General features: G+C 39.2%; 2 protein-coding genes across 3 annotated transcripts in view; both read left to right on the forward strand.

Moving 5' to 3' along the window:
- The first annotated feature begins 6,069 nt into the window (after positions 1 to 6,069).
- plcd3b (phospholipase C, delta 3b) lies at positions 6,070 to 45,407 on the forward strand. Of its 2 annotated transcripts, XM_061908612.1 has the most exons (17): positions 6,215 to 6,306; positions 13,172 to 13,227; positions 15,004 to 15,115; positions 19,699 to 19,735; positions 19,821 to 20,049; positions 22,351 to 22,480; positions 22,561 to 22,786; positions 22,925 to 23,126; positions 28,301 to 28,445; positions 28,808 to 28,960; positions 30,976 to 31,116; positions 31,205 to 31,358; positions 33,037 to 33,153; positions 33,281 to 33,459; positions 37,834 to 37,969; positions 38,073 to 38,222; positions 43,582 to 45,407. In XM_061908612.1, exons 3-17 carry the CDS (start codon positions 15,053 to 15,055, stop codon positions 43,677 to 43,679), a joined length of 2,160 nt encoding a protein of 719 aa, XP_061764596.1. In that variant the 5' UTR covers positions 6,215 to 6,306; positions 13,172 to 13,227; positions 15,004 to 15,052; the 3' UTR covers positions 43,680 to 45,407. The 2 variants fall into 2 exon arrangements, with proteins under 2 accessions (XP_061764595.1, XP_061764596.1); XM_061908611.1 differs by lacking the exon at positions 19,699 to 19,735 and having other exon boundaries at positions 6,070 to 6,306.
- Positions 45,408 to 50,147: 4,740 nt separating this feature from the next.
- The window catches only part of galk1 (galactokinase 1), a 26,014-nt gene continuing 7,855 nt past the window's right edge, over positions 50,148 to 68,306 (forward strand). The window contains exons 1-6 of the mRNA XM_061908613.1: positions 50,148 to 50,409; positions 55,967 to 56,156; positions 56,298 to 56,417; positions 56,539 to 56,674; positions 57,396 to 57,577; positions 61,068 to 61,218. Coding sequence (XP_061764597.1) covers positions 50,245 to 50,409; positions 55,967 to 56,156; positions 56,298 to 56,417; positions 56,539 to 56,674; positions 57,396 to 57,577; positions 61,068 to 61,218 — 944 coding nt within the window. The 5' untranslated portion in view covers positions 50,148 to 50,244. The remainder of the gene's footprint in view (positions 50,410 to 55,966; positions 56,157 to 56,297; positions 56,418 to 56,538; positions 56,675 to 57,395; positions 57,578 to 61,067; positions 61,219 to 68,306) is intronic.

The following is a 68,306-nucleotide window of genomic DNA, read 5'->3' on the forward strand; positions in this document are numbered from 1 at the left end:
CTGAAATCCCAAAAAGAGGACACATATATGCGTGCAGGTGAACATTTTCCAATGTTACTTAAAATTGGCTTTATGAATAATATATTTATTTAAATAAAGCATTTTTTATGCTCTGTTGTCAGCAGTGTTGGCGCTCGGAATTTTCAAAATGGGGTCCCATGGGGGGGTGTATATTGTGTATACTTTTTTACATATGTCCTCTATTACATGGTGTACCTATAGTCTGTGCATACCAAAATAGATTAATTAATCAGGTAATACAACAATAGTGTCGTACGTATATATATGTATATATATATATACATATATATATATATATATATATATATATATATATATATATATATATATATATATATATATATATATATATATATCCGTCCATTTTTTGCCACTTGTCCCTTTCAGGGTAGCGGGGGGCGCTGGAGCCTATCTCAGCTATTTATAATCATTATTAAATAATTATTTTTAAAAATACATCCATGAGCATGATATAATTAAAAAAATCAAGTGGATAAAACTAGTGTTTTCTAAGTATTTAGGTTTGCATTATATTTTGGGCCATTGTCCCCCCCATATAACAAGTTATATGTTCGCCTTGCGATGATATGGCGACTTGTCCAGGGTGTACCCCGCCTCCCACCCAAATGCAGCTGAGATAGGCTCCAACACCCCCCCCCCAACACCCCACCCCCACCCCCGCCACCCCCAAAAGGGACAAGCGGCAGAAAATGGATGGATGGAAGTTATATGTTCATGTGACCCTGAACAGAATAACAAATAGAGTTGATGGTAACACTTTGTGGTTAATAAACACTATTAGGCATTGATGAGGTGGCGAATTGTCCAGGGTGTACACCGCCTTCCACCCATATGTAGCTGAGATAGGTTCCAGCACCCCCCGCGATCCTGAAAGGGACAAGGGGTAGAAAATGGATGGATGGATGGATGGATGGATGGGTGGAGATGGCGACTTGTCCAGGGTGTACCCCCATTCCGCCCGAATGTAGCTGAGATAGGCTCCAGCACCCATCCGCGGCCCCGAAAGGGACAAGCGGTAGAAAATAGATGGATGGATGGATATTAAGCATTGATGAGGTGGCGACTTGTCCAGGGTGTACCCCGCTTTCAGCCCGAATGAGGCTGAGATAGGCTCCAGCATCCCCCGCGACCCGAAAGGGACAAGCGGTAAAAAATGGATGGATGAATGGGTGGCGGGACTTCCAGGGAAGATAGGGAGGTGACGCTGTTGACAGGAAGTGTTGGTTCAGGTTTTGCCGGGAAAGGTCCTTTTTTGTTTTAAATGTTGACTCTGCATTATTTTTTTTTATTTTTTTTTACAGAAGCCTAAAATAATTGGCTCAAAAATGCTACCACTATTTTTGTTGTTTTAACTGATTTGTGAAATATCCTTCACCTATGGTGTATTCTCTGAGAACATCTGTTTTTGTTTCAAATGTTTTGAGGCATTATTTATATTTTTTACATTAGAATGGTCCACTAGACTGAGAAGAGACATTTTAAAGTATGGGTTGTTACCTGTTTTTTGTTTAAATATAATTAACCTGTTTTGAGGCATTCTTTATGTGTATATTATATACAAGAGGTTATTTTGAATATTGCTACCTCTGTACTTTTTCTAAAACTGTGAATGTTACATAATAAAAGTGTGACTTATTTTGTTATACTGTCAACAGAGGAGAAAAAATGCTATTTTTAAATGAATATAATATTTATAAAGCAAGTTCAAGTATCTTTGGCAAATTTTCACTTATGCTGCACGCCTTGGCAGGCATATATGTGTCCTCTTTTTGGGATTTCAGAATATGGTCAGCCTACTTTAGTAGCACTTGGTGAGTTGGATGTTCTTGCCTGGACCCTTTTAAGTTTGCCCAATAAACTGCTGACAGGGGAGTTCTTCTCATGTCTAAAGGTTTTTCATTCATTTCTAGGTGTAATGCTGCCACTGGTGTTGATATTGTAGCACCACAACAAAACATTCATGCCTATGACTGTCTGTTTTACCAAGTCATGTTTTTGGAGCAGATTAACAAATTATTCATACTCAATTACAGATCTAATTAAAGTGAACGTGGAAGGGGTGTGGCCTGCGGGCCTGCAGCGAAGCGGGGTGGGCCAGGACCGGCCTCGAAATCAGCGACAGGTGCGTAGATGGCCCACCTGGGCCTTGTTATCTAATCACCTGTCGCTCTGTTATAGGCTGCAGCCAAGTGGACAGACGGAGTGGGAGCTTGAGGGGAGCTGGTATGAGAGTGAGAGGGAAAGAGACTAAAAGACTAAAAGACAATTGCTGAAAAGCAACCTGGGATATTACGTCAAAATAAAACAATATTGTAACCCTGAAACGGGGTCTCATGTCAGTGCTTGGTGGTCTGAAGAAGTCCCAGGAGGGCAACCTCCACAGTGATATATATTGCTTTCAGTGCCTGTCTATCAGCCCTCCAATCATTACTCCTCAAAGCCCTCATGATATTTTACACCTTTTGACTTTTTTCCACAAATTTACTGATGTTGATTGACCAGTTAAAATATTTATCAAACCATATTCCTAAATATTTAAATACTTATAGCTATTCCATATTTTACCATAAAGTTTATTTAGATTTTTTGTTTAACCTTCCTATTTGTAAAATTCTTGACTTTAGTTTTCCAAGCCGAGAATATTAAAACCCAAGCTTCCCCATTCTTGAACTTTATTTACCACTTTTGAATCTTCTTTTCGATGTGATTTGTATTTCTACCTCTCGTTCACATCACTCCATCATCAGCAAACAGTGCCACCTCCACTAATCCTTACACTTCACTAAACACTCATTATTGAGAAGATTATTGTACTCCCTTGCAATGTTCCATTTTCCACTTCATTTGTTCTATTATTTTAATTCTCTATTTTAATTGAAATATTCCTACTTGTTAAGAAGTCTTTTATCCATCTGTACATTTTTCCTTTAATCCCTATTTTATTTCAGTTCATCAGCAATAACTGTTTCCACAATATATCATAAGCTTTCTCTATGTAAAAAATACTGCAATGATACTTTCTTTGTTAATTAGTTTTTTCTAATTTCCTCTTCCATCTGCACTGCTGGGTCGTTTGTGTTTCTTCCTTTCTCAAATCCTCTATGGCAGTGGTTCTTAAATGGGGGTACGCGTACCCCTGAGGGTACTTGAAGGTATGCCAAGGGGTACGTGAGATTTTTTTAAAATATTCTAAAAATAGCAACAATTAGAAACTCCTTCATATATATATTTATTGAATTATACTTCAACAAAATATGAATGTAAGTTCATAAACTGTGAAAAGAAATGCAACAATGTAATATTCAGTGTTGACAGATAGATTTTTTGTGGACATGTTCCATAAATATTGATGTTAAAGATTTCTTTTTTTGTGAAGAAATGTTTAGAATTACTGCGATAAGGTGGCGACTTGTCAAGGTTGTACACCGCCTTGTAGCTGATATAGGCACCAGCGCCCCCCACTACCCCAAAGGGAATAAGCGGTAGAAAATGGATGGATGGATGGATGCATGTTTAGAATTAAGTTCATTAATCCAGATGGATCTCTATTACAATCCCCAAAGAGGGCACTTTAAATTGATGATTACTTCAATGTGTAGAAATCTTTACTTATAATAGAATCACTTGTTTATTTTTCAATAAGTTTTTACTTATTTTCACATCTTTTTTTCCTGATAGTTCAAGAAAGACCACTACAAATAAGCAACATTTTGCACTGTTATACAATTTAATAAATCATAAACAGATGACAGGGTGCTGTATTTTACTTCTTTATCTCTTTTTTTCAACCAAAAATGTTTTGCTCTGATTAGGGGGTACTTGAATTAAAAAAATGTTCACAGGGGCTACATCACTGAAAAAAGGTTGAGAACCACTGCTCTATGGTAGTCTTTTAATATTTCTTTAGTCTCTAAATAATAAACAAGTCTTTCATTAATAATTTTTCCATAACTTTCATATTGGAATTTATACAGCTTCTTTCCACTCAGCTGCTCATTTTTCTTCTTCATATATCCTGATATATGTAATTTCAAAACCACTAATTTTCCTGTGTTACCTAAGTTTTTGATCATCAGGAACCTCACCTGGTCTTTTCCTGGGGTCCTATTTTTAACCTGTTTCAATATTCAAAGCATTTAATGCGTAGAAAATGTCATATCTGTATTGTTTCTAAAGTCTTTATAATTATCATCAGTCATTTCCCCAATATTTACATTTATTGTTTCTTCTCTCTTTCCTTCTTCATTTCTCAAATGATCATTAATGTGCACTTTAACAAATGCTTTATTTTTATTTGCTCCCGCACATTGTGTCCCATCTTTCATCACATAATGTTTATGTTCTCTTCTGATCCCTGACACACTTGGCCAAATGGAGTAGTTATATTTATTGATCCAGAAAATATTCTTCAATACTCTTTTGTCCTCTTTTTGATAACATACCTTTCTTTAGCTTGGTGCCTTTTATACTGGATCATATCCTGAAAATTAAGTGTTTTATTCTGAATATTCTAAATGCTTTATTCCGTTCTTTTTTTTTGTTTCTGTGCACGCTTGTGTCCACCACAAAGCTATCTTTTTCCTATTCTACTCTTCGGCATACTCTGTTTAGCTGTTTCCACTATGCTCTTTGTAATATCCGTATTAAGTTGTTTAATATCTTGATTTATATGAACATCCTTTAATGTGATGTCTGTAACTTCTCTAAACTGTTGCCAGTCAGCATGATTGTACTTCTGTCAGGTTCAAACACTGATGACATCTATTAAACAAGACAAAAGGCAAAGAATAAAACAGAGACAGAATTAAATTTGGACTCAGCTCTGAGGAGAGACATGGCCACTGTACTGTCTGTACAGTCCTGCACCACGCTCTGACGAAAAAAGTTTACGTCTCCTCTTTTATTTAGATATTCAATGTTTACGCAACAACACATGTCACAACAGAAATGGGGTGTATGTAAACAGTCATAGTTTTCGGTCACATTGAAGACAAAAGAAGAAGATGCCTCGGGCTTGGGCTTGTCCTGGATTCAGCTTCGGCAGGTGTTTGAGGACAATAGATAACCCCTCCCGTGTCATTCCAACATACACAGCGGAATCTTCGAACAAGGACAGCTCTCATCTGTTCAATGGAAACTCAGAGAGCGGAAAGTTTTTTTGGTAATTTACACACAATTTTTCTAACAACTTCCTTATTCTTTCTTAGTTTTTTCTGTTGGATTGAAGTTCATGCGAATGAAAATTGGGTGGTAATGACTTCCTGTAGTGCTGTCTTTAATTACTTTCCACTGCCCCTTTCCTGCTAATAAATCCATCTATGTAAAAACTACATATGTAAATCCATCCATCCATCCATTTTCTACTGCATATTCCCTTTTTGAGGTCGTGGGGGGCGCTGGTGCCTATCTCAGCTACAATCGGGCGGACGGCGGGGTACACCCTGGACAAGTCGCCCTCTCATTGTAATGTAATATGTAAATACATCTGAAATCCATCCATCCATTTTCTACCGCTTGTCCCTTCCAGGGTTGCGGGGGGTGCTGGAGCCTATCTCAGCTGCATTCGGGCGGAAGGCCAAGTACACCCTGGACAAGTCGTCACCTCATTGCAGAGCCAACACAGATAGACAGACAATATTCACACTCACATTCAAACAAATGAGCATCATAAATATTTTTAACAAGCTAAATCGAGGTAGACAATTATATTTAAAACTAATTCTACATTCTTTAAATGGGTAAAAAAAAATTAACACCGATAAACATGACTGCATATGATGCCTGAATGAATCACATGGGTAAGTTGAATTCTAACACACGTTATAATACCCTACAATTAGTGTTAGTGATTGTTACCACTATGTTGTACTTTGACAATAACTGATAGGACATTTTAAAACGTCGGAGGGAAATGGAATGTGAAATAGAATAGTTACCGATTTTGTGTAATTGTGTTTTATTTTGAAAATGACGCGTGCACTTCTGGTGTTATGTCCACGGAGCTTGACGTGAGTTCCTCATGTAAGTGTTGTGAGATGGATTTGTGACGTCACCAGGAAGAAGGTTTGCCGTGGAATTAACGTGACCCTTTTAAACACACAAGAGATGCGAGGTCCGCTCGCCGACAAGGAAGGCGTTCTTCAAACAAAAGGCAGCATCCTACCATGATGTTGGCCAGCAAAACAACATCATCAGCACCCTTGCAGCGCAAAAGAAAAAACAAGACGCCCGATGCGAAGGTCATTGATCTTCTCGGGAATCTCGGTAAGTCTTTGTTGGTCCTTAATCCCAAGATTGGAAAACACCAGCGCTGCTAATTGCTAGTCAGCAAGGCTATTTCTGCTAATGATTCGACCAGTTTAGTAAAAAAAAAACAAAAAATAAAAAAACATGCATGAAATCATTTTTTTGAATCTAATTACCCAAGTAAAACCATTTACACAGTCAGTATTTAGCTACGTTTGATATATCTATTTATAATAGGTTTAAGGATCAACTCACATTTATTGCTGCTCACACACACTATTACCTTCAAATCAAAATGGACCTTTTCCTGACATCTCATACCGATATCAGTATGTATCGCACATGGTGTCCCTATAGTCTGTGCATACCAAAATAGATGAATTAATCAGGTAATACAACAATAGTGTCGTACATATATGTATATGTATATATATATATATATATATATTTATATTTATCCATCCATTTTCTGCCGCTTGTCCCTTTCGGGGTAGCGGGGGGCGCTGGAGCCTATCTCAGCTATATATGATAATTATTAAATAATTATTTTTAAAAATACATCCATGATATATTTAAAAAATCAAGTGGATAAAACCCAGTATTTTCTAAGTATTTAGGTTTGCATTTTGTTTTGAGCCATTGTTATTTCCCCCCCGTATAACAAGTTATATGTTCGCCTTGTCTTGAATTTGAAGAATTTGAATTTTTTTTTATATATTTTTCCCTAAAGAAGGGTTTGGTGAATGCGCATATGAAACTGGTGGGGTTCGATACTTCCAACAAGGTTAAGAACCACTGGTCTGGAGATATTATTTGATGTCTTATTTACATGCACTTTCTAAATGATCTAACAAACCGTTGACAATACCTAAATGTAATGTAGAAATGCTGAATAAATCATTTATTAGGTTAAAAAAAATGCAACCATTAAGCTTTTTTATTGATAAAATTATTTATACATTAATGAGTAAAACATGTATAAATGGGGCAGCACGGTGGAACATACCGGGATTGAACTCGGGATCTTTCTGTGTGGAATTTGCATGTTCTCCCCGTGACTGCGTGGGTTTTCCTCCGGGTACTTTGGCTTCCTCCCGCCTCCAAAGACACCGGGGGATAGGTTGATTGGCAACACTAAATAGGCCCTAGTGTGTGAATGTAAGTGTTGTCTGTCTATCTGTGTTGGCCCTGTGATGAGGTAGCGACTTGTCCAGTGTGTACACCACCTTCCGCCCGATGTTAGCTGAGATAGGCACCAGCACCCCCCTCGACCACAAAAGGGACAAGCGGTAGAAAATGGATGGATGGATGGCTTGTATAACTGTTAATAGACTGCATACTAATGGGTATTAATGTCAGAAATGTGCTTTATAAATTATGAATTCAGTGTTTGCTAAATACTTGATGAATGCTAATAAAGTGTTAATGAAAAAGATGTAGCATCATCGGTGGAATAGAAAACATCTAGATTAATTGTATTGACTTTGGGTAAGGTATTTTTTCAAATATAGATTTTTGTAGTTCAGCTGTTGGTGAGTTCAACACATATCTGGTGAACCGTCCAAATGTCCATCTTGGTCTGTTCCTAAAGGAGGTGTAAGACTTCTCAGAGAAACATGCAGTGATTGCACCCAAACCAAAATGTACACGTGTCTTGTAATTTGGTGGCTGTTAGATCCACGAGAAGTACACATTAGTGGTCTGAGTTTAGACTATGATGTGACTCCATGAGCATGTGTGAGCTATTATAAGTTTCCGAGGGAGCCCCTCCCATCTTTTTACACACGATTGATGTATAAACCCCGTTTCCATATGAGTTGGGAAATTGTGTTAAATGTAAATACAAACAGAATACAATGATTTCAACCCATACTCAATTGAATGCACTACTAAGACAAGATATTTTTTTTTTTTGCAAATAATAATTAACTTAGAATTTCATGGCTGCAAAACATGACAAAGTAGTTGGGAAAGGGGATGTTCACCTCTTTGGGAACTGAGGAAACTAATTGTTGAAGCTTTGAAGGTGGAATTCTTTCCCATTCTTGTTTTATGTAGTGCTTCAGTCGTTCAACAGTCCGGGGTCTCCGCTGTCGTATTTTACGCTTCATAATGCGCCACACATTTTCTTTTGTGCAAATTTTTTACTTTAGAATTTGATGCCACTAACATGTGACAAAGAAGTTGGGAAAGGTGGCAATAAATAATGATAAAGTTAAGGAATGTACTTCGAACACTAATTTGGAACATCTCACAGGTGTGCAGGCTAATCGGGAATAGGTGGGTGCCATGATTGGGTATAAAAACAGCTTCCCAAAAAATGCTCAGTCTTTCTGAAGAAAGGATGGGGCGAGGTACACCCCTTTGTCCACAACTGCGTGACCAAATAGTCAAACAGTTTAAGAACAACGTTTCTCAAAGTGCAATTGCAAGAAATTTAGAGATTTCAACATCTACGGTCCATAATATCTTCAAAAGGTTCGGAGAATCTGGAGAAATCACTCCACATAAGCGGCATGGCCGGAAACCAACATTGAATGACCTTTGACCTTCGATCCCTCAGACGGCACTGTATCAAAAACCGACATCAATCTCTAAAGGATATCACCACATGAGCTCAGGAACACTTCAGAAAACCACTGTCACTAAAGACAGTGGGTTGCTACATCTGTAAGTGCAAGTTAAAGCTCTGCTATGCAAAGCGAAAGCCATTTATCAACAACATCCAGAAACGCCGCCGGCTTCTCTGGGCCCGAGATCATCTAAGATGGACTGATGCAAAGTGGAAAAGTGTTCTGTGGTCTGACGAGTCCACATTACAAATTGTTTTTGGAAACTGTGTCCTCCTGAACAAAGAGGAAGAGAACCATCCGGATTGTTATAGGTGCAAAGTTCAAAAGCCAGCATCTGTGATGGTATGGGGGTGCATTAGTGCCCAAGGCATGGGTAACTTACACATCTGTGAAGGCACCATTAATGCTGAAAGGTACATACATGTTTTGGAACAGCATATGTTGCCATCCAAGCAACATTATCATGGACGCCCCTGCTTATTTCAACAAGACAATACCAAGCCACGTGTTACAACAGCGTGTCTTCATAGTAAAAGAGTGCGGGTACTAGACTGGCCTGCCTGTAGTCCAGACTTGTCTCCCATTGAAAACGTGTGACGCGTTATGAAGCCTTAAATACGACAACAGAGACCCCTTTCTTGTGAAAGACTGAGCATATTTTGGGAAGCTGTCTTTACACCCAATCATGGCACCCACCTGTTCCCAATTAGCCTGCACACCTGTGGGATGTTCCACATAAGTGTTTGATGAGCATTCCTCAACTTAATCAGTATTTATTGCCACCTTTCCCAACTTCTTTGTCACGTGTTGCTGGCATCAAATTCTAAAGTTATGACTATTTGCAAAAAAAAAATGTTTATCAGTTTGAACTTTGAATATGCTGTTTTTGTAGCATATTCAATTGAATATGGGTTGAAAATTATTTGCAAATCATTGTATTCTGTTTATATTTACATCTAACACAATTTCCCAACTCATATGGAAACGGGGTTTGTACATTTAAAACAATTCCTTGTGGTCTACATAACATGTACCTGTGTTTTTTTGGGTCAAAATGTTGCATAGATCAAGCCGCTTTCCAATCATGTGTTCAGTATGCGCAGTTTTTTGGGCAGTCTTATTTACATGCCTCCACTCTGCCTGTGTCTTCCCCCGTCAGCCATGTTGTAGTTTGCAGCAGTTATATATTGAGTCTAGTGACAGATATAAGTTCAAACTATACACTATTTTCTTTTAGAAATGACAACAATGGAGGATGCATGCTCATGTACGAGCTAGTCTCCCACAATAAAAGATAAAAAGGAACTTATTGGCTACAACGTCTGACTACAATGTCAAACTTGGGAAAAGATCTTATGGTAAAACTTTACCTTATGGAAATAACCGCTGATGTCACCAAGACGGAAAAACGACACAGATGAGGCAAATTCACATTTTTTTTTTTTTTTGTAGGAAGTATGAATAAAGGCAATATTGCTTTTATAAATATCTCCGCCATGACTCCATGGTTTGATTTCACGGATCCCAAATACACACAAAAGGTACCAATAGGGAAGAAAAGTTGGGTTTTCGTAAGTTTTTTTTCTGTATAGGATAGATATTATTGTAAATAAAAAATATTGGGGGCAGCATGGCTAATGTAGAGCGTTTGTCTCCCAACCTGAAAGTTTGATGCACAGTCCCTCTGTGACCATGTCGAAGTCTCCCGGAGCAAGATACTGAGCCCCAAGTTGCCCCTGATTCTGCGTCATCAATACGTAAATGTGGAAACAGTGTCAAAGTGCTCTGAATTTGGAAGTGGAAAACGCTATACAAGTAAAATCTATTTTCCCTTTAACCAGTTAAGAAAAACATTTTGTAATATAGGACAGATTACAGGATATAACCCCTGTTGTTGTCTTTAAGGTGTTCCTGCCTTTTGAAAATGTTGTCCTAGGAGAGTCAGGAAGGATAATCTCCTCTTTTCTTACCAGATCTTGTATCAGGATGGTATCAATGACCACTCTAGCTTTATTGAATATTAATACTCTATCTTTAATGACAATAGATCATGAGAGTTAACAATAAAGAACAAATTCACTGATAATATTGATGGCCATTTTGTGCTGTCTGATTATCACTCCTCCACAATTACATTTAACAAATGTTCATAATAGAATGACTCCTGTGGTTCAGGAGGTACAGAAGGTCATTCAAAAAGTGGAAGGTTGGTGGTTCAAACTATTGACTTCTCTATTCCAGCCACCATGTTTGTGTTCTTTGTTCTGCAATGGATTCCAATAACCTGGACTCGAACCACTCGCCACATGTTTTGTTCAGAAGGAGAATAAACCTTGTAAAACACTCTTTTTAAAGTTCTATCAGTTTCAAGTATCTGCATCCACACAAAGACATACACTTACAGAGGCTAGTGGGGTCGTTGTAAAGGCAAGAACCCCAAATGTCAAATTTTGTCAGCTTTCATACTGTAGTAGGTTGGGGGAATTCCATAAGGCAAGCACATACTGTAGCTGTTGTCAGCTTCTGATGACCTTATCTGTCTCTCCATTGATGACCACACAAGTCTTGTCTGAACATAGTGCTAACCAGTGATTTGATTAAACTCATTCAGTGACTTAGCAAAGTCTATGACAACCAGTTTAAAAAAAGTTAGGTTACAGTACCAATGATTGTCACACCCACACTAGGTGTGTGTGAGAATCATTGGTACTTTGAACAATGTGCTTGCCCTATTTCTCTTTTCCTGCTCGCGCTTAAATGTTAAAATAATGAGCAATTGTACATTAGAACCAGTGTTGTCCTGATAACAATATTTTGGAAAGGTACCAAAATGATTTTGATACTTTTCGGTACTTTTCTAAATAAAGGGACCACAGAATTTTTTATTATTGGCTTTATTTGAACAAAAAAGGTTACCGTACAATAAACAGATGTTTCTTATTGCAAATTTGTCCTTAAATAAAATAGTGAAAATACTAGACAACTTGTCTTTTATTTGTGAGTAAGTAAACAAAGGCTCCTAGTTTAGCTGCTGACGTATGCAGTAACACATTATGTCATTTTCCAGTCTATTATTTTGTCTAAATTATTAAGGACAAGTGGTAGAAAATGAATTATTAATCTACCTGATCATTTACTGTTAATATCTGCTCACTTTCTCTTTTAACATGTTCTGTCTACACTTCTGTTAAAATGTAATAATCACTTATTCTTCTGTTGTTTCATAGTTTACATTAGTTTTGGATGATACCACAAATTTGGGTATCAATCTGATACCAAGTCGTTACAGGATCATACATTGGTCATATTCAAAGTCCTCAAGTGTTCAGGTACATATTTCCTGAGTTTATAAACATCATTGAAATTGAAAATAAACAAAAAAAAAAGATGTTGTGATGCCAAAAAATATTGACGTAATCATAGTAGTATCAACTAGGTACACTACTGTACTTGGTATCATTACAGTGGATGTTAGGTGTAGATCCACCAATGGCGTTTGTTTACATTTTGAGCCGGTGAGCTACGGTGTGTAGCGAAACAAGTTTAGCTATTCCCCATCCTGCAAGGTGGGGGACCGGTACTTTTCAGAGGCGGTATAGTACCGAATATGATTCATTGGTATCGCGGTACTATACTAATACCATACAACCCTAATTAGAACTTAAAGTCAGTCATAAGTCAGCATTTGCTGAGTCATCGTTCAAAGTGGGTCAAACGTTTCAACATATGTTAATCTTATATGTAATTGCAAGCATACTCTTCTTTATTATGCATGAATCTTCTATAAATAATCTTTAAAGTCAGTCTATATCGTCAAACTTTGTTCAAGACACTTTACCCTGCTTGCCTCAAGTGCCGCCCACACTGGTGTGTAAATGTGAATGAAGGTTTGGCGGTACTCTGAGAGGCTGTTGGTAACTGTGGAGGATTGATTTCAATACAATCGACTCTGCCATGAGTATGCATGTGTTGGTCTTGAGTCCCCCAACCTGCCATCTTAAAGATACAAACCCAGGAGAAGCAATTCAGGACCAGTGTGTATTACACATTTATTCATAACAGGAGATTCCAGCCGAGGCATCTCACATTATCATTTCAGCTTGCACTTTTAAAAGGACTTTCCTCATCCAAATGTTTGGGTACTAAATTCTGTCCATTTTTTAAAAGGTAGGCCAATTACCTGTGTTCCACTTATTCAGCGACATTTGACAGTAATTGAGTTCAACTTCTGCATTATTTAATTGATATTGAGTAGGATGTACACAACGTAAACATCATCACCTTATATTTGTGCTGTTTTGTGTTTGAAGGAGTGCAGGATGATGAAGATGTCAAGTGGATGTTGCAGGGTTCCAGTATGGTAAAGGTAATGTTAAAACTATTCAAAGTAGTCACTTTCAGAGGTAGGTTAGCGCACAGCAAGGATTTTTTTTTTTTTTTTGTGTTTGTGTGTGTGTGTTTCAGACCCAAACCTTTGTGTTGTGTGCGGTGTACTGCCTTCTCTACAACTACAACTTTTGGCTTTGACCTTTCTGTGCGGCCCCAGCATGTTCCCGCTGCAGTGCTTGCATATATTTGGTCATTTTATGTTAAATTGCAGAGTTTGAATTGTTCATATGGGTGTATGTAAGTGTGAATGCATATGAGTTCCTATTGGCTAGTGAGCTTGGATCCCACCTCTCAGTTGGGATAGGCTGCAGAATTAGTTAGACCAGGGGTCCCCAGATCCGGCCCGCCAACATCCAAAATCAGGCCCGCGGGAAGTCCCAAGTTAAAACAATTATGTATATATATATTAGGGGTGTAACGGTACGTGTATTTGTATTGAACCGTTTCGGTACAGGGGTTCCGGTTCGGTGCGGAGGAGTACCGAACGAGTTCCACACGAACATATGAAGTAGCCGCCTATGCTAAAGTCTTAACAAGCTGCTCCGCTCCCTTCTGCCTCCGTCTCCTGCACAGCACCCTGCATTGTCCCTCCCACACAACCATCTGATTGGTTACAACCGTAGCGATAACAAGCCAATCAGCAGTGCGTATTCAGAGCGCATCTAGTCAGCGCTTCAGCGTCGAGCAGATAGTTGTTTAGCAGGTGAGCAGCGGACCCTCCCCAAATTATAAAAAACACTTCCAAGTCAACTACTTTTTAAACATCACTATGAGCCCGTTGACCTTCTAGAAACAAACTGCAGCTCAGCTCACTCGCAGTCCTGGCTTAAGGTGAAGGCTAATTAGCTTTTAGTGTAACATTAGCTAATTTTGCGGTGTGTATGTGTGTATTTGTTTGTGTGTTTGTGTGTTACGGACAGTGTTGATTGAGGTGTGTTGAAGCAGCAAAAAAGGACAATATGTTAAATGAAGAGTTTCTGTCTGATAGTATATATAATAATGTAAGTGCATCATAAAGCCTTCATGAACTCCATGATGTTCAGGGATGAATAGTCTCTCCTTTTGCTATTGTACTATTTTTCAGCTATAGTTACATTAATCATTAGTAATGTAGCAGTCTAGTTTTGAATGGCAGGGTCCCTGCTATCACATGTTGCTACAAGTATAACGTTTACATAATAAAAAATCAACTACAGGCTTCCCCAATGCTGTAATAAATTAAGCATGATGAGTTGACTAGAAACTGTTTAATGTTGCACTTTTTATATGTAGAAGAAAAGTTGTGTCATTTTATTTCATCCAACCAACAACTTGAGGCTGTTTAATGTGGATTAATGTGGGCAGAATTATTAGTGTTCCCAATGTTAAAAGGATCAAGCCATTGTTTACAAATTTGGTAATTAAATAACCCAAAAATGTATATTTTGTTCATTTGTTACTGTACCGAAATATATATATATATATATATATATATATATATATATATATATATATATATATATATATATATATATATTTCGTATATATATATATATGTATATATATATATATATATATATATATATATATATATATATATATATATATATACATATATGTATATTAGGGGTGCAACGGTACACCAAAATTTCGGTTCGGTACATACCTCGGTTAAGAGGTCAGGGTTCGGTTCAAAAATATATATATATATATAAAAATATATATATATAGTTTGTTGTAACAAAACACATTGACTCGTCTCTCCTGTGCAAAGGTCAGATCAGGACGCTGGCAAAAGCCGCGAACGCTGAAGCTGCTGGACGATGGTGTTACAATCTGGTGTGAGTCCTTCAAAATCTTCCGTCGAGCCAGGGAGCAACAATCTTGTAAGTGTTTGCCATATTTGTCCATAATGTTTTGTTGTTGATTTCTTTTATTTACAACCTCTGTCATTACAATGAACTAGTATGACAGAGTCAGCAAACTCTTTTTTTTTTATTGTACAGTTACTAAAAGGGTAATTGGGGCCTTCTGTCTCAACCAACTGTATCATCAACTCTCAGTGTTAGCTCACGCAAAGATCTAAATGGAAAAATGCAACCCAGAATATGAATGTAACATACAATTTGAGCCCATTGTATGACAGTTGACGAGCTGTTTCAGAGTTCTCCTACTGTCAGGGGAGTGCGCTTGCTTGGTTCAAAGGATAAACACTAACGAAAATGCTATTTTGGATAACTATAACGGGTACTTAGTCCTCAGTAAGGGCATGTACTGTATGAACACAACTTTGCCCACGCTCCCTGACTATAGGAGAGGAAAAAGCAGGGCCTTTATTATAGGCTCAGCTAGTTGTATTTAGATTCTTGGATAGCAGCTGATCCAGCAGTTATACAAATGTTTAGATTATAGGGCCTTGTAACCCGTGGCTTAGTGCTGTATAGTTATCCAACAGCTGAACTGCAAGCTGGGACCAACGAGACCACTAGGAGGCCTTTAATTGGCACAAAACCTGTTCAACATTTTTGTTACTCTCTTTGACGCTTGAACATAGCTATTACTTTGAAGGATTTCTTCAAGATGTTGCCGTGTGTTAATGACATTTATTCAACAGAACATTTAGGGGGTCAGACATCACTGATTGGAGAGCGATCATTCTTTTTTACGGATCAGATTTCTGTTTTAGTTCATTCCAAAGATTTTTGATTTAGGGCACTGCGCTGGCACACAATCATGCTGGAACAGATGATAGCCCTTCCGAAGTTAGAAGCATATAGTTGGCCAATAGGTCTTTGAGTGGGGAACAGGAGTCATGCTGGGATTGTATGCAAAAGCTGACAGCAGATCTGAAATGACTGCAAACTAGTAAAATATTCTGAGTATTTTAATTGTTGGAATTTTTTTGTTTTTTCTTGGCAAACTACCGGTATAGTCTTTGTCTTCGTAGTCCAAGATTAAAGGTGCTCATTGCGCTAACCTTCCAATGTATTTTACTCAGTATATTTCAGCCTCTTATGGCTTCTGCACATAATAAAGTACACTATGTACTTACGTAACATGTGCACACATAGTAGCTTTGGGTATTATTCGCTAATAATAAAGCGATTTTGGATATTTTGCTATCATTGATTGTATGTTCTGTCATAAGAACAACATGACTGCAAATTGTTCGTTGCTTCTCTTGGACCACTCTTGTATGTGTGCACGCACTCCCTGTGTGTACGTGCTGACGAGACAGGGCGAGAGACAGCCGTAAACAAAAAATCATTTTCTTTCAAGCTGGCAATAAAAATGATTACATAAACTAATGTATGTGAACATTTTAAAACAAATGTTTTTTGTTAAAGATGAATTTTGCCTTTTTTTCACAATCATTATGAAAGACATGACGATGGATGTATTTAAAAAAAAAAATGCATTTTGACTCGTAAACGTAAATAAAAGTCATCTTAACAGCGGAGCCAATGAAAGGCCCGTAAAAACTAATTTAAAAAAACATGAAAAAAGTGCCAACAATACTCCATTTACATTTTGTGACTTGAATATTAATCAAGTATTAGTGATATTGTTGTTATAAGCACTAACGCAGACAAACTGTTTCTAGTGGCGATGTGATCACTTCCTGTGTGCCAATGTTTGCATCTTCGAGTGATCTGCTGTTTCCGCACTTCCTTTGCTCGTGAAAGTTTATTGTACATCATATATCATGGTTCTTACCTGGATAGTAAAAGGGACAAGGGTGTAATCTGATTTGTTGGTCCACTTTGACAACCAAATTAGACCCGGAAATGGCAAGAACGACAAGAAAAGGCACTTGGTTCCACTCATCTTTACTTGCGGAGATTATGAGTCATTCTTCATCTAAATGAGAATATCTGAACATCCGAACAGTCGGCATCCTAATGACAGCAGACCTTGTACACAAAGTGATGTTTTATTATGTTTGTTGGCTCTCATAAAGTCTGCAGTGAGTAAGAATCAGTGATGTTGTTGAAAAAAAAAGAGAAAGTTGTAATGCGATTTTGAAATTAATGTATGCTTGGAATTATCAAAATACATAAATATTACTTATTAAAAATATCTCTGTTACTACATTACATATATACTTACTGTATGTATATAAAACATTAATAAAAGTGTTTGAATGTTTATTAAGGGATTTATAGGCAGAATAGAGCGACTCCCTTAGGCTCCATTGTAAGCAGACTTTTGATCGCATTTATTTAATATTTAGACTGCATAAAAAAGAAAGACAGATATGTTCTTGTGTTACATAAAGATTTTGAATGATAGTCAAAATTCTAAAAATAAATGCAGTTCCGACATTAAGTCGCTAATCTTTTTAATTATCTCAATGATTAACCTGTATTAGAGCATATGAATTAAAGTTAAAAAGAAACAAAAAAGAATCACTTTGATCATTTATTCTTTTATTTTTTTACCAGAATCTTTACTTTTATTTTTTGTTGAAAGTTTGGAGCTTTTTGTTATTTTAAACAATACCACTGTCAAGTCCAGAGTCAAACATGCTGAGTGCACTTTTTTTCCAAGCAATAATCCATCACAGTTTGTGTGCAAATCTAAATAAAAATGTGGATTTAGTATTATTTATTTTTTATTAGTTTGTAAGTACTTTTATAATGGAGTAATGACATATTTGTCTAACAAGAAACCGTGTATAGAATTGCCCTGTGTGTTGCATGTGAGTGTTACGTGAATGACAAAATTAGATAAGGCAATATTTGGTGTTCAACAGCTCAACCAATTTTGTTGTGGCCCAAACCTCGCAAAGAGAAGTAACCAAAACTGCGTGCAAGCTCCCGAATGCATAAACTCTATGATTTAACACTTTGGTATTGTTTGACAAGAGTATCCAACATTGGAGGGACATTTATCAGTCAGAATTCATCATAGGTGCCTTGAATGCAATTGGCAGTGATTAAAGTTTACAAAAACAATTGGAAAGACTTCAAAAAGTCTTTACCTTCAACTTTTCATATATGCAGACATATTGTAGAATCGAGATACTGTTTTTCTGTCACCTTGTTCTCTGGAGTAAATTGTTATTGGATTATGAACTAAGTTCATCATTAGCAAAACATTTATTATAAACATTTCACTTGCAATTCTTATTTCAAAATTAAACATAAAATGTGGTGTTTATAGTGGAGTGGAGACATTGTCATCAGTTAAGACCTGACATATACACAGATGCCTAGAGGTGTTAACTTTTCTAACTATTTTACACAGTATATGCCCCAGTTTGTGTATCATTTCAGGTATAGTTAAGCGTTATATAAATACAGACCATTTACCATTACTGTTACGGCTTCAAGGACATAGTGATGTAACTACGTACGTACATAACACGTGCACGCGCATTAGCTTTAGGTGTTGTTAGCTAATAATAGCCATTTGATAGCTAGCATTAGCTATAATTGAATGTAGGCCTATATTCTATCAAAAAAACAACATGACTGCAAATTGCTGGTTGCTTCTTTTGGATTGCTTTTGTATGTGTGCACCCTCTCCTTTAGTGTACATGTGCACGAGACAGGGTGTATTAGGGGCCGTTAGGGACATTATTCAGAATAACCTATTACATACACTACTGAAATGCTCTCACATAAACAAATGAAATGTTTTTCTCTCACACACACTACTGAAACACTCATACACGCTACTGAAACACTCTTATACACACTACTGAAATGCTCTCACTTAAACAATTGAAATGTTTTTCTCACACACACTACTGAAACACTCTTATACACACTACTGAAATATAATTTCAGTAGTGTGTATAACATTTCACATTACAACCTTTAAGTTGTTTATGTGAGAACATTTCAGTAGTGTATGCAAAAGGTAATTCTGAATAATGTCCCTAACGGCCCCTCATGAGGGTGAACGACCGCGGTAAACACCAATCATTTTATACGGGCCAGTGAATTCTTTATGACATGAACTTTGTAACTGTGAAAAATATAGACAATTCTAAAGCAATAGCAATTTGTTCAACCATTAATGGCCCCCTTAAGTTCAGATTGAACTAAATTGTGATTAATCAAGTTAGAACCATAAAATCGACTCTATTCAGGAAGTTCGCCACAATACCATCCTAATGTTTGCATGTTTGTATTTAGATATTTATACTCCATCAAAAAACTTGACTATAATGCCAACGAATCATTTGTACTTCTTTTTTCCAGTAGTACAAAATCACGTCAATCTAAAAAATAAATTTGGTGCATCTTGTTAGTTGCTATGACAGAATCCAGGATATTAGTACTATGCTTTTATTGTAATTATTTTTATTATTTTAATAAATAAGAACAAACTGGACCAGGATTTATTGAGTTGGTCGACATAGTTGTTAACATTGTTCCACTGTATAATATGCCAGAAGTCATGACAGACCTTAAATCAATATAAGTCTATAATTGCACTGTTGTTTTTTGTGTTTCAGATATTGTTGTGCACATGCAATGAACCTCTTCAACAATGTATTAAATCAATAATCATTAACAGTTCCAATGATAAATTGGACAAACCACTTAAAGGATTTATGTCTCCCTCATACAACTACAGTTTCTATCTCGGAGGTGGAGTGTGTACGAGAGGGCTGTCATTCAGAGACATTACAACGGATGCTCCGTGCAATACCTGAAAACCGATGTTTGACGGTGGTCTTCAAAGGCTCGCGAAGGAACTTGGATCTTCTCTGCCAGAACCAGATGGAGGCTCTTCACTGGGCCCAAGGCATTCGAACACTAAAGGAAAGGAGTGAGAACATGAGCCAGAAGGAGAAACTTGATCAATATCCTTTGCTTATTTTAGGATATTTGATATCTCCATAACGCCTGTTTGAAGTATCCATCACTATATCTTCCACCTATCTGGGGTCAGGTGGTGGGGAAAGCAGCTCAAACAGATGATTCCAGGACCCCCCTTGACCCAGAGAGGGACAAGCGATAGAAAAAGGACGGATGGAAGAATATATATATATATATATATATATATATATATTTTGCATCAAAATAAACCCAGGCAGGGCCTTCGATAAAACTGTTACCGGTTTTTGAGGGGAAAAAAACACACTTTCAAGTGAAATATTTTAACAATGTTTGTAAATGAGGCTGAAATCATGGCCATCCCAGCACTATATGAATAATATTACCTTGATCAACACAATGGACAATCCATCCATCCATCCATTTTCTACCGCTTATTCCCTTTTGGGGTCGCGGGGGGCGCTGGCGCCTATCTCAGCTACAATCGGGCGGAAGGCGGGGTACACCCTGGACAAGTCGCCACCTCATCGCAGGGCCAACACAGATAGACAGACAACATTCACACTCACATTCACACACTAGGGCCAATTTTAGTGTTGCCAATCAACCTATCCCCAGGTACAATCCACTTTTTTTAATTACTGTGCTGAGGTTTACCATTTTTTTTTAAATTTACCATCATTAAAACATAGGTTTAACTTCAACTTAAACTTAACATTTCCTCTCCGACATGAGTTTAACCCAAAACCTTGTGCTTTGAATTTCAAATACTAGTGATGCACGCCACGAGAGGAACAGGAAGTTCAAAGAGAAAACCTGTCTTCGTATTGTGATCAGTAATGGAGCATGACCTGGCCAGGAATATGGTTGGTAGAATTTCATAGGAAGCGCCTTGTCATTCAATAATTCACATTTGGCATGCACTTTTTCACACATAAAAGGGCCACATGCTGTCCCACGGACAGCAAAGCCCTTCGTACAGCAAGGGATCTGCGTTTAGGTTGGGCAGCACCTGACTAAGATGACAACGGTATTATACCGACAGCGTTTCATATCGATTTCATTCAAGTGAAACCAACATTAGTGACGTCAGTATGTTAATGATATGTTGACAGCACATTTCGGATAGGTTAATGGTTTAAGTAAAAATTTAATTGCGTTAGATTGCCTAGAGGTGTAGCGGGCTGTGCAGGACCAATGATCGTATACTAAGAAAGGACGATCTACCACATGTTGATGTACAGCACACTCGATGTCCTACACAAAGTACATTTGCAGTCAGGCATATGATCTTCTTTTTGTCACTTAAAAAAATATAGAGGACATGACCTCGGTGACCTATTTTCATTCACTTTAAACTAGTGTGGTCCAGTGTGTTGGAGAAAACTGCAAAACCCGCACATATCGTCGCGTTGTATTGACAAATATGAACAGTGTTACATATTATATGTTGAAAGTTTATTGCCTTCTTATGCTTTCACAAAAGTATCAAACTTTCTGGTCTTAGCTTAGCTCTTTCGACTTGACTTCTTCATTCTGTGCACTGGGCTTTGATGAGTCGGCGTTGAGGCACATCCGAATTACAGGTTGCCGCGTGCGCTGGATTTATGTATATATATATGTATGTGTTTGCGTGTGTGTATATATATATATATATATATGTGTATATACAGTATATATATGTGTATATATATACATGTGTGTGTATATATGTATATGTGTATATATATATGTGTATATGTATATACATGCATATATATATGTGTATATATATACATGTGTGTGTATATATATGTATATATATGCATATGTATATATGTGTATATTTATATATATGCATATATATATGTATGTACTGTATGTATGTAAATATATATATATATACACACACATATATATACACATGTATGTATATATGTGTATATATGTATGTATGTATATGTATATAGGTATGTGTATATATATATGTATGTATATATATATCTATGAATGTATGTGTATATATATATATATATATATATGGATATATATATATATACTTGTATGTATACTGTATATATATATGTATACACACATACATATATATACATATATATGTGTGTGTATAAAAAAATATATATATGTATATATATATATATATATATATATATATGTATATGTATATATATATATATATATATATATATATATATATATGTATGTAAACGTATTATAATATTATACACATACATATGAATTAATGTAAATACTTTATACAAACTTTTTTTTATGTTGAAACTGCATATATACAAGTTCTGTAGTGTGACTTCCTTAACCATGTGCGTTACTTGGATTCTTGGTTACCTGAGTCAGGCTGATGTGAATCATGACGATAAAATGAGCTATGATGAAGTGCAGTCATTGCTACAGATGATCAACATTGACTTGAGTGAACAGTACGCCCGTGAACTCTTTGAGGTATTCAACATACCATTATAACTGCTGTGTAAAACCTCATTTGACTTGCTATGTACTGCATTGTTTGTGTGCCATGACAGAAATGTGATCGTTCAGCTGACAATCGACTTGACCATGGAGAAATAGAGATTTTTTGCAAAGAGTTGTTGCGGAGGCCTGAGCTGGATGCTGTGTTTCAGCGCTATTCTGCCAATAGATGTGTCCTTTCAACCACAGATCTGAGAGATTTTTTAAAAGATCAAGGGGAAGATGCTTCAAAGACACATGCCCAAAGTCTGATCTTCACATATGAACTCAATGAATGGGGTATGTTGCATCATTTTGTCATATTTCATGTTCAGTATGTATTATAGAAGTACATGAAAACCACAAATTACATTTACTGTATATTTCATTGACAGGAATTCCCTAGTCCTATATTGATTTGCCTTTTCCCCTACGCAGCTCAGAAGAACCAGTTTATGACACCTAATGGGTTCACCATGTATATGCTGTCCAAAGAAAATTCAGTATTTGAGGCGGACCATGCTAGGGTTTATCAAGATATGAATCAACCCCTATCACATTACTTCATCTCCTCTTCTCACAACACCTACTTGTCTGGAGACCAGCTGACTGGAGAGAGTGGCGTCGAGCCATATATCCGGTAAGTAGGAAAAGCGAATCATCTATTTTAAGTCATTGTCAAAACTTTTAGATGTTTTAGAAGTGTTGCAACCGGAATAGTTTGCCAAATTGGTTGGCTTTCTTTGCCGTTAGCACTTTTAACAAACTGTTTCCAGATTGCTTCACTATAAAAAGCAAGAAAAAGTAATTTTAGTTCAGAGCATTTAAATAACAATAACAATTTTATGTTTATTGTTTCATTGTCAATACTTATTGTAAGTCATGTTTTATTGTACGTATGATATTTTCTGTAAATGTGTGTCTCTTTTCATGGTGCCTGCCTTTGGAAAACGGATGACATTTAGCTATTGTAGCTCATTTTGGCATATTTACTGTGATGTGTTGCTCATATGTTGATCAATATGCATTTTTTTAATCAAATAAAGCTATTCATTTCAATTCAATAGATAAAACAGAATCAATAAAAAAAATAGAAACACCAAAATAAGTCAAACAAAGCAATAGAATACAATAAAACAATAAAAAACTGAAGCCAATTTAAAAGGGCTAGAAAATAAAAGTGGGTTTTAAGGCCAAACTTAAAACATTCAACAGTGGGGGCCATTCTGACATGAAGGGGAAGAACATTTCATAGTTTACTGCAAGGAGACAAACTTTTATTACCAATTGGTGCTTGTTTTTGTGTATTTGGGATTTGCACATGTCCTGGAAATTTGAAATCAAATCATGGTGTGGATATTTATAAAACAAAATTGCCTTCCTTCATACTTCCTCCAAATTAGTCTTCTGGAATTTGCTCAAACTTATAACATTTTTCCAATTGGTGACGTCAGCGGATATCTCCATACATGGTATATTTTTGCACATGTCCCCCATTGTACTACAACATTGTAGTCAATAAGTTCCTTATTTTTCTCTATTCCATTGTTGTCGGGCAGACTGGCTCTAACATGCCCATTCATTAAGTTGGCACATGTTATCATGGAAAAAATGTGATGTTTTTATTATTATTTTTTTTTTGAACAGCCTTTATGGAAGTTGTTAGGTTGGACAAGAAACTATAAAAGACAAAATTTCAACCGAGTTGAAGAATATTTAGGGTTTCCACATTGACCATTTCTGTTGTGTAGGGATATGAACACTTCTATCCTGACTGCTGGGCTTTCTTTGTAATCGGAGCGATTTTCTGAATTCTAAAAGTAAAAGGAAGCCAATGCAGTAAAACATAATCTGTGTAAAGTTCTGACCAAAAAGAGTACCATAACATGTTATGTACAAACCCCGATTCCATATGAGTTGGGAAATTGTGTTAGATGTAAATATAAACAGAACTCAATGATTTGCAAATTCATTTCAACCTATATTCAGTTGAATGCACTACAAAGACAAAATATTTGATGTTCAAACTCATAAACTTTAAATAATAAATAACTTAAAATTTCATGGCTGCAACACGTGCCAAAGTAGTTGGGAAAGGGCATGTTCACCACTGTGTTACATCACCTTTTCTTTTAACAACACTAGATAAACGTTTGGGAACTGAGGAAACTAATTGTTGAAGCTTTGAAAGTGTAATTCTTTCCCATTCTTGTTTTATGTAGAGCTTCAGTCATTCAACAGTCCAGGGTCTCCGCTGTCGTTTTTTACGCTTCAGGAAAGTACCCGTTCTCTTTTTTTTTTTACAAAGCCACGCTGTTGTAACACGTGCTGAATGTGGCTTGGCATTATCTTGCTGAAATAAGCAGGGGCGTCCATGAAAAAGGGTTAGGGTTGGATGGCATATGTTGTTCCAAAACCTGTATGTCCCTTTCAGCATTAATGGTGCCTTCACAGATGTGTAAGTTACCCATGCTTTGGGCACTAATGCACCCCCATACCATCACAGATGCTGGCTTTTGAACTTTGCGTCGATAACAGTCTGGATGGTTCACTTCCCCTTTGGTCCGGATGACACGATGTTTAATATTTCCAAAAACAATTTGAAATGTGGACTCGTCAGACCACAGAGCACTTTTCCACTTTGCATCAGTCCATCTTAGATGATCTCGGGCCCAGAGAAGCCGGCGGCGTTTCTGGATGTTGTTGATAAATGGCTTTCGCTTTGCATAGTAGCGCTTTAACTTGCACTTACAGATGTAGCGACGAACTGTAGTTACTGACAGTGGTTTTCTGAAGTGTTCCTGAACCTATGTGGTGATATCCTTTAGAGATTGATGTCGGTTTTTGATACAGTGCCGTCTGAGGGATCGAAAGTCACGGTCATTCAATGTTGGTTTCTGGCCATGCCGCTTACGTAGAGGGATTTCTCCAGATTCTTTGAACCTTTTGATGATATTATGGACCGTAGATGTTGAAATCTGTAAATTTCTTGCAATTGCACTTTGAGAAACGTTGTTTTTAAACTGTTTGACTATTTGCTCACGCAGTTGTGGACAAAGGGGTTTACCTCGCCGCAACCTTTCTTGTGAAAGACTGACCATTTTTTGGGAAGCTGTTTTTATACCCAATCATGGCACCCACCTGTTCTCAATTAGCCTGCACACCTGTGGAATGTTCAAAATAAGTGTTTGATGAGCATTCCTCAACTTAATCAGTATTTATTGCCACCTTTCCCAACTTCTTTGTCACATGTTGCTGGCATCAAATTCTAAAGTTAATGATGGGGGGGTGCAGTCCTTTTTTTTTTTTTTTCTTTGTCATGAAAAAGGGAGGTTTTTGTGGTTGGTGCACTAATTGTAAGTGTATATTGTGTTTTTTATGTTGATTTAATAATTTTTTTTTTTTTTTTTTAAATAAAAAGCTTTTTTTTTTTTTATAAAAATGAATAAAAAATTCTTCTGCGGCCCGGTGGTTGGGGACCACTGGTCTAGTGCATACTAGTACAGTGTGAAAAATACTACATTTTGCATTTTGCATCAAGTATTTTGCATCAAGTATTGTGCAACAGTCTGACTGCTTTGGGGAAGAAGCTCTTGCTCATTCTGGATACGTGGAGTATCAATCATTAATCAAAGTTTACTTATATAGCCCTAAATCACTAGTGTCTCAAAGGGCTGCACAAGCCACAACGAAGATGAGTAAGGTGAGGTAGAGAGCACATTAGATGGGTGTGTGTTGTTTTTAACAATAATCGTGGCTTTGTGCGTGCAGTGTGTAGTATAGCTGTCTGAGAGAGAGGGAAGAGAGGCCCCGGTGATCTTCTCAGATGTCTTCACAAGCCGCTGCAGGGCCTTCTGGTCTGCAGCAGTGCAGTTTCCAAACCATGCTGTGATGGCACTGCTGAGGATGCTCTCAATAGTGCCTCTGTTGAAGGTTGTCTGTCAGTATGGAGGAGGGGATAAGTTGTTGTTCTCCTGCAGGAAAGCAAGTGCTTTAGTCAACACAGATGACCACGTTATACCGTCTTTGTCGATATTCCTTAGCATCAAAAAAATATTCTTGATAGTAAAAATAAAGTAGATGAATAAATCTTCCATAAGCTCGACAGCATATACCAAATTTTGATATTGCTAGCAAACATTGCTGAACAACAGGGACATTTCCAGCTAAATAATGAGACAACATATCAACTTCATACAGTCAAAACAACTGCAACATGAATTGTAGATGAGACTAATATTTGTTGCAGGAAATCAACTGCAAACATACTTATACTTTTTTTCCAATAATGTGACAAACTCAACTGCACGGCACTCGTTATGTCAATCTAATATTGTACTTACCAATGCACAAATAAGTCCAACTTTGTCTTTCACCGATTAATGTTAAATTTGTGGACCCCTCAGATGTAAAGACATGATGTGCCTCCAATCTTCTCTAAGTACTGTGAGTTTAAAATGAAGTGCGGTCGAGGTGATCAGTAACGTCTTACTGATGAAATATATATTTTTGTTGAGTCTAATTTTATCAATGATTGCTTTTATATTTGCCTCTAAACTTTTCAAAATACCAAATCTGTATTGATTCAGGTATACAAACAATAGCCTTATAGGGCTCTAGACCAGTGTTTTTCAACCTTTTTTTAGCCGAGGCACATTTTTTGCGTTGAAAAAATGCGGAGGCACACCACCAGCAGAAATTATTTAGAATTGAAACTTTAACAGTAAAATGTGGTTTGTCGCAATTGTTGGCTATGACCTTAAAGCATAAGCAAGCATGCATCCCTATAGCTCTTGTCTCAAAGTAGGTGTACTGTCACCACCTGTCAAATCACATCATGACTTATTTTCACTTTTTTGCTGTTTTCCTGTGTGTACTGTTTTACTTCTTGTCTTACACTCTTATTTTGGTGGCTTTTTCTCTTTTTTTTGTTGGTATTTCACTGTAGCAGTTTCATGTCTTCCTTTAAGCGATATTTCCCGCATCTACTTTGTTTTAGCAATCAAGAATATTTCAGTTATTTTCATCCTTCTTTGTGGGGACATTGTTGATTGTCACACCATGTTCAGTTGTACATTGGAGACGCCGTCTTTGCTCCACAGTAAGTCTTTGCTGTTGTCCAGCATTCTGTATTTGTTTACTTTTGTAGCCCGTTCAGTTTTAGTTTGGTTCTGCATAGCCTTACCTAAGCTTAAATGCCTTTTCGTAGGGGCACCTACCTTTTGTTTATTTTTGGTTTAAGCATTAGACAACCTTTTCACCTACTTGCTGCCTCCCGCTGTTTCCGACATCTACAAAGCAATTAGCTACCGGCTGCCACCTACTGATATGGAAGAGCTCTAGACAGCACCGACACTCAACAACAACACATCATTTGCAGACTATAATTACTGTTATGCAAAAAATATTTTTAACCCAAATAGTTGAAATTAGACAATCTCCCATGGCACACCAGACTGTATGCACAGTGGTTGAAAAACACTGCTCTAGACCATCACCTGAAACCCAGAAGTGCGCAGATGTGCCTCTAGGTCACGTGATTGCAACCCAGCTATACACGAGAATAGTCTCCATGCGTAGTACACGCAAAATCCTCATTTAAGAGGGCAGTCTGCTCCACGTTTGATCTTGTTATCAATTGTGCACACATTCTTACTAGATCACCAGCTAGAACACTATCACGCAATTTTAGTTTGCACACGCTATTCAGCACGTGTCATAGTAGATTAGGCCCTGAGGGTTTTTACTGTCAACAACAAGATAAGTATTACACTAATGATTTTTATACATACAATATATTGACCGTTTTTTCAGAGCCCTGAACAATGGTTGTCGCTGTGTGGAGTTGGACTGTTGGGATGGAGATAAAGGACAGCCAATCATCTACCATGGATACACACTCACCTCAAAAGTGTCTTTTGCAGAAGTCATTAAGACGATCAATGAGTACGCTTTTAAGGTAAATGACTCAGCATAAAAATTCTGGTAATAAGCTTCCATGCCATTGAATACTGTAATACATTTTTCTCAGTCGAAACTTAAACACATGTGATTTCATACAAATTAAACAATTGGAACGGCTTCAACTGATGTTTGTGTCACATTTATAAGATGGGCTGTTGCACTAAAAGAAAGTACACCAAATCAAGTCGGGTTAAAATAATGTTTCCAGACATTGAATAAAAAGAATACAATTTAATTGAACGAAAAGTAAACAGTTAAATTCAAATGGTATGGAAGCTGTGATAACGTGCAGCCCATTAATGCTTGCAATTATTTTACTGATCTTCTGTTGGCTCACTTTACACAACAATGCTCCAGGTATCACCATACCCTCTGATCCTCTCCCTGGAGAACCACTGCTCTGTGGAGCAACAAACTGTGATGGCACAGCACATGCGATCCATTCTTGGGGACAAATTGCTCACCAAGCCCAATAGTGACCTTGAATATGACACGCTGCCTTCACCAGAGGTAGGGGAAATTTGAATATATTTGATGAAAAACATTTTCTAAACCTCTCATATTGTTAGTCATATTCAAATTATTCAGTATGTGTGTGACAATCTGTCACTTCATTTCTGTCAGTTTTTCGTGTTTTTGTATTTACTTCCTATTCAGTGCTCTTATTTTGTTGTATTTCCTGTTTTATTCACGGAGCACTGTTTTTCTGTTTTCGTTGATTGGCAGCGGTTCACACCTGCTGTCAACCACACTAGTGTCTATTTATGTTTCACTCGAGCACTCCTCAGTGCTCGATGATAATATCATGTTGAGAACGTTACTTTGGACGACTGCTTTATGTTTATTTGTTTTCTTATGAGTGCCATATTAAATTCATCTTACCTTCACTACTTTCTCCTGGATTCTTGCATCATCGGGGACACACAACTGCAGCCATGCTCCCCGGCTGCTCTTCCTGCCGGCTCCCGTTCTCTTTGCTGGTTCGCCGAGGGTTCCAGTGGAGCCCACTGTGAGGTCTCTTTTGTCCTCCTGCTGGTACTCGGTGCGGGACGTGTCTTCGTCCCTCCTCCTGGCCCCCTCCCGCCCGTCCCTGGTTTTCGCACCGGGGGACTCCGACGACGAGGCACGTTTTCCTGCAAGTGTGGACGGCGTCTGGCAGCCGCCTAGTGGAGGGGGGCCTACAATACACAGCGGTGCAGCCAGGCACACACCGCTGTCATCCTCGCAAGCGTCTCCTTCCACGGAGACTTCTACGTCCCTGGCGGGCTTTCGCACAGCTCCAACGCCGGCTCCACGCCAAGTTCCAACGCCGGCTCCACGCCGAGCTCCAATGCCGGCTCCACGCCGAGCTCAAATGCCGAGTTCCAACCCCGGCATTACGCACGGCTCCAACGCCGCCAATAGCAGCACCACGCCAAGCTTCGTCACCGCCGGCATCTGCTACTCCTCGGCCGGCATCTGCTGCTCCTCGCCCGGCATCTTCATTTGTCGCTTCCACGCCGCCGATGACGCCTGCTGCTTCCACGCCGCTGTCATCCACGCCATCATCTTCTCCCACGGATACATCTTCATCACCAGTGGGACTTCGTATGACACCGCCATCGTCATTGTCGTCATCGTCGCCGCCTGCTCCAACGCCGGCATATGCTGCTCCTCGGCCGGCATTTGCTTCCCCTCGCCCGGCGTCTTCATCTGCCGCTTTCACGCCGCCGGTGAAGCCTGCAGTTTTTACGCCGCCGATGACGCCTGCGGTTTCCACGCCGCCGATTACGTCTGCTGCTTCACGGCCTGCTTCAGCGCGCCCGCGGATGTGGCCGTGCCCTGCGCGTTCTCCTCGCGGGACGCACTCTCCTCTTTTTCGGCCAGTGATGTGGCCGTTCCCTGGCCGCCCGCCTCGCCAGTTCCAGCGGCGCTCTACGTGCCGCCGCCACCTGACTTTCCCTCGCTGGCTGCGGGGACACGAGGTTTGGCGACCCTCCACCAAATCCTCCCTCCACCCTCCCTTACATTGAGGACTTTTTTCCATTTTTCTTTTTCCAGGGAACATCTGGTATCTGTTCTTTGAGGGGGAGGTCCTGTGACGATTTGTCACTTCATTTCTGTTAGTTTTTCGTGTTTTTGTATTTACTTCCTGTTCAGTGCTCTTATTTTGTTGTATTTCCTGTTTTATTCACAGAGCACTGTTTTCCTGTTTTCGTTGATTGGCAGTGGTTCACATCTGCTGTCAACCACACTAGTGTCTATTTATGTTTCACTCGAGCACTCCTCAGTGCTCGATGATAATATCATGTTGAGAATGTTACTTTGCACGACTGCTTTATGTTTATTTGTTTTCTTATGAGTGCCATATTAAATTCATCTTACCTTTACTACTTTCTCCTGGATTCTTGCATCATCGGGGACACACAACTGCAGCCATACGAGTTCCCAACAATGTGTAGTTGAAAAGATAGAACAGACTGTAAAAATTAAATGGAAAAAGGGCATTTTAAATAGATCATGGTAATATTTGGTTGTCTGTGCAGGATCTCAAAGGTAAAATCCTGGTGAAGGGGAAGAAAGAGAAGACTGCAGGAGAATGCTCCTCCAGTTCATCAGAGGACAGTTCCTCGGATGAGACCAGCGAAGCTGAAAGCAACATTAGGAAAAAGAAAGATGGCAAGAAGGTTTGACATATCAGCATTTTTTTCTGTCTTTGATGCCTATGAAATATTCAGAAAACAACAATGTGATGGCTCTTGTGTGTGTCTCCAGTCAGGGACAACTAAAGTGTGTCAAGACCTATCAGACTTGGTGGTTTACACCCACAGCGTACACTTTAAAAACTTTCAACACGCTGCCTCAACCCCAGCGAGCCACATGTCCTCATTCTCCGAAAATCAAGCCCTCAAGCATGTCAGCAACTCAGGTATCTATCTGTTTTGTGACTCATTGTTTTATTGAACAAGGACTATGACTGATTTATTGAAACTTGTATTAGTAGATTGCACAGGACAGTACATATTCCGTACAATTGACCACTAAATGGTAACACCCTAATAAGTTTTTCAACTCTTTTAAGTCGGGGTCCACGTTAATCAATTCATGGTAGACTTAAAGGGGACCTTTTGTGCAAAACCATTTACCAACTTGCATCAGGTGTGTATCTGGGTTGGTAGAGTGGCCGTGGCAGCTCCTTGTCACTGCTGTTGTGTCCTTGGGCAAGATACTTTAACCACTTGCATCCACACGGGTTAAAATGTAACTTAGGTATTGGGTTTCACTATGTAAAGTGCTTTGAGTGCCTTCCTTCATACTCCTTCCAAACGAGCCGTTTGGAATTTGCGTAAACTGTCGCATTTGTTTCCAAGATTGAACATATGGTCAAGATTCACCTAAAGATCTTTGTGCGAGTCTTCTTGTGAGGCAGACTGGCTCGTACATGCACATTTATCCAGGGCTATTGCCATTTCAAATATAAAGTAGCTTATAGTTCTAACTTACATGTCAGTAGACGTGCTATTCAAGCGCTGAAAACTACGACATGTCTGGTGGTGAGAGGACACAGTCAAAGTGGAGGCACGTAAATAAGACCACCCACAAACTGGTACATCCTGAAGAGACAGTTGAAAAGTTGCTATTTTGATTTTTTTTTAAATGCCATGTTATGTAGACCACAAGGAAGTGTTTTAAATGTGGAAAAAAATATCATATCATGATCAGGAAATCCCTCAGGTTTAACCTTTTAAAAGCGCAGGACTACGATACTGGCAGATGCTGGGTCGTGTCTGTGTTACGAAGGTAATTTTAAAGAATGATCAATAAACACAAGATCCCACAATGTTGTTGTAGTTGGTGCCTATATAAGAATATATTTTGATTGATTTTTTTTCGATTGATTGATAACACAAAGATCATCCACGTAGAGCGGGGATATTTAACTAAACTGGTTTCAGGGCCACATTTCCAAAAAGCTCAGGACCATGGACCACATCTCCCTTCACTATTGTTCTTATGTTTTATATTCTTGATAACCGGTATCAATCAGCAACCAGCATATGATTTTTGTTTGTTTTGTCAGCGTTAAATCCGTAAATATATATGTCTATATGACGGGAGCGCGCTGCTGTTTTTCACGATCTTCTGCCGAAAAGCTAGTCAATATTATTACACTCTAGTGTTTTTTTAAGAATCTGCTGTAAAGATGTTAGTTTCTTTACATTTTTGAACTAAACTTGTCAATAGCTCTGCTATATAACTTGTATACATGCACACAACATTTTATATAGAAACATTTCCCAGGTTTTATGGTTTAAAGGTTGAGCAAATGGGTCACTAATGCAATTGTTACCTCATAACGGGTACAAATCTAGACACATGAATCTTACTACTTAAAGTGCCACTGCACCTTTTTTTAATTTTGCCCATCATCCACAATTCTTATGTAAGACAAGAATGCACGTCTTTCCCATCTCCAAATATTAGTAACTGGTGACAGAGGCAAAACCTGATACCTCTGCATGTACTGTGGCAAGATACACATTTTTGTGTTGTATTTCTTAAGCATCTGTCTGGACTACTTATTGTTTTGTTCTTTTTCTCTCCAGGGATGAATTTTGTGCGTCACAATATCCGCCATCTTACCAGAACATACCCTTCAGGGCAACGGTTACAATCTTCCAACTACAACCCTCAGTCTATGTGGAATGGAGGATGTCAGTTTGGTGAGTGACATCAAAAGGAGCCTTGTCAAAGTTGTTTGTTTCTTCCCTTTGTCCAGGTACGGCACTACAATAAAAAGCAAGTGCATTCTGGTTCAGCATCTTAACAGATTTGTGTTGTTTTCTCTAGTGGCTCTGAATTTTCAAACGCCAGGGGAACCGATGGATCTGAACCAAGGAAAGTTCCTGCAGAATGGCAAGTGTGGTTACATTCTGAAACCCCCTTACATGTGCCGGATGAACACCACCTTTAACCCGGGGAATGTTGGTGGAGGTCCTGGCCATGCACCAGTCCTGCTCACTCTTAAGGTAAGACAGTGATCAACATCATGCAACAATCAACTTTACAGAAAACACATTGAAAATATTTATAGTAAATTAATTTCTGAAGCTCTAATAGATTTTTATAATTTTTGTAAATTGGAGAGCGCCTTTGTAAAAAGACAAAACATGGCACTGGCATTAAAGTTACGTAACAGACTCTAAGACAAAGCAATAGTGCACTGATTTTTGCTTTATTTTGTATTTTGCAGTTCATTGTGGATTGATTGAGAGCAAAACTGCAAGTTGTGTTGTTTGAAGGCAAAATGTGCTTTTGTTACATATTTGAACTGTTTTGGCGTGGTTTGAGCATTTTGCAAAACACAAAAAAATAGACATTTTGGCTATTATTGGCCGAGAAATTGCACTAGATATCGAGTTGACAGCCTGGGTTTTAGCTTGATGCCTAGCGCTCTTGCACTCTCATTCAGAGTGACCAAAAGACCAAAACTATATATTATATATGCTGACAAAACACAAATTAAGAGCGATCACACATCACTTGTTAACGTCTATAAAAAACATACAAACTGAAATATTTCCAAACATGGCTTGATGCTTAATTAGCGGACCCATTCAGGTGTAAAAGAATGACATAACTCCATACTTCTACTCTTTGCGAGTAAGGAAGTGTGGTCAACCAGATATCTTGAAAAGTTCACTTCGAAGACATAAGAATCTTTTTTGTCACTCCTTGCATAGAGTAGGTTCAGTGTTCTACATACATTGCACTTAACCGCTGTCTCCACTTTGGGACGCAATGCATAGGGGACAGGACAAGCTTTTAAGAATTTTGGAGAGGCTTGATCCGCTACAGTAAGATGTGCCTTGATGTGATTTAATGTTCCAATGCCTCCTTGAAACACTGCCACTGCATTCTTCAGCAATCTATTTAACTTTACCTGAGTGGCGACACTGGTTTCATTTAGGCCACGCTTCCACATATGAAGCAAACAGGTGCCTTTGCAGGATGTGTAGACACAAATTCATTCACCATTTTCTTTTGCAATTCAGTGACATCTTTTGATGAACTTTGAATTACCACAGAAATTTCATGTCAAGTATTTTTCTGTAAGGAACTGTTAACAACATTCAGTAAACGTTTGGGAACTGAGAACACCAATTTTTTAAGCTTTTCAGGTGTAATTCTTTCCCATTCTCGCTTGATGTACATATTAAGTTTTTTCAACAGTCCGGGGTCTCCTTTGTGGTATTTTAGGCTTCATAATGCACCACACATTTTCAATGGCAGGCCAGTCTAGTACCCGTACTCTTTTATGATGAAGCCACACTGTTTTAACACGTGGTTTGGCATTGTCTTGCTGAAATAAGCAGGGGCGTCCATGATAACGTTGCTTGGATGGCAACATATGTTGCTCAAAAACTGTATGTACCTTTCAGCAATAATGGTGCCTTCACAGATGTATAAGTTACCCATGCGTTGGGCACTAATACACCTACATACCATCACAGATGCTGGCTTTTGAACTTTGCGCCTATAACAATCCGATGGTTCTTTTCCTTTTTGGTCCGGAGGACACGACGTCCACAGTTTCCAAAACCTATTTGAAATGTGGACTTGTCAGACCACAAAACAATTTTCCACTTTGCATCAGTCCATCTTAGATGAGCTTGGGCCCAGCGAAGCCGGCAGCGTTTCTGAGTGCTGTTGATAAATGGCTTTCGCTTTGCATAGTAGAATTTTAACTTGCACTTACAGACAGTGGTTTTCTGAAGTACTCCTGAGCCCATGTGGTGATAACCTTGACACACTGATGTTGGTTTTTGATGCAGTACCACCTGAGGGATCGAAGGTCTGTAATATCATCGCTTACGTGCAGTGATTTTTCCAGATTCTTTGAACCTTTTGATGATATTACGGACCGTAGATAGTGAAATCCCTAAATTCCTTGCAACAGCTCGTTGAGATATGTTGTTATTAAACTGTTCGACAATTTGCTCACGCATTTGTTCACAAATTGGAGACCTCGCCCCATCCTTGTTTGTAAATGACCGAGCATTTCATGGAAACTGCTTTTATACCCAATCATTGCACCCACCTGTTCCCAATTAGCCTGTTCACCTGTGCAATGTTCCAAATAAGTGTTTGATGAACATTCCTCAATTTTCTCAGTCTTTTTTGCCACTTGTGCCAGCTTTTTTGAACGTGTTGCAGGCATCAAATTCCAAATGAGCTAATATTGGCAAAAAAGAACAACGTTTTACAGTTCAAATGTTAAGTATCTTGTCTTTGTAGTCTTTTCAATTGACTATAGGTTAAAAAGGATTTGCAAATCATTGTATTTAGTTTTTATTTACGATTTACACAACGTGCCAACTTCACTGGTTTTGGGGTTTGTATGTTATTGTTTGGCGCAGCCGGACCGTAGCCGTCTTTGTATGCTTTCACGATGCATTCCACATAAGAGTCGGTCTCGTAGTGCGTATAGGCCAACGCTGAATTAGCAGTGTTCTGTCAATCTCCTGAGCTCTGCAATGTAGTTGGAGATAGATTCATTCTTTTGCTGATTCCAGGTATGAAATCAGAATTATGTTGCTATGACAAGAGGTGTTGGATTAAAGTAATCCTGCAACAATTTTGTGATATCCTTGAACGATTTCTGTGATTTGCCAAGCAATATTGCTCCACTCTCTTGATATATGTGTACCATATTTCCACATTACTGTCAAAAACTTCCACATTTCCAATAAATAGCATCAGCCATTGTTCCATTCCGCTTACAGTCCACTTATTTCCGAGTTCCTGCCTCTTTTGTTTAGGTTACAGTACTCAGAGTCTTGCCAACATATCACTTTTGTCCACCATGGACAGGGAAACTTCTATTCAAGATTCTACACACGATGTGTGGTCCCCAAATCCTTCGTCGCCAATCTTGTTGGGTTTCGGCACTTTCACAACCAAACATTAATAAGCACACTACGTAAAGTTGCTATGTCTTTTACTGGAATGCAAAACTGTGCAAGCATATCACATGGCAAGTTAATCACCTAACCCTGCTCTACTGTATCAATGCTCTGTTCACTGTATCCTGTGCCTAACATAAAGTAGTCCGTGAGACTCATTCAAATAAAAGTAAATCCATCCATCCATCCATTTTCTACCGCTTATTCCCTTTGGGGCTGCGGGGGGCGCTGGTGCCTTTCTCAGCTACAATCGGGTGGAAGGCAGGGTACACCCTGGACAAGTCGCCACCTCATCGCAGGGCCAACACAGATAGACAGACAACATTCACACTCACATTCACACACTAGGGCCAATTTAGTGTTGCCAATCAACCTATCCCCAGGTGCATGTTTTTGGAAGTGGGAGGAAGCCGGAATACACGGAGGGAACCCACACATTCACAGGGAGAACATGCAAACTCCACACAGAAAGATCCCGAGCCCAGGATTGAACACCAGACTACTCAGGACCTTCGTATTGTGAGGCAGACGCACTAACCCCTCTTCCACCGTGAAGCCTAAGAAAGTAGATCATATTTCCTAATAACACAACAATATTGGCTTATTCTTACCTGCTTTGATGTAAAAAAAATAAAAATAAACCCATGATGTTGGGACTGCAGAAGAAGGATGTCAAAAGCAAAAGGGTCAGAATACTTGTGGCTGTGTGATATATATTTTGTTCTTTAGGGAATTTGTAAAATGTCTACAATTCAGTTTTTTTTTCTGTCAATATGGGGAGTTTAAAGTGATGAGGGTAATAAAAGAAAAAGTGTCAGGCTTGTCACTGACAGGTTGGTTATGTTTGGATTTTCCTCTGAGTGTGTGTTTATTTCCTGTCAGCGCTCTTATTTTGGTTCAATTTCCTGCATGTTTCCCTCACCTGTCCCTGATTGGCAGCCTGGCACACCCAATTGCAATTGCCAATCAGGCTACTGTTTATGCTTGCCTCTGATGATTGTATGAGGAACTGCTGGCGATGAACCGCAAGATGCAGAGATGGCAGAAGTAGCGCAGGAAAACATGACTTGAATGTCAAAATGTAAGGAAAACAGGAACCTTGAGACAGGAAACAGAAAATAGGATACAGGATACAATCATCAAGCCTTGACTGCAGGGTGAGGAAATAATAAATAGTAGCCTCATTGGCAATTGCAACCGGGTGTGCCAGGCTGCCAATCGGACAGGTGAGGGAAACGAGCGTTCAGATAGACATGCAGGAAATGGAACCAAAATAAGAGCGAAATGAACACAAACACAGAGGGAAACTCATACATAACCAAACTGTCAGTGACAAGCCTGACAAAAAGCGGACAAGTTCAACAGTGAAAAATGTAAAGGGGTCTGAAATGTTTCTTTACCCACAATATATAAGCAAGGGATTGTTTTTTCTTTTAGATTATTTCAGCACAGCAGTTGCCAAAACACCATTTGAACAAGCCAGCAGCTATTGTGGATCCTCAGGTTTGTGTTGAGATCCATGGTGTTCCTATAGACAACGACAAGAAGAAAACTCATCACATCCAAAACAATGGTAAGCACGTCTCCTGTGTTGTGCACTGTTGTTGCATTTCATCAATTCATGGACAGTATTTTGACTACAAGTCTGCAATTGGATCTTTAAATCTTTGCTTTAGGATTTAACCCACAGTGGGACGCCACCCTTAACTTTACCATCCACGCTCCGGACCTGGCTCTCGTTCGCTTTGTGGTGGAAGACCATGATTATACTTCATACAATGACTTCCTGGGACAATACACCCTGCCTTTCACAAGCCTGCGCACTGGTAGGTCAAAGTACTCACCCATACTGACCACCACATACAACACGGCACCTTGTAGGCTGTATCTGAGCTATGTTGGCTTCATTTATCAAGAATGCAAGTTCACAAATTTGGCAAACAGAAGTGACGCAGTAAACGTGTTTAAACCATTAAAATACTTTAAGGCCCTGATCTGCTAAGAGTTTGCTTGTCCCTTATACGTGCAAACTTGCTAGCACACGCCAAGCTGGTCAACTATGCTAGTGTGATGTGGATTGTGTGTCTTAATCAAGCCTGGAACTGTTTGTTTCCACTCTTTTTGCATCTTTATACCGCATGTTTTGAACTGGTATCGTTACGCATCAATGACTAGAAGGAGACATTGTGCTGCAATAACAGACAATGTAGATCATTCCTCCGTCCTATGTCTGCGTCTCAACATATTTAGACTATAAACGTTAGACATAACGTCTATTCAGCAATGTAATTTTCGAATTTTATAGCTGATGCCTCAAAGGGGAACTGCCCTTTTTTTAAATTTTGCCTATCATTCACAATCGCTATGAAAGACATGACAACTAATATATTTTTTTTACAAGGCATTCAAACTTGTAAATAAACAAATAAAAGTCCACTTACAACAAAGCCAATGGGAGGTTATATTCTGCCAATAAACCCAATAAAAAAACCTCCAAAAAGCGCCAACAATACTGAATTTACATTTTATGACTTGAATATTATTAAAATAATTCATTTAATTCAGTTTGGTGTCTGCTATATCTCTGATATGACTTCTATGTAAAAAAAAATACATATATATACCGTATTTCCTTGAATTGCCACCAGGCTGTAGGTCGTGAGTTCAAATCTTGGCCGAGTCAGACCAAAGACTATAAAAATGGGACCCATTACCTCCCTGCTTGGCACTCAGCATTAAGGGTTGGCATTGGGGGTTAAATCACCATAAAATGATTCCCGGGCACGGCACCTCTGCTGCCCACTGCTCCCCTCACCTCCCAGGGGATGATCAAGGGTGATGGGTCAAATGCAGAGAATAATTTCGCCACATCATTGGTACTTTAACTTTTAACATATAGTATGCGCCTGCCTTGAATTCGCAAAATAATTAGCGTATGCTTAGTATTACCGCCGGGTCAAACTCGTGACGTCACGAGTGACACTTCCCCTGTCATCATTTTCAAAATGGAGGAGGCTGATTTCAATACCAGTAATTTGAAATCGCTTAAAGTGAAGAAGATTAAGAGCTATTCAGTAGGATTTAAGGTCCAGGCTGTTGAATACTGGTATGCTAAAAAAACAGTAAGCAGCTATGTTTTATTAATATACCTGGGGAGCCAACGGTCCGACAGACAGGCGGCCCAAGATGGCGGCGAGGAGACGGCGAGCGAGCGGAGAGGAGGAGCGGAAGAGCAATCTGGACTGAGGTTTTATTGAAAAATAATGTCAAACTGCTCAAGCCATGTCCTTCCTTGGTGGTCCTGGGAACCCGCAAGACGACGGCTTGAGACCGTCACAATACCGTAGCTGCGTCTGTCAAATATGAGTCATTAAATGACTCCCGCCTCCTGGTAGAGGGCGCTAGTGATCCTTATTGCGGCTATTCGGCTGCAGAAGAAGTGAAATGAGTGACGTAAATTGTGATGGGACGGATATGACGCGTCGGATGCAAGACGGATCTTTTAGGATGTAACACCTATGCTGGCTATGTAAATAACCGCGCTGAAATAAAGCATGTTCCGTCCAAAATACCCAGTGTATTATTTATACAATAACACTTCATGTTGGCAGGGGTGGGATAAAAGGATCACCCACGGAGCAGAACGAGAGGGGGAGTTGTGCGAGGATAATTCTGTCGTCGCCCGCACTCGAGGAGCCGAGCTAACTGATAGCAGCGGTCTGATAGCAGTTTTCTAAACTGGACTTTCAATCGAAGCAGGAGGTAATTAAGGAAGATCTCCATTGAGACAGTGACTTTTAAAACTGAAGAAAGATAAGGAAGACTTCTATAAACAAGTTATCGATGCTTTTGATTAGAAGGAGCTGGCATGGATTTAATTTATAAGTAAAGGTAAGACCATAATAAAGTTTTTTTTAATTATTAAATGAGCTTTTCATCATGGTAGCCTTACATCACACTCAAATGTTTACTGCATGCCTTTGGTAAGTGCCGGAGTGAGAAGAGGTTTTAAAATAATTAACGCATGCTTACTTTTACCGCATGCCTTTGGTAAGCGCAGGAGTGAGAAGAGGTTTTAAATTAATTAGCACCCCGGCGGCAATTCAAGCAAATATGGTATATTGTAACATGCATTTTCTTGCATCTGGATCATTCCAGCTCACCACTGAGGTATTGCCTGTGTTTGTACATTATCTTTTTAAAAGAGTGTGGGAAAAACATTTTTAACGGGAGCGGGGACCTCCAATTAAAATTCTTAGGGCCCCAATTTAGCCAGCGGCGGCAAAAAACACTGCATGTTGAAGCATGATGCATGAATGGGAAGGGAAGTAAGTGTCTTTATTGGCAAAGTCAATAGTACACGCAAAATCCTAATTTGAAAAGGACGGACTGCATCTGGTATAGACTCCAGTACCCCCCGCAACCCTGATAGGGACAAGCGGTAGTAAATGGATGGATGGTCTGCACTACTTTTGAACTTATTTTTTGCATACACATTCTCCACAACATGCCCACTAATGGTACGCACATTTCTATAGTTTGCCAATGCTACTGTATTTAGCACGTGTTGTTTAGGATCTTAGTAGATCTGGCCCTAGGTGTGCTGAAATATGTTCCATCCTGCCTTCCACCTGACTGCAGCTGGGATAGTCCCCTTGACACCCCGAAAAGGACAAGCGATAGAAAATGGATCGATGGGTGTATGGAAAGCTTTGTGCTTTACTCAAGTTTCGAAGTGACATTATAGGAAACATTTTTGTGTGAAGTTTCTTTTGACTTAATGACATACTAATGTTTGTATGCATTCAAACATATTAAAGGCTCTGGTACACATTAATTTTTTTTTTTTTTTTTTTTAATTTCTCATTTCAATGTCTTCTATTTGGATGGGCGAGGATGGGACAAACAGTAATAATAGCACATTCTACACCAGGGATTATTTTATGTTGTCCCCTAAAATATGTTAAAGGACACGGGACATGTATAAAACACCAACATATACAGTAATTCAAAGGGGTAATATTATAATTTTTACCTACATTTAAAACACTTCCTTGGGGTCTACATAACATGTAATAGTGGTTCTTTGATCAAAATTGTGCATGGATTATATTTAACAGACTACTTTCTATGTATATATGTGGTTTATACAGTAGTCGGGTGTGAATATATGTAAAAATATTGATTTCTTCTCAAATTTGGTGGGTGCGGCTTAAATACCAGTGCGCTCTATAGCCCAGAAAATGTGGTAATTGTGGTGCATTCAAGGAACGTTCGAAACAAAGGCGTCACCAAATTTGGATAGAAGAAATCGATCCTTGACACCTCATTGGCCGGTTCTTAGTCAGGATGGATTGCTTTAGCCCTAATTTACCGTGAGTCTTGAGTTTTGAGGCAACACACTTTGCTGCAAAGAGTTTTTATACACTGAAGTTTTACACGCTAAATTTCAAAACACTGTTTTGACAAACTGATTATTTTTAAACAAAAAACTGTAACGGTACAGCGGGTAAGGAGATGGCATGGAGACAGGGATGTCGCATAGCTTGCAGCGTATTTATTATTACAATAGAACGAGGTGTCTAATTAATCCAAATACGTGTGGTGAGACTATGTGAAGCGATCATATGTTGGGTGTTACCGGGAGGTGTTGAAGGTGCGTGTTGAGCAAGATATGGAAGTCCAGAAAGGGCAAGGCAGGCTCGTAGGTCCGGGGAACAGGCAAGTGGTCTGGAGCGAAGCGTCGTAGTCCAGGGGCAGGTGAGAGGTCAAGATCCGAGGAGGCACACAGCACCAGGAAATTAAGCGGAGCTGTAGAATCACGACACAGGACAAGACACGATGAGCACAGAGGAGGGGAAACACCGAGAGCGAGGAAAGCTAGAGACGTGTCAGGCTTATTGTACAGGTACAAGTAGCTATGTTCTGGCACTGGAACGTAGGACACGCTGGCTTAAAAAAGAAGTGGAGTCAGCGTCAGGTGTGTTGATCACAGATTGGGTGCAGCGCGCGGCAGCTGAATGTGTGGCGGCATGTGTTTGAGCCGTAAGAAAAACATTCAGTTCACAAAATTTAAACGCATAAAACTCAGGTCCAATATGTAATTGTCAAAAGCAACATTTCGTAATAAAGACACAAATGAATTCTGCTTACGATGAATTCACAATACGAAAAAAGCTAATCCCAATGCGTAACGGTACGATTCCAACACCATATAATTAATTTTACTTGGGGCGCGATACATTTCACATGATCAGATGCAATCCAATGTTTAAGAAAGTTAGTCAGTTCTCATGAGTCTTGTCCGATTTGGTTTCTTGAATAAATCCAATATTTAGACAAATTCAATGTATTATACTCTTGTGTGATGACTGTATTATGCTGATAGTATTATTTGTACCATGAATCGATTAACATGGACTTAAACAAGTTTAAAAACTTATTCGGCTGTTACCATTTAGTGGAAAATTGTAAGGAATATGTACTGAACTGTGCAATCTACTAATAAAAGCTTCAATCAATCAAAGATAATGTGCAGCTCTCACTTCACGGAGTGTGACTTCCGTCATGATAGTTCCGTGTTTACACTCAAAACCATGAGAGTCAGAAAAAGTTATCAACTTTCTGATATCTTTTAGGATGCGCTGCTTTGTGGCCGGTCTTATTTACGTGCCCCCACTTCGACTGCGTCTTCTCCGCGCCATGTCGTAGTTTTTCGCACTTTTAAATGAAGTCTACTGACATACAAGTTCTAACTATACGCTACTTTGTATTAGAAATGGCAATGGCGGAGGATGCATGTGCATGTACGAGCCAGTTTGCCCCACAACAAGAAGATAGAGAAAAAGAAGGATCTTATTAACTAGAATGGCGGACTTGCACAAAGGTCTTCAGGTAAAACGTCACCATTTATGGAGATATTCGCTGACGTCACAGATTGCGCAAATTTGGAGGAAGTAAGAAGGAAGGCAGAATTGTTTGATAAATATCTCTGGCATACCTTCATGGTTTGATTTAAAATGTTCATCACTTTCGCAGATCCCACATACACAAAAACAAGTACCAATTGGTATGAAAAGTTGTTTTTGCATTTAAAGAATGAATAAAAGTCAATTGCATACACAAACTGGAAGAATCCATTATGTTTTTTCTCATTTAAGATTGTGCTTCTTTTTCTCTTTATAGGTTACCGTCATGTGCAATTGCTGAAGCAGGATGGCTCCAACCTTTCACCCTCTTCCCTTTTCATCCATGTCAAGGTGCATGGCACTTCCACATCCTAAACTTATCAGTCAGGAACTCTCAAATCAACATCGTTTAATCCAGTGTCTCCCTTTTGCATCAGGGCTGGACAAACTTTTTTTTTACAGCAAAAGTGAAGGCATGTTTGATGCATTCTGTACATCAAAGATGCTCAAACCAATCCAATGAAGGTTAAGACAAAATTTTAGGCCACAACATCCAATAATAGCAAAAAATACCTTTTTATTTTTTAATTTAAAAGTCAATATATCATCGTACTATTTGCCAAATAATATATGCCAAATAATTAACAAATAAGTTTGACTGATGTATTTTTCTACATTTTTAAACCAATATTAAATATTTCTTATTTTAAGTTATGTCATCTAGACTTAAAAATGTATGAGTCAATATATTTTTTAAATATTTTGGGGGGAAATATTAGTGGATGATGGATTGCTTTCTTATATTTTTCCTCATGTACTGTTTTTTCAATTGAACATACAACTCCTTATTAGTCAGTTGAAAACAATTTAAATTGTAAATGATGGACTGCTACATTTTTTAAAGTATCTTAAAGTGAGGGCCAATATAAAACGAGCTGTGGCCACAATGAACCACTAATTACTAAAGTATGATGCAACTACAGTATTTACAGTGTTACCCCAGAACCTGAGCTCTTTTTTTTATACAAATAAAATGACACATACACACATTTTTGTACGTATGTATATAATATTTATACGGTGTGTGTGTGTGTAATAGAACAAGTGAACCAAAGATTTGCTGGAACTGAAATCAAATATAATTATTTTTACCATTATATTAATGTAGCCAATACAATACTGAGCAAAAACATCATAGCCTTGTTTTTTAGTAGTCCGCAATTTGGACATCGCTTGTCCACGATAAACTATTGCTGGTGCAAAGATGGCTATAAATACTGCTATTATATTTTTCATATCTCTAGTGTCTCACTATTTTTGAATTTAGAACACAGATTTCTAGTTGTACTTAAAAAGGATCAAATTTGGTGCACTTGTTCCTTGAAAATTTGCTTGCTGTGAACATTTTTTTTATGCTCATTACCATACGTCGTCTCATTCAAGACTTGCTATTTATTAGATGCAAAGCATGCAACACAGCTATACATGTTTTTATACGTTTTATGCATTTTCTAGATATCTAAAAGGTGGATATGCATGTTAAGTGTCCAAAATAAAACCTTTCCAATAGTTTTTATATTCTAAATATGTATGTGTACGGATAAATGAAATGCTAACGAGATCAATTCTTATAAACACGAATTGGGTTTAGTATTTCTCATGATTCGGGATTTTTTGCAATTAAATGTGTTAATACATGAAGATGGTTTTGATAACAACCTATGACTGTAGTAAAAATAATCAGTATTATTATATGAAGTACAGTAGATGCCTGCATACAGTATTCCCTAGTCAGCACTTGCAACTCCTGCACATGTGTCCATGTCTTAAAGTATGTATTACGTATGTATTGTGTTTTATGTCAAATATAGACATATTTATTGGTCAATTGTTACCCTTGTGAATAGCAGGGATCTGCTTTAAATTATTATCTTCATTATATTTTAATAACTAAATCCCAGCTTTTTGTGTATGTAAACCAAGTTATATTGTAACTAAAGACCAAAGGTGTTACTGACAAATATTGATATTGTTACAAAGCTAAAATCCGTTTTTGTTGTAAATGTGTGTTATCAAAAACAGTATTAAACATTGTAAAGCCAATATTGCTTTTGTGACATTTTTGTTATTATTGTGTGAAGGCTAAAAAGCATTTCTCAACCAATTGAAACAATTTCAAAATCCTAATTCAGCTCATCCATGACACATAGGCTGTCTATCGGAACTCTCCGTTTTTTTTAAACTCCCGATTAATCGCAACATTTTTCTGATCAAACATTTTTTCCTATTTTTGAACATAAAACATGAAAACATTCAACTCATTTTGGACAGTTGTAAAAATGCTTCGTATTTTTGTCAAAATGCCTTGTTAGATTAGTGCTTAAAGTCAGTATTGTTTATGATGGCTGTGTGCAAACAATGTTTTCCCCCTCAATGTGAATTCAAGCAATATAGAATTTTTAGGATTTTTATTTATGATAATCAACATGCAAAGATTGTGCAATGTACATCTTTTTAGAAATCTGCTTGCCTTTGGAAAGCATTCTCCTTCTTTGTGAGGTTCCAATCAAGCCAACAGTAAATGCTTTTTTCATGTAAAAAAAAATCATATTTCTTGTCTATGGATGTTCTCATTCATATTTCATTGTAAATTTACAGCATATTATTACTGGCTAAATACATTACTTTTACAGTAAGTTACAGTAACTACAGAACTGTGATGTTTGGTTAATTACCAAATATAATTCAAATAAATGTAAATCACACCATAGCGTCACTATTGGCAAAGTATTAAACAAACAAAAATTAATTTGTTGTGATATTACAGAAGACAATATAAATTGCTGTGAAATACAAGATTACACTCATTTGTAGTAACATTACATTAAGGTATTTTATTTAATGCTGTGAACTCCTAGTAACTTTTTACATCTTTGTCTTTCAAACACATTCAATTATCTTAGATTCTCCTCATTTCTACAATACATTATCTTGGAGTACTTCTCACTAATGACTAGTGAAGCTTTATCGCTGCATGCTGTTTATGTAATCTATGGTCTCACCTCTACCCACTAAGACAAAGTGGATGATTGATAAAAGGGTTCCCTCCATTAATTTCAACCTGTTTATAAATAAAGGTTAAACACATACAGTACCCCAGCAGGCACAATACATTAATATAACGTTGAGAACTTGTTGACTTAGGTCCTGACATTGAGCAACTCAAACCTAACGCTGGAAAAACATGATTTTTGACGACATTGGTTCTTACGTTGATTTGAACACTGAAATTTGGTCATTTTCCGACTAATATTTCGCAACACAATTACAATGTTGAAACAACACACTTTTTGACAGCCTTCATTCAATGTCAGGTTGTGACGTAGATTCGACCTTTGAAATTTGGTATTTTTCCAAACAACAACATGGATCCAATGTTAGACGCCATCCATCCATCCATTTTCTACCGCTTATTCCCTTTGGGGTCGCGGGGGGCGCTGGTGCCTAGCTCAGCTACAATTGGGCGGAAGGCGGGGTACACCCTGGACAAATCGCCCCCTCCTCGCAGCGTTAGACACCAACATTGTCTCAATTTACAAATACAACTATTTTGTAATGTGGTTTCAAAGTCTGATTTAAAGGACATGTATAATCATGTATAAAGCAAATCAAAGCCATCATATTGTGAAGCACAATACCAAGGTATGTGGGCTTCAAAACTATCGCCAACTAAACACAGAGTGCCGAGGTACAAGCAGTGCTTCAAAACACGCCTCGCCAAAGGTGGCAAGACGACCTGCGCTTCGAATTTAGGTAAACATTTTACTTACAATAATCCAGACCTGCACAATAAGTCTAAAGGTAATATAATTAATGATGTCCCCCGGTGTGCACATGTAATAGGTAGTACAAACCACCAACTGTCGGGTTAAAACACCAAACTATCTATTAAACGAGACAAGAAGCAAGTAATCAAGCAGAGACAGAGTTGAATTTTTCTCATGTGGAGAAACGTATTGGGCTGCACACTCAGTTACAGTTTCACCCTACGCTCTCAGGTACAGCCCTTGCGCTCCTTCAATTTCTTCAGGAGTTCCCTAGTTAACATCACTAAGGCTTTTTCTGAATGGGGGGGGGGGGGGGGGGGGTAATGCAAGCAGCCCCAGTAGACACAATTTTGTGATTATTCAGAATGGAAATGTGCGAACTCTCGTGATTTTGACCTGTCTCTGTTTTGTCTGCGTTGAGGTACTCGAACTCCGTCCTTGGCTGTCAGCAGGCATGGTCTGGAAACAAACTGCTGCTGCGAGACAAATCGCAAATTGTGTGCCTTTGCACGGATAGAAAAGTATAACTTGAGCACAATAGATAATAACTATAGCAACGGCCTTTAGGCATAAGAGTTGTGTGATAATTTATACATAATTGTTCTAACACCCACGTAGTGCAAACTAATGCAAGTGAAATGACAACATTTTGTAACAAATTGTTACAATTTCAGTTTAATCTGATACTATGTCAGGAAAGGGACTTCTACGTGTGTCTCCCCTCTTGTTTGAGCACATAGGACAACATTTAATATGGTGATGATTCAGTAATCGTTAGTTAAATGGTTATGCAGTCACGAGTGTCAGCTGTCGGGTGCTAGTTTTTACATTGATGCTCCCTCGCAGGACGCAAACTAAAATCATGAAATGCAACCTTACCCGAGCAAAAACGATACATATTTATTCGTAGAGTCTTAATACCATTTTACTTGACCCTGCCACACACAAAGAAGTTACGGGCCTCTGTGCTTTTTCAAGTTTCCATCTGTTTTGTCGCGTAGAATGACGTCTGGAGCATAAAATACGTCTGAGAACACGACTGACATATAATCCTTGATGTTACTCGACAAATCATTTTGTGATAAAGTATCTATATATCTGATAAGTATCTATTACTTTGCATACCGTAGTTAGATTTTCGTCTTCAGTAATGCGGACGTTGTACCGGTCCGTTGTGGTGAAGAAGGAGCTGAGCCGGAAGGCAAAGCTCTCAATTTACCGGTCGATCTACGTTCCCATCCTCACCTATGGTCATGAGCTTTGGGTCATGACCGAAAGGATAAGATCACGGGTACAAGCGGCCGAAATGAGTTTCCTCCACCGTGTGGCGGGGCTCTCCCTTAGAGATAGGGTGAGAAGCTCTGCCATCCGGGAGGAACTCAAAGTAAAGCCGCTGCTCCTTCACATCGAGAGGAGCCAGATGAGGTGGTCCGGGCATCTGGTCAGGATGCCACCCGAACGCCTCCCTAGGGAGGTGTTTAGGGCACGTCCAACCGGTAGGAGGCCACGGGGAAGACCCAGGACACGTTGGGAAGACTATGTCTCCCGGCTGGCCTGGGAACGCCTCGGGATCCCCCGGGAAGAGCTAGACGAAGTGGCTGGGGAGAGGGAAGTCTGGGTTTCCCTGCTTAGGCTGTTGCCCCCGCGACCCGACCTCGGATAAGCGGAAGATGATGGATGGATTTTTTTGCTCGCTTTTCCTTTTTGCAGGAAGATCTAGGCCCCTTGCATACACATATTTTGAATGATAGGCAAAATTCCCCCAAAAAGTGCAGTTTTCCTTTAAGAATACAGTATTTATTTTGAAACCGTACAATAACCTGAATGATGTGCACAGCTGCCTTAAAGGGGAACTGCACTTTTTGGGGAATTTTGCCTATTGTTCACATATGTGCTGAGATAGGCTCCAGCACCCTCCGCGACCCCGAAAGGGACAAGTGAAGAAAATGGATGGTTCACATATAAAAACACATGATAGATTTTTTTCAAATGCATTCTAAGTATTAAATAAATGTACATAAAAGGCCACATTCAGCCGAGACAATGCAAGTTCCACTATTCCGCCCATAAAATCCAATACATAATTATTCAAACAGCGCCAACAATACTCCATTTACATTTTGTGACTTCAATATTAACAAAGTTTTAGTGATATTATTATTATAAGCACTAACGCAGACAAACAATATATAGTGGAGCCGTGATCGCTTCCAGTCTGCTGTGTGCCGATGTTTACTGATCAGCTGCTTCCTTGTTTCCTTGCTCCCTGTAAGTTTATTGTAGATCACAAATCATGCCTCGCACCGGAAAAGTAGATGGCTTGTAATCCAACAAGTTGGTACATTTTGACAGCCATTTAGGACCTAGAACTGGCTAGAACAACACAAAAAGCACTGTTTCTTCATGAGGATTATGAGTCATTCTTCATCTGTGATCCATTCTAGCAGTCGGCATTCTACTGACAGCAGACATTGTACAGTAAAGGATGTTTTATTATGTTTGTTGGCTCTCATAAAGTCTGCAGTGAGTAATAAACAGAGATGAAAGAATACATAAATAATACATATTATAAATCTCCCCGTTACCCCATTACTTATATACTATACATCACGTATATAAAACGATAATGGAGGTGTTTGGATGTTTTTAGGGGCTCTATAGGCAGAATTGAACGGTTCCCTTAGGCTCCATTGTAAGCATATTGTATATTATTGACCATTTGAAGTCTAGTTTTTTATATATAGATTTAAGTTCAAATAAGCGCATTGTTTATTTTATTTTATTTTTTAAAGTACGCGATGGGAGTCAGTGACGCGTAATTTCTTGCGATGACAGAAAAGTAAAAGTGAACGAAAATGTGGCGATGTTTTAAATCTACCCCTTGTTCATATTTATATTATTATTTCATTTTACTCCTAGGTAAGCTATTTTTTTCATACAAAACATTCATAAAACATTGAAATATCAAAGAACATAACGTCTTTAAAATATTGCAAGAATGGGAAGTGACGTTGCCTTCGCGCATGCGTGGGCCGATCGTGTCTTAAGGTACCGATCGGAGTGACACGGTTTCCTTTCCAAAATATTTAAGAGTTCAAAGCAACTTAAGTGCAATGGCCAGTCAGATCCCAAGTTTAGTGGAGCTTGTTTCGGAGGCCAGTAGTTTGTACAAACAGACGTTCCCGGGTGAGACTCCTCAAATAGCCGCGTGTGCTCCCGGAAGAGTCAACTTGATCGGGGAACACACGGACTACAACCAAGGATATGTACTTCCAATGGTAATGTGTGAATATATATTTTTATTATATATATATATATATATATATATATATATATATATATATAATGGTAATGTATGAATACTTTCCTTTTTTTATAACCATTGGTGTGTATTTCACATCAAAAAGTGTAATAGTGTTTGTCGTTTCGTTGTGCATAAGTGGTACAATGAGGAATGACAATAAAGCTATCTGTCTATTTACAACCACAGGTATGAACTTCGAATGAATTGTGTTTACTACGGCGGCCGACAAGAGACAAACGCGCAGCAACAAAAGCTCCAACACAGGAAACCCAAAACATTTACGTGCCATTAGACGATGCAACGGGAAAATTACGTAATCATTTTAAAGCAGGATCAAACATGGCAAGAGGACAACAAACCTTTGGGGTGTCTGTCTTTAAAGATATATGACAAATTCCATCCATCCATTCATTCATTTTCTATCTCTTGTCTCTCCCAAGGCTTCTATGGTATTATTGGGCAAAGTATTTTAGCGCCATGCGTTTTAACAAAGATGAATTTCATCAATCCACTACCATATCAAACGTATTCAACTTATTTTATTTTAATGGGAGTTGTACAGTATGTAGCATGAGCTGATACCATGAACTGATTAACGTGGACCCCGACTTAAACAAGTTGAACAACTTGTTCAGGAGTTACCATTTAATGGTCAATTGTACGGAATATGTACTGTACTGTGCAATCTACTAATAAAAGGTTCAATCAATCAATCAAAGCTATTTATACCTACTTTACATAATAAAAACAAACATACTGTACATACTAGGGTTGTACAGTATACTAGTACTAACTAGAGATGTCCAATAAAGGCTTTTTTGCAGATATTTGATATTTCGATATTGTCCAACTCTTAATTACCGATTCCGATATCAACCGATACCGATATATACATTAACACATTATTATGCCTAATTTTGTTGTGATGCCCCGCTGGATGCATTAAAAAATGTAACAAGGTTTTCCAAAATAAATCAAGTCAAGTTATGGTAAAAATGCCAACAGGGTACTGCCATTTTTATTAATGAAATCACAAAGTGCATTTTTCTTTAAGATGCCTCAAAACAGCAGCTTGGAATTTGGGACATGCTTTCCCTGAGAGAGCATGAGGAGGTTGGGGGAGGGGCGGGGTTCAGGTGGGGGGAGGTGTTTATTGTAGCGTCCCGGAAGAGTTAGTGCTGCAAGGGGTTCTGGGTGTTTGTTCTGGTGTGTTTATGTTGTGTTACGATGCGGATGTTCTCCCGAAACATGTTAGTTATTCTTGTTTGGTGTGGGTTCACAGTGTGGCACATATTTGTAACAGTGTTAAAGTTGTTTATACGGCCACCCTCAGTGTGACCTGTATGGCTGTTGACCAAGTTTGTCTTGCATTCACTTGTGTGTGTGAAAAGCCGTAGATATTATGTGACTTTGCCGGCACGCAAAGGCAGTTTCTTTAAGGTTTATTGACACTCTGTACTTCACCATACGTCCGTGTACACAGCGGCATTTTAAAAAGTCATAAATTTTACTTTTTGAAACTGATACCGATAATTTTGAAACCGATACTGATATTTTTCGATATTACATTTCAAAGCATTTATCGGCCGACAATATCGTCAGTCCGATATTATCGGACATCCCTAGTACTAACTAATTAAAAATCAAAATCAGAATCAGTTTAATAATCCATGAAGGTAAAATGAAAATTTCAGCACAATCCCATTCAAGAGCAGACAAACATTACAGGGTGACATAACAGGAACGCTGACAGGTCTGCCAACTTCCGGCACCCCTTACAAAAAATTGAGAAACAGGTAAATGCTGGGGAGGGGTGGGAGTGAGGGGGGAAAAAAATCAGTCTAAGCCTGGGCCCCTGGAGTGGGGGTCCAGGCTGAGACCAAGGAACAAAAGCAACCTCATAGCCATAGCACACAAACATGTGTGTAAGAGGGAAACATCAAAGAACAAAAAGGACATTAAATACATTAAAGAGCAGAGCTGATACAACCAGCCACAAAAGTAAAACAGTAAAAAAAACATACACACTGTGGTGGCGTCTGTGGTGTTCCACACCATCGTCTGCTGGGGTGAAGGGTGCATGGTCAGAGACAGGAGCAGACCCAACAAAGCAACAAGGAAAGCCAACTCCACCGTCGGCCGCCCACCAACTTTCGGCCAGTGTCCAAAAAAAGGTACTATACTCCTTTACAAAATAATGGGTTCTTTGTTTTCATTGACATGATTGCGCACTCTGGTGACATTAGGCCCTTTTCCACCGCAGGAACTTTTTCGGGATTAAACTACCCTGAAATGTGAAATGCGGTGGAAACACAAAGCACACACACACTTCAATAGGAAACTGTCGAACCAGGAACCAGAAGTTCCAGGAACCTAAAGTGAACTTTTGGTGGAAAAAGGCCTATTGCTGGTAATAGAGGCACATTAAATCACACAAAAAGCACCTGCAAGTGGAAACAGTGTAGGAGACAGAAGAGGGAGAATGGACATATTTTCGCTTTGAAACTAACAATAAGCTTAATGAAGCTACTTGTGAACACTGAATTGCCGCTCTGCAAGCGGTGCTTTAAAACATAGCTAACGTCCCTCCGCAGTGTTTTAGCTTATCCTAAATCCCTAATTCTTGCCGCAATGGCGACAAATAAGATACGGTTTTTACAAGTATCATCCCTGCAGGATGAGGGATAGCTAAACATGCCTCACTGCACACTGTAAGAGGATACAATAGGTAACTGCTAATATAGCCAGATAGTGCTCCTGAATGGAAACAAATATTATTATTACATCTCAATCTGCGCGCGTTTAATGCAATTCACATGCGTGTGTATTAATTTGTGTCAGTATATCCATTTGAGTGTGTGTATTTAGATCCGTGTACATGTGTTTTAAGTGTTTTGTCTGTCCCTAATCAGAAAGAACCCTTGATAGGCTGTCTACTGACACGCGACTTTTGCAACACTAGTGCGGTGTAAAATTTGAGCGAGCACATCCAGATTCGTGAGCCTGTAATATAACATGAGCGCGCGCATTGAGAAGTATATGCATGAAATACCGCAAGTAACCAACCACGGAAGACACCACGCAATTTAAACCAATGAGAAACCACGTACAGCTTAGGTCAGAATCATCCCCCCATTGTTTACCTTTTTTGTAAGGGGTGCCGGAAGTTGGCAGACCTGTCAGCGATCCTGTTATGTCTTCCTGTAATGTTTGTCTGATCTTAAATGGGATTGTGCTGAAAATTTAAATTTCCCCTCAGGGATTAATAAAGTATTTCTGATGAAGACAGACGCCAAGACCCGCCTTACGTTGTTTCTGATTAGTTTAAATTGCGTAGTGTTTTCCGTGGTTGGTTAAATGTCGACACAGTGGATTGATGGCTTGGTCTGGTTATTTCGAACTGTCATACACCGTTTTGAAGGTGTAAAAATAAATTGTCTGGTACTCCCCCTTGCCTTTTCTTTTACTCACCACTAGTCGACGCCTTACAGCCACTGATCATGGTATTCAGCATTGAATTCAACAACCATGAACCACGCTCAAAGCTGCTAAGCGTCACACTTTGAGCGTGACAGTCACGCAATTTAACCTTTTCTCTCGCTAAACATCCCACTCGACATTTCTCACGCTCATATTCCCCATTCAATACTCTATATTTTTTCATAATAATAAACTTTGTTTTTTCAGCTTGCCGTAGTTCGAGTAACTCGGGATTGATTGATCAAAATAACCAATCTCAGACCAAGCCATCAATCTACTGTCCCTACATTTAACCAACAATAGAAGACACCATCCAATTTACACCAATCAGAAATAATGTAAGGCGTTGGCATCACGCACCTCAGCTGTATGTGATTTCTGAATGGTGTATGTTTCTGGACACAGGAGGACTTTAATCATGACCTATGTATGATTCTGTTACTACTTGGTATTGGATTGATGCCAAAACTTAAGTGTCAAAACAACAGAATAAATGGGCTTATTACATTTGTTTAATAGAAGTGCAGATAGAACATGTAAAGAGATATTAACAGTAAATTATCAAGTATATTAGTAATCCACTTTCTATTGCTTGTCCCTCATAATTTTGACAAAATAATACATCTGAAATGACACAATATGTTACTGTATATGTCATCAGCCAAATTAGGAGCCTATGTAACTGTTTGCTAACTACTAAAAGTGAAGTTTTCTAGCATTTTCACTGTTATTTTATGCCTGAATTGTTCTTTGATTGCAATTAGGAAAATATGTTTAATGTGTCAAAATATTTTCTATTAAAATAAAGCCAATAACTACATTTTTGTATTTAACTTTATTTTGAAAAGTTTTGAAATAAATGTTGAATTGAAGTGAATTTGAATATTTATTTCAACCTGCACAGTACAACTGTTGGCAGATATATTTATGCAAGGCTTGAAAAGGGGTTGGATGAAGCAGATGCTTATAATAGCCCAACTCCTCTCACTCATTCCACATTTAACATAAACAATATAATACAAGAACAATACTCTATAAACAAACCAAGAAAAACTCCTGTACACTAACAATACTATGAGACAAGACAAGACAAGACGAGACAAAACACACGCACACGCACACACACTCACACACACACACGGGCCCAAACACTCTCTGACCATACGAACATGGATACATAAAAAAACATATCGGGTGATAAAAACGATCTCCATCTACACTTGTGTTTTGTCAAAAATATGAAGGTTAAAGGTGCTGATTGCAACTTCCTTACAGTAACATTTTTCAAAGCAAACAATATAACAAGAACACTACTAGCTTATGTTACCATTAGTGGTTAACAGAACATATTTGTTTAGCAATTGCCTGTATTCATAACAATTACAAAGTTTATGTAATAACATTTTTTACCGGCCAGAATAAAATGATTGGTGTTTACGGTGGTCGCTCACCCGGCCTCGTCAACATGTACGCGCAGGGAGTGCGTGCACACATACAAAAGCAGTACGTCATTACGTATTAAAAGCCGTAAGAGGGCGGGATATACTGTGTAAAATACATTAGAAAGTTGGCACCCTCTACACATCTGTGTAAATGTAGCACAGATGTATTACTAGTATTCCTGGTAGCCTGGCTAACTTCTGTTTTGTTCCATGAACTTGCAGCCTTGTCTGTCATGCATATGTTTGTTTTTGTTTTTTTGTAGCATTTTTCCTTTGATTGTTTTGTTTTTTATCCTGCAGCATTCATGATTGCATTATTTTGAATTTGCAGCAATTTCTCTTTGCATGTGTTTGTTGTGTTTTGAGTTTTTGATCAATTCTGTGCTTGAAGCATTTGGCCAACATAATTTTCCTATGTTATGTTAAAAATAGGATCTGGGAGTACAGAGTCTTGCCATGGATGTGTACTTCCATTGGTAATGTACAAATATTGTAATGTAATAGTCCTTTGGTTATTTCCCTGTCTTGTAGAATATCTGCCACTTTTTGTTGCTAAAGCACAATAGTACCACATGAAAATAAGTAAGTTTATTCATGCATATGATCCAGGCTCTACCGCTGGTGACTGTGGTGGTTGGAAGTCCTTCACCTGGTGATGATGCTATCATTGTCACGGCGACTGGGCATGCTGATGAACCGAGAAGGGTGAACTTCCGTCTGCCAAATAAAGGATCCACATTGTCTCCTGGGGCGCCAAATTGGGCAAACTATGTGAAGGGCGTTATACATCATTACAGGGGTAAAAACAGTTTGGTTTTACTCAAGATAAAGACATTTTTTAACAGTAAGACCTCCTATTGTGAATGTTTGGTCACGCCCGTGTTTAATATTCTTATTTATACATTTCTAATATCAATGTCTTCCACTTTGTATGCTTCAGCTCAACCTCTTCCTGGCTTCAATGCTGTTGTGGTCAGCAGTGTTCCATTAGGGGGAGGTCTGTCTAGCTCAGCGTCTCTGGAAGTGGCATTTTACACATTCCTGCAGCAACTTAGACCAGGTTGCTACTTTTATTTATTCAAGTAACTATTGTGTAAGCAACCTAATGTACATTTACCTCATCTACATTTTTGAATGGGGTTTCAGTGACATTAGTTTGTTTTTCTGTGTTTTTTGTACAGATGATGGGGACAAAATATTGAAAGCAGTAGCATGTCAACAGGCCGAACACACTCATGCCGGTGTACCTTGTGGTATTATGGATCAATTTGTGTCGGTTCTCGGAAAAGAGGGCCATGCTTTACTTATTGACTGCAGGTAAAGTTTGCTCGAAAAAGAGCACTCAAAGATCGCACATCTATAGTAAATTAAATGTATGAAGTGCTTTGACTGGGGTAGAATTTACCATAATGACAGTGGAAACATACCCCTACAATTTAAAAAATACTTTTGTTATGACCCATAGTTTGAGTAATTGCTTCCAGATTAGTTGTTGGACAAACTGACATGGAATATATGACATAACTAAAATGTTTGGTGTATTCTTACATCCAACATACCTGACCAAAGATTCACAACATCTGGAGTGAGTAGAATATCTTTGATAGCAATGCATTTTTGAATCCACTGTAGCCTGATGTACAGCTCATTAACAGGGAACAAAAAGTTCAGCGCTGAATCACGAAACTCTGTTTGGCACAAGTCAGATATCTGCCACCCATTCATTTCCCTATCCTATATTGCAGTCCTGTATATTACAAGACATTTATGTCTAAAACCATAAACATTAACTTCTGTACCCAATATGTTAATGAGTAAATCTTGGAATACTGTTAAAATGAGTTAGGATTTCCCAATTGTTGACAGGGCCTTAAACCAAAACAATGCATTCAAAATCATCCTCAGAAGAAGTGATATTTTATATTTTCCAGCATAGAGGACTTGTGTATGTTTTTGATTGTTATCTTCATTGTTACTTTTAATGGGGAATACTTATTTACGACAAGTTACTCATGTTCTTCAGTATTATTTGATTTAGGTCACTGGAGACCATTCCTGTCCCCCTAGCAGATCCAGAGCTTGTCATACTCATCACCAACTCCAATGTCAAACATTCTTTGGCAAGTAGTGAGTATGCTGTGCGACACAGACAGTGTGAGAAGGCTGCCTCCATCCTAGGAAAAGACAGTCTAAGAGATGCCACCCTGAAGGACCTAGAAGGTTTAAAGTATATTTTTTCGTATTATATTCCAACCCAGATTTTTTCTCAGATCCTGGTCATTCTTTATCAAACACAGTCACTCTCAAAAGGTGGGGCGTGGTGCGATGCCAGGGGGGGGCGCGCGTGACTTAGGGGAACATGTTTCTTTTTGGCCGTACCAGAATATCATGAAGCCAATGCAGCACTTGGCTTCACTGTAACCACGGTGGGAGATGAGGAAAAGACCGGTGTGTTGTTTCCTTTATTGTTAATAAGCTTACAATGTTATGCAGAGGTATATATATGTGTATATATATATATATATATATATATATATATATATATATATATATATATATATATATATATATAAATGTTTGTCGAATATCATGAAGCCAATGCAGCACTTGGCTTCACTGTAACCACGGTGGGAGATGAGGAAAAGACCGGTGTGTTGTTTCCTTTATCGTTAATAAGCTTACAATGTTATGCAGAGGTATATATATGTATACATATATATATATATATATATATATATATATATATATATATATATAAATGTTTGTCGAAATGTGTGCGCGTGTATATATGTATGTATGTGTGAATATATATGTGTGTGTATATATATATATATGTATATGCCTGTTTATGTGTATTTATATATACATATATATATATGTACGGTGTGTATATATATATATACATACCGTATGTCCTTGATTTGCCGCCGGGCATGTAATATGCGCCTGCCTTGAATTACTGCCGGGTCAAACTCGCTTCCCAAAATTATTAGCGCATGCTTAGTATTGCCGCCGGGTCAAATTGATGAGGTCACGAATGACGCTTCCCCTGTCGTCATTTTCTAAAAGGCGTCGGCGTTTTTATTTGCTTGAACCATGTGTAAACCAGGGGTCTTGTTCAACAGCCATACAGATCACACTGAAGGTTGTGATATAAAACAACTTTAACATTCTTAATAATATGCACCACACTCTGTGAACCCACACCAAACAAAAATGACAAACATTTCTGGAAAACATCGGCTCTGTAACACATTATAAACGCAACATAACAATTACCCAGAATGCCATGCATCCATGTTTCTTACTGGCTATATTATACACCCCGCTAGCACCAACCCTGCCCCCCCCCCTCCCCCCCTCCGTGCATCGGTTGATGTGGGCGGGGTTGGGGGCGCCGGGGTGTATAATATAGCCGGTAAGAGCCATGGATGCATGACATTCTGGGTAATTGTTATGTTCCGTTTATGGTGTGTTGCAGAGCCGATGTTCTCCAGAAATGTGTTTGTCATTCTTGTTTGGTGTGGGTTCACAGAGTGTGGCGCATATTGGTAAGAGTGTTGAAGTTGTTCATATCCAAACCTTCAGTGTAACCGGTATGGCTATTGAGCAATTATGCCTTGCAATCTCGTACAAGAAGCAACGAAATGCATGCGTCCAGCCGGCACGCAGATAGCATGGTGTATAGGCGGGCGCGATGACATGTTGTAGAGCAGCGAACCCTCTACCACCGGGCCGCGGCTCGATTGGTACCGGGCTGCAGAATAATATTTTATTAACATATCTAAAAGTGCTTACCATGATGGTATCCTTACATCACACTCAAATTTTTTACTGCATGCCAATGGTAAGCGCAGGGGTGAAAAGAAGTTTTAAAATTATTAGCGCCTGCTTACATTTACCGCATGCCTTGAATAAGCGCAGGAGTGAAAAGAGGTTTTAAATTAATTAGCACCCCGGCGGCTATTCAAGGAAATACGGTATATTAGGGTTGTGGTAAAAAATCGATTCGAATACGAATCGCGATTCTCACGTTGTGCGATTTAGAATCGATTCTCATTAAAAAAATATATTATTATTATTTTTTATTTTTTTTATTTAATCAATCCAACAAAACAATACACAGCAATACCATAACAATGCAATTCAATTTCATAAGCAAACATGACCCACCAACATTCAGAATTGCAATAAACAGAGCAATTGAAAGGAGACACAAACAGACACAGAACAAACCAAAAGTAGTGAAACAAAAATGAATATTTTTAACAAAAGTATCAATATTAGTTATAATTTCAGCATAGAAGTGATTAAAAATCCCTCATTGACATTATCATTAGACATTTATAATACAAAAAAAAAGAACAATAGTGTCACAGTGGCTTACACTTGCATCACATCTCATAAGCTTGACAACACACACTGCGTCCGATGTTTTCAAAAAGATCAAATAAATCATATTTTTGGTTCGTTTAATAGTTAAAAGAAATTTACATTATTGCGATCAGTTGATAAAACATTGGCCTTTACAATTATAAAAGCTTTTTTTTAAAAATGTACTACTCTGCTAGCATGTCAGCAGACTGGGGTAGATCTTGCTGAAGTCCTATGTATTAAATGAATACAGAATCGTTTTGAATCGGAAAAATATCGTTTTTGAATCAAGAATCGCGTTGAATCGGAAAAATATCGTTTTTGAATCAAGAATCGCGTTGAATCGAAAAAAAAATCGATATATAATCGAATCTCGACCCCAATAATCGATATTGAATCGAATCGTGGGACACCCAAAGATTCGCAGCCCTAATATATATATGTACGTGTGTGTGTGTGTGTGTGTGTGTGTGTGTGTGTGTGTGTGTGTGTGTGTGTGTGTGTATATATACATTTATTTAAATGTTTGTGTGTGTCAAAATGTGTGTGAGTGTATATATGTATGTATGTGTGTATATATGTATATGCCTGTTTGTGTGTATTTATATATGTATGTATGGTGTGTATATATATGTGTGTGTATATATATATATATATATATATATATATATACACAGTGTATATATATATATATATATATATATATACACACACACACACAAATCTGATATAACTTATTTGAATAGTTTTAAAATAAAAGTATACCTGGGCAATGTGTTCATTTAGTTGTCCATCCATCAATCCATCCACCGCTTTTTCCCTTTGGGGTCCCGGGGGGCGCTGGTGCCTATCTCAGCTACAATCGGGCGGAAGGCGGTGTATACCCTGGACAAGTTGCAACCTCTTCATTTAGTTGTGTCATCTACAATTTCACTATTTGTATAATAAAATATTCCTGATTATCATAAATGTTTAGATATTTTATAGACCAATGCATTTCTATTTTACATGACTATTTAGACTCCATCATAAAGTCCAACAACATAAATACAGAATCTTGCTCAGTGCGTCATTGTAGGCCGTTGTTTTAACATTGGATGTCCCGATTAACATTTTTGGCTTTTGCTCCTTATCTGATTGTTTGGCCTCAGATCTGTTTTGATTTTGAGTTCTGACCAAATACTTTGTCAGTAGTTTATAGAACTGAATATTTTGGATACATACGAGTAAGCACAATACCACAGTTTTATTGAGCTCATCTTATTACATTTGCTGTTATTGCTGAAAATGTTCTGCCAATCCCAAGCTAACCTAATTTCTCCCTTCTACATTTCAGGGTTTAGAGATAAACTGGATGATGTGATTTATCGAAGAGCTCGTCATGTGATTGAGGAGAACCACAGAACTGTCAAAGCTGCTGAATTTTTGAAACGAGGTGCCTACCATGAGTTTGGTCAACTCATGTTGGAAAGCCACAACTCCCTTAGGTACAGTGAACAAAATGACATGGAAATTATGTGTATCAGATATGTGTCAAGTCAATGGAAGGTCCTCTAATCTGCCCATAAATCCCTCTAAAAACCTTAGTGACTTGTATATTAACCAAGTATTAACGATATTGTTCATTTAAGCGCTAACGTAGACATACTTTTTTTTAGTGGCGCCGTGTTCAGAGGGCGCTACCAGTTTGGAATGGCTGTATTGTCATCAGCGGCTGGTGATCTGCTTTCACGCCTCAGAGCTCACAAAAGTTTATTTTATATCAAATAATGCCTCTCACCTGGATAGTAGAAGGATGAACACATAATCTGACGAGTTGGTCAACTCTCCTATCTGATTTAGACCAGGAACTGGCGATAAGGATACAAAAAGACACTTGGTTCCACCCCCGTTTTTTTGCGATGATTATGAGTCATTCTTCATCTAAATGGGAATATATGAACATGCAAGCAGTGGGCATCCTAATGACAGCGGACATTGTACAGTGGGTGATATATTATGTTTGTTGGCTCTCATAAAGTCGGCAGTGAGTATTATTTAGGGATGTTGAAAAAAGCGAATGTCATGATGATTTTTTGAAATTAATTCGCCGCATATGCTGAAAATGATCAAAATACGTAAATTACACATATTATAAAAGTCCCTGTTACTATATTACATGTATACTTACATCATGTATTTAAACCTTATATAGGCAGAATAAAGTGACTCCTATTGGCTCCATTGTTAGCAGACTTTTATAAATGATAAATGGGTTGTACTTTTATAGCGCTTTTCTACCTTCAAGGTACTCAAAGCGCTTTGACACTACTTCCACATTTACCCATTCACACACACATTCACACACTGATGGAGGGAGCTGCCATGCAAGGCGCCAACCAGCACCCATCAGGAGCAAGGGTGAAGTGTCTTGCTCAGGACACAACGGACGTGGCGAGGTTGGTTCTAGGTGGGATTTGAACCAGTGACCCTCGGGTTGCGCTCGGCCACTCTCCCACTGCGCCACGCCGTCCCTTTTGATCGCATTTATTTAATATTTAGAATGCATTAAAAAAAAGAAAGCCCTGCGATGAGGTGGCGACTTGTCCAGGGTGTACCCCGCCTACCACCCGAATGCAGCTGAGATTGGCGCCAGCGACCCCCCGTGACCCCAAAAGTGACACGCGGTAGAAAAATGGATGGATAAAAAAAAGAAAAACATTTGTGTTCTTAAAATTGTTGTTCCCTTTTAAGCCAGAACCTAATAATTTTTTTTACAAGTTAGTATTTCCACAAAAACATAGGTCACTGTTTTGAAAATAACCATAAATACATTTTGTTTTGAAATTGTGATTTCTAAGACATTTAGATCATTAGATCATTAATCAGTTTACTTCTGATTTTGAACTATGAGACCAGGGTTCCCCAGACTCAAACTACATTTCTGATTTTGAACTATGAGACCAGGGTTCCCCAGACTCAAACTACACCCCCCCAGAATCCACCGATGCACTAACCCCTTTTCCACGCCATGTTAGTGTATATACAGTACAGGCCAAGAGTTTGGACACACCTTCGCATTCAATGTGTTTTCTTTATTTTCATGACTATTTACATTGTACAAACCCCGTTTCCATATGAGTTGGGAAATTGTGTTGGATGTCAATATAAACGGAATACAATGATTTGCAAATCCTTTTCAACCCATATTCAATTGAATGCACTACAAAGACAAGATATTTTATGTTCAAACTCATAAACTTTTTTTCTTTGCAAATAATTAACGTAGAATTTGATGGCTTCAACACGTGCCAAAGTAGTTGGGAAAGGGCATGTTCACCACTGTGTTATATCACCTGTTCTTTTAACAACACTCAATAAACATTTGGGAACTAAGGAAACTAATTGTTGAAGCTTTGAAAGTGGAATTCTTTCCCATTATTGTTTTATTTTGAGCTTCAGTCGTTCAACAGTCCGGGGTCTCCGCTGTCGTATTTTACGCTTCATAATGCTCCACACATTTTCGATGGGAGACAAGTCTGGACTGCAGGCGGGCCAGGAAAGTACCTGCACTCTTTTACTACGACACTTGTCTTGCTGAAATAAGCAGGGGCGTCCATAATAACGTTGCTTGGATGACAACATATGTTGCTCCAAAACCTGTATGGACCTTTTCAGCATTAATGGTGCCTTCACAGATGTGTAAGTTACCCATGCCTTGGACACTAATACACCCCCATACCATCACGGATGCTGGCTTTTGAACTTTGCGCCTATAACAATCCGAATGGTTATTTTCCCCTGTGTTTTGGAGGACACCACGTCCTCTGTTTCCAAATATATTTTGAAATGTGGACTTGTCAGACCACAGAACACCTTTCCACTTTGCATCAGTCCATCTTAGGTGAGCTCGGGCCCAGCCAAGCCGGCGGCGTTTCAGGATATTGTTGATAAATGGGTTTGGCTCTGTATAGTAGAGTTTTAACTTGCACTTAGATGTAGCGAACAACTATAGTTACTGACAGTGGTTTTATGAAGTGTTCCTGAGCCCATGATGTGATGATATCCTTTACACACGGATGTCGGTTTTTGATACAGTACCGCCTGAGGGATCAAAAGTCCGTAATATCATCGCTTACGTGCTGTGATTTCTCCAGATTCTCTGAACTTTTTGATGATTTTACGGACCGTAGATGGTAAAATCTCTTAAATTCCTTGCAATAGCTCGTTAAGAAATGTTGTTCTAAAACTGTTCGACAATTTGCTTACAAAGTGGTGACCCTCACCCCATCCTTGTTTGTGAATTACCTAGCATTTCATGGAAGCTGCTTTTATACCTAATCATGGCACCCACCTGTTCCCAATTAGCCTGCTCACCCGTGGGATGTTCCATATAAGTGTTTGATGAGCATTCCTCAACTTTATCAGTATGTATTGCCACGTTCCCAACTTCTTTGTCTCGTGCTGCTGGCATTAATTTCATCCATCATCCATCATCTTCCGCTTATCCGAGGTCGGGTCGCGGGGGCAACAGCCTAAGCAGGGAAACCCAGACTTCCCTCTCCCCAGCCACTTCGTCTAGCTCTTCCCGGGGGATCCCGAGGCGTTCCCAGGCCAGCCGGGAGACATAGTCTTCCCAACGTGTCCTGGGTCTTCCCCGTGGCCTCCTACCGGTTGGACGTGCCCTAAACACCTCCCTAGGGAGGCGTTCGGGTGGCATCCTGACCAGATGCCCGAACCACCTCATCTGGCTCCTCTCGATGTGAAGGAGCAGCGGCTTTACTTTGAGTTCCTCCCGGATGGCAGAGCTTCTCACCCTATCTCTAAGGGAGAGCCCCGCCACACGGCGGAGGAAACTCATTTCGGCCGCTTGTACCCGCGATCTTATCCTTTCGGTCATGACCCAAAGCTCATGACCATAGGTGAGGATGGGAACGTAGATCGACCGGTAAATTGAGAGCTTTACCTTCCGGCTCAGCTCCTTCTTCACCACAACGGACCGGTACAACGTCCGCATTACTGAAGACGCCGCACCGATCCGCCTGTCGATCTCACGATCCACTCTTCCCTCACTCGTGAACAAGACTCCTAGGTACTTGAACTCCTCCACTTGGGGCAGGGTCTCCTCCCCAACCCGGAGATGGCACTCCACCCTTTTCCGGGCGAGAACCATTGACTCGGACTTGGAGGTGCTGATTCTCATTCCGGTCGCTTCACACTCGGCTGCGAAACGATCCAGCGAGAGCTGAAGATCCCGGTCGGATGAAGCAATCAGGACCACATCATCTGCAAAAAGCAGAGACCTAATCCTGCGGTCCACAGTTCCACGACCAGGACGAAAACCACACTATTCCTCCTGAATCCGAGGTTCGACTATCTGACGTAGCCTCCTCTCCAGTACACCTGAATAAACCTTACCGGGAAGGCTGAGGAGTGTGATCCCACGATAGTTGGAACATACCCCCCGGTCCCCTTTCTTAAAGAGAGGAACCACCACCCCGGTCTGCCAATCCAGAAGTACCGCCCCCGATGTCCACGCGATGCTGCAAAGTCTTGTCAACCAAGACAGCCCCACAGCATCCAGAGCCTTAAGGAACTCCGGGCGGATCTCGTCCACCCCTGGGGCCTTGCCACCGAGGAGCTTTTTAACTACCTCAGCGACCTCAGCCCCAGAAATAGGAGAGACCACCACAGATTCCCCAGGCACTGCTTCCTCATAGGAAGACTTGTTGGTGGGATTGAGGAGGTCTTCGAAGTATTCCTTCCACCTATCCACAACATCCGCAGTCGAGGTCAGCAGAACACCATCCGCACCATACACGGTGTTGATAGTGCACTGCTTCCCCTTCCTGAGGCGGCGGACGGTGGTCCAGAATCGCTTCGAAGCCGTCCGGAAGTCGTTTTCCATGGCTTCCCCGAACTCTTCCCATGTCCGAGTTTTTGCCTCCGCGACCGCTGAAGCTGCACACCGCTTGGCCTGTCGGTACCTGTCCACTGCCTCCGGAGTCCTATGAGCCAAAAGGACCCGATAGGACTCCTTCAGCTTGACGGCATCCCTCACCGCTGGTGTCCACCAAGGGGTTTTAGGATTGCCGCCCCGACAGGCACCAACTACCTTGCGGCCACAGCTCCGATCTGCCGCCTCGACAATAGAGGTGCGGAACATGGTCCACTCGGACTCAATGTCCAGCACCTCCCTCGTGACATGTTCAAAGTTCTTCCGGAGGTGGGAATTGAAACTTTGTCTGACAGGAGACTCTGCCAGACGTTCCCAGCAGACCCTCACAATGCGTTTGGGCCTCCCAGGTCTGTCCGGCATCCTCCCCCACCATCGCAGCCAACTCACCACCAGGTGGTGATCGGTAGAAAGCTCCGCCCCTCTCTTCACCCGAGTGTCCATAACATGAGGCCGCAAATCCGATGACACAACTACAAAGTCGATCATGGAACTGCGGCCTAGGGTGTCCTGGTGCCAAGTGCACATATGGACACCCTTATGTTTGAACATGGTGTTTGTTATGGACAAACTGTGACGAGCACAAAAGTCCAATAACAAAACACCACTCGGGTTCAGATCCGGGCGGCCATTCTTCCCAATCACGCCTCTCCAGGTTTCACTGTCGTTGCCAACGTGAGCGTTGAAGTCTCCCAGTAGGACAAGGGAATCACCCGGGGGAGCACTTTCCAGTACTCCCTCGAGCGTTCCCAAAAAGGGTGGGTACTCTGAACTGCTGTTTGGTGCATAAGCACAAACAACAGTCAGGACCCGTCCCCCCACCCGAAGGCGGAGGGAGGCTGCCCTTTCGTCCACCGGGTTGAACTCCAACGTACAGGCTTTGAGCCGGGGGGAAACAAGAATTGCCACCCCAGCCCGTCGCCTCTCACTGCCGGCAACGCCAGAGTGGAAGAGGGTCCAATCCCTCTCGAGAGAAGTGGTTCCAGAGCCCTTGCTGTGCGTCGAAGTGAGTCCGACTATATCCAGCCGGAATTTCTCGACTTCGCGCACTAGCTCAGGCTCTTTCCCCCCCAGTGACGTGACGTTCCACGTCCCAAGAGCTAGCTTCTGTAGCCGAGGATCGGACCACCAAGTGCCCTGCCTTCGGCTGTCGCCCAGCTCACAATGCACCCGACCTCTATGGCTCCTGCTATGGGTGGTGAGCCCATTGGAGGGGGGACCCACGTTGCCTCTTCGGGCTGTGCCCGGCCGGGCCCCATGGGAACAGGCCCGGCCACCAGGCGCTCGCCATCGTGCCCCACCTCCGGGCCTGGCTCCAGAGGGGGGCCCCGGTGACCCGCGTCCGGGCGAGGGAAATCTGGGTCCATGATGTTTCTTCTTCATAAAGGTCTTCGAGCTGCTCTTTGTCTGATCCCTCACCTAGAACCTGTTTGCCTTGGGAGACCCTACCAGGGGGTTTTATGCCCCCGGACAACATAGCTCCTAGGATCATTGGGACACGCAAACTCCTCTACCACGATAAGGTTGCAACTCAGAGAGGAGTTTGATGAGCATTCCTCAACTTTATCAGTATGTATTGCCACGTTCCCAACTTCTTTGTCTCGTGCTGCTGGCATTAATTTTCTAAAGTTAATGATTATTTGCACAAAAAAAATGTTTATCAGTTTGAACATCAAATATTTTGTCTTTGTAGCATATTCAACTGAATATGGGTTGAAAATGATATGCAAATCATTGTATTCCGTTTATATTTACATCTAACACAATTTCCTAACTCATATGGAAACCGGGTTTGTAGATTGTCACTGAAGGCATCAAAACTAAGAATGAACATGTGGAGTTATGTACTTAACAAAAAAAGGTGAAATAACTGAAAACATGTTTTATATTGTAGTTTCTTCAAAATAGCCACCCTTTGCTCTGATTACGGTTTTTCAACAATCTTGGCATTCTCTCAATGAGCTTCAAGAGGTAATATTCTGAAAGGGTTTTCACTTCACAAGTGTCAGAATTTTGATGCCTTCAGTGACAATCTACTATGTGAAAATAAAGAAAACCCATTGAAATTAGAAGGTGTCTCCAAACTTTTAGCCTCTACTGTATATATATATATATATATATATATATATATATATATACATACATACATATATATATATATATATATATATATATATATATATGTATGTATATATATATTTATATGTATGTGTATTTATATATATATATATATATATATATATATTTATTTATATGTATGTATGTATATATATATATGTATATATATATATGTATATGTATATATATGTATATGTATATGTATATATATATATATATATATATATATATATTTATAATAACCCAACATGCCGACTAATAAACCCAACTAAATCCGAAATAGGAAAAATCAGCAAAATAATCCTGGACAAAACACCACTCAACCAATGGAGGAAACACCACTCAACCAATGGAGAAATACAGCAGCAGTAATCAAATGGTTTAACAACATCCAAAACAAACAACAACACAACTTTATCTCCTTCGACATCGAAGAATTTTACCCTTCCATCACACAAGACCTACTGACCCAAGCACTAAACTTCGCCTCGGACTACGACTCAATCACAGGCAACGAAAGAA

Source organism: Nerophis ophidion, linkage group LG08, assembly GCF_033978795.1.
Source record: "Nerophis ophidion isolate RoL-2023_Sa linkage group LG08, RoL_Noph_v1.0, whole genome shotgun sequence".
Classification (NCBI taxonomy): domain Eukaryota; kingdom Metazoa; phylum Chordata; class Actinopteri; order Syngnathiformes; family Syngnathidae; genus Nerophis; species Nerophis ophidion.

What these genes read in the sequence shown, in the direction of transcription:
- plcd3b (XM_061908611.1), top strand. Translation starts at nt 6,207, where the DNA reads ATGATGTTGGCCAGCAAAACAACATCATCAGCACCCTTGCAGCGCAAA. An exon ending in AGCCAGGGAGCAACAATCTT is followed by an intron (nt 15,116 to 19,820) that starts GTAAGTGTTTGC and finishes ATACAACTACAG; the next exon opens with TTTCTATCTCGGAGGTGGAG. An exon ending in TCAATGAGTACGCTTTTAAG is followed by an intron (nt 28,446 to 28,807) that starts GTAAATGACTCA and finishes ACAATGCTCCAG; the next exon opens with GTATCACCATACCCTCTGAT.